The following is a 55,053-nucleotide window of genomic DNA, read 5'->3' as shown; positions in this document are numbered from 1 at the left end:
CACTTTTGACGCTGTGGAGTTTTCTTGCTCTGGCACAGACACAAGTTTCATCTGTTCCTGTGAGGAAAAAAGCACAGGCATTTTCACCCTCACTCAAAGCTGAGGAAACTACAGCTCATGGTTCAGGAACCAGTTGGGAAGACTGGACTCTCTGGCTCCAGACGCCATACTACTGGGCTATCTTCTGCGCAGTAAGTCCTTCCTTGTATCACGTGGCCAGACCTGGGCCAGACCTTTTCCCTGTCCCTGGTCCCCAAACAGAAGGGGCTCGCTCAATCTGGGCACTAGGTGGCACTGCAGCATTGTCTCGCTGCCAGCCTGGGGCGAGTGTGAGGGGACCTGCTGGCCACAGGGTCACACTTATCCAGAGGAAGCTATTCTGTACTTAAGACTCTCATTTAGGTGACTTAGTGCCCTTCCTTTCCATCATCTAACACAGATCTATGCACCTCTCATAAATTTGTTTTAAAATATATTTTTGAATGAAAGTATTATATTTTCTTTTTTTTTCGAAAGTATTATATTTTCATTGTAGGAGGCACAGGCAAGCACAAACAAAAAAATTCTTAATTCCACCAACAAAAGGTTCATTTTGGTGTACATCATTATAATGGCCTGTCTATGCACAATTAAAAATATGCGTATGCGAATTTTAAAAAAAAATATGCGTATGCGATTTTTAAGATTTTAAAAATCTTATCTCTACAGGCTATTGTTTTTTTTTTTTTTTTTAAAACCCTTGTGTCGAGGGCTGACTTTCAATAGATCGCAGCGAGGGAGCTGCTCCGCTACGTACAAAACCCCGACCCAGAAGCAGGTCGTCTAAGAATGGTTTAGCACCAGGTTCCCCACGAACGTGCCTTGCGTGATGGGCGAGCGGGCGGCCGCCTTTCTGGCTGAGCCCGGTTTCCCAGGACGAAGGGCGCTCCGCACCGGACCGGTTCGCAAAGGGCGGCGGGGACCCTCGGACGCGGGCGGGAGCGGGGGGGCGGGGGACCGACTATCCAAGGCCAACCGAGGCTTCCGAGGCTGTCGCAGCACTGCCCTATCCTTCCGCCTGGGCGGGATTCTGACTTAGAGGCGTTCAGTCATAATCCCACAGATGTCTACAGGCTATTGTTATAATTTAGCTTTTTTCACTCAGCAACAAAGTGTCATAAACACTTTTCCTTGTCAGCAAGCAGGGATTTATCCCTTAGTACTGTGGCTTCTCTGTATTTCAGTTACATACATTTTTTTTTCTTTTTTTGAGATTGGGGTCTTGTTCTGTTAACCTAGACTAGATTGCAGTGGTGTCATCATACTTGACTACAACCTCAACCTCTTGGTCTCAAGCAATTCTCCTGCCTCAGCCCCTCAAGTAGCTGGGACTACAGACATGCACAATTACACCTGGCTAATTTTTTAAATATTTGTGGGGATGGGGGTCTTGCTTGTTGCCCAGGCTGGTCTCAAACTCCTGGTCTTAAGCAATACTCCCTCCTCAGCTTCCTAAAGTGCTGGGATTATAGGTTTGAGCCACCATACCTGGCTATTCATATTTCTTGAATTAGTTTTAAAACAGTGATTTAGCAGGACTCCTAACGCCCCTAATTTTATTTCTCTAGGCCACTCAAAATGTGTTCCATGGACCAGCCGCATTAATATCACCCAGGATCAGACCCAACGTCAGACCCATTGAATAGGAACCTACATTTTAACAAGATCCGCCAGTGATTTGCATGCACATTAAAATTTGAGAAGCACTGCTTGCTCTACAGCACTCTGGCAGGCATTTAGCTTGCCTAAATCTTGTAGTTGTTTTCAAATTGGAATCTGGAGAAACTTAACAATCAGAGTTAGATTAGAACTCTGCTTTGGCTGCACAAGATCTCTTCCTTTGAATTATTAACATTGAAAAGGAAGGCAAAGCTTGATTTTCCCAAATTGTCAGATAGGGCCAACAGATTTAGAGAAGCCAGAGAGAGAGAGAGAGCTCTTGATGTGTGAGAGAGAGTGTGGCTGGCAGACTCTTGCCCAGACTGTAGGAGGTTATTTCCTGCTATCGTTTAGGAGCTCAGTAGATATATGTTGCTGTGCATCACAGGGTAGCTCAGCTGCAATTCAGATTATACTATCAAATCATGCAGCTACCCTACTCAAAACTGCATCATGAAAGTATGTCATTGGTTGCAAATAAAAGCAAATTACTTTAACTTCCTTCTGTGACTGTGGAGGCAGGGTCCATTTCTATTCCAGGTTATATTGAGTGCTTGCATTCTGATTCCATCCTCTTGGAGTATTTTTAAGGTTCCTGAAATTATACTGTTTTTTTTTTTTTCCTGAATCAGTGAATACATCAGAACATAAACATGTATTTTTTTTTTTTTTTGAGACAGAGCCTCAAGCTGTCGCCCTGGGTAGAGTACTGTAGCATCATAGCTCACAGCAACCTCCAACTCCTGGGCTCAAGTGATTGTCCTGCCTCCACCTCCCAAGTAGCTGGGACTACAGGCACCCACCACGCCTGGCTATTTTTTGGTTGTAGTTGTCATTGTTGTTTGGCGGGCCCAGGCTGGATTCAAACCCGCCAGCTCAGGTGTATGTGGCTGGCGCCTTAGCCGCTTGAGCCACAGGCGCCGAGCCATAACCATGTATTTTTAAGGTTTCTGAAATTATACTGTTTTTTCCCGAATTGGTGAATAAATCAGTACATACACACATGACAATTCAGGTTCCTTTGCTACTTAAGCGATTTATTTCTCTGCTTTCACAAACGTGTGAAAGGAACTCTAGAGTGTATAAATGCTTAGCCATGCAGCAGTATCACTAGTGTTTTCATCCCTTCCTCCCAAACAGAAATGTGAGTTGTTTTTTTTTTTTTGCTTTTATCTCTCTTAAATTTGATCCTCAGAGATTCAGTTTCTAATGAGAGTATTAAATATGTAAAAACGAAGTACTGGGAGAGTTAGGCTCATTTTCTCCAGGGAATATGAAAATTCTGGACTTTAGGACACTGGAAAATACAGTCTACATCAAGGTTTCTAAACAGCAGCACTGTTGACTTTTTTTTTTAATTAAATCATAGCTGTGTACATTAATGCAATTATGGGGTACAATGTGCTGGTTTTATATACAATTTGAAATACTTTCATCAAACTGGCTAACATAGCCTTCACTGCATTTTCTTAGTTATTGTGCTAAGACATTTATATTCTTTTTTTTTTTTGATTTTTTTAATTTATTTTTATTAAACCATAGCTGTGTACATTAGTATGATCGTGGGGCACCATACACTTGGTTCATAGATCGTTTGACACATTTTCATCACATTAGTTAAAGGGGAAAGAGAGGGGGAAGGAGGGGGATTAATGGGATTACACCTGCGGTGCATCTTATAAAACATTTATATTCTACACTTAATAGATTTAACATGTACCCTTGTAAAATGCACCATAGGTGTGGTCCCACCAATTACCCTCCCTCCACTCATCTTCCCTCCTCCCCGCCCCTCCCCCTCCTCTTTATCTTGGGCTGTAGTTGGGTTGTACCTTTCATATGGAAGTGTGGGTGTTTATAAATTGGTTTCATAGTAGGGCTGAGTACACTGGATACTTTTTCTTCCATTCTTGAGATACTTCGCTAAGAAGAATATGTTCCACCTCCATCCATGTAAACATAAAAGAGGTAAAGTCTCCATCTTTTTTTTTTTTAGAGACAAGAGTCTCACTTTGTCGCCCTCAGTAGAGTGCTGTGGTGTTACAACTCACAGCAACCTCCAGCTCTAGGGCTAAGATGGTTCTCTTGCTTCAGCCTCCCGAGTAGCTGGGACTACAGGCATCCGCCACAACACCTGGGTATTTTTTAATTGATTTTATTTTATTTTTTGTTACAGTTTGGCCAGGGCAGGTTCGAACCCACCACCCTCAGTATATGGGGCTGGTGCCCTACTCACTGTCTTCCATGGTGTACATATTCCACAATTTATTAATCCATTCATGGGTCGATGGGCACTTGGGCTTCTTCCAGGACTTAGCAATTATGAATTGGGCTGCAATAAACAATCTGGTGCAGATATCTTTGTTATAAAGTGATTTTTGGTTTCCTGATATATACCTAGTAGAGGAATTGAAGGATCGAATGGCAGGTCTATTTTTAGATCCCTAAGTGATCTCCAAATATCTTTCCAAAAGGAGTGTATTAGTTTGCATTCCCACCAGCAGTGTAGAAGTGTTCCCTTTTCTCCACATCCATGCCAACACCTCTGGTTTTGGGATTTTTTTTGATGTGGGCTAATCTTACTGGAGTTAGATGATATTTCAAAGTAGTTTTGATTTGCATTTCTCTGATGATTAAGGATGATGAGCATTTTTTCATGTGTTTGTAGGCCATAAGCCTGTCTTCATCAGTGAAGTTTCTCTTCAAGTCCCTTCCCCACACTGAGATGGGGTCACTTGTTCTATTTTTGCTAATACATTTGAGTTCTCTGTGGATTTTGGTTACTAAGCCTTTGTCAGAGACATAACCTGCAAATATCTTTTCCCATTCTGAGGGCTGTCTGTTTGCTTTATGTACTGTGTTTTTGGCTATGCAGAAGCTTTTTAGTTTCATCAGATCCCAGTAATGTATTTTTGGTGTTGCTTCAGTTGCCTGGGGGGTCCTCATCATAAAATATTCTCCAAGGCCAATTCCTTCAAGTGTTTTCCCTGCACTTTCTTCTAGTATTTGTATAATTTTGTGTCTTAAGTTTAAATCTTTTATCCAGTAAGAGTCTATCTTTGTTAATAGTGAAAGTTGTGGGTCCAGTTTCAGTCTCTACAGGTTGCCAGCCAGTTCACCCAGCACCACTTGTTAGATAGGGAGTCTTTTCCCCCACTGAATGTTTTTTGATTGGCTCATCAAAGATCAAATGACCGTAAGTAGCTGAATTCATCTCTTGCTTCTCTAATAGAGAGATGTTCCATACATCTACCTCTCTGTTTTTGTGCCAGTACCATGCTGTTTTGATCACTATCTATTTATAGTATAGTCTGAGGTCTGGTAGTGTGATTCCTCCTGATTTGTTTTTACTTCTGAGTAATGTCTTGGCTATTCGAGTTTTTTTCTCATTCCATATAAAATGAAGCATTATTTTTTAGAGATCTTTAAAGTATGACAGTGGTGCTTTAATTGGGATTACATTAAAATTGTATATTGCTTTGGGTAGTATGGACATTTAACAATGTTGATTCTTCCCAGCCATGAGCATGATATGTTTTTCCATTTGTTAACATCTTCAGCTATTTCTTTTCTTAGAGTTTCATAGTTCTCTTTATAGAGATCTTTCACGTCCTTTTTAGGTAAACTCCCAAATATTTCATCTTCTTTGGCACTACTGTAAAAGGATGGAGACCTTGACTGTTTTTTCAGCTTGACTATTGTTGATATATATAAAGGCTACAGATTTATGAGTGTTGATTTTGTAACCTGAGACGCTGCTGTATTCCTTGATCACTTCTAAGAGTTTTGTAGTTGAATCCCTGGTGTTTTCCAGATACGTAATCATATCCTCTGCAAAGAATGAAAGTTTGATCTTCTCTGTTCCTATTTGGATGCCCTTGATTGCCTTCTCTTGCCTGACTGAGATGGCTAAGAAAGATTTCCATTACAATGTTAAAAACAAAGACCATATGATTCTCTCAATTGATGCAGAAAAAGCTTCTGATAATATCCAGCATCCTTTCATGATCAGAACACTTAAGAAAATAGGCATAGGCTCGGTGCCTGTGGCTCAAGCAGCTAAGGCACCAGCCACATACACCTGAGCTGGCGGGTTCAAATCCAGCCTGGCCCCGCCAAACAACAGTGACAGCTGCAACCAAAAAATAACCGGGCATTGTGGCAGGCATCTGTAGTCCCAGCTACTTGGGAGGTGGAGGCAGAAGAATCGCTTGAGCCCAGAAGTTGGAGGTTGCTGTGAGCAGTGATGCCATGGCACTCTACCCAGGGCAACAGCTTGAGTCTCTGTCTCATTAAAAAAAAAAAAAAAATAGGGGCGGTGCCTGTGGCTCAGTGAGTAGGGCGCTGGCCCCATATTCTGAGGGTGGCGGGTTCGAACCCAGCTCTGGCCAAACTGCCACAAAAAAAAAGACAGGAGTTGGGCGGCGCCTGTGGCTCAAGGAGTAGGGTGCTGGTCCCATATGCCGGAGGTGGCGGGTTCAAACCCAGCCCTGGCCAAAAAAAAAAAAATAGCCAAGAGTTGTGGCGGGTGCCTGTGGTCCCAGCTGCTTGGGAGGCTGAGGCAAGAGAATCGCCTAAGTCCAAGGGCTGGAGGTTGCTGTGAGCTGTGATGCCATAGCACTCTACTGAGGGTGACAAAGTGGAACTCTGTCTCTAAAAAAAAAATAGGCATAGAAGGGACATTTTGTAAACTGATAGAGGCCATCTACAGCAAACCCACAGCCAATATCATACTGAATGGAGTAAAATCGAAAACATTTCCACTCAGATCAGGAATGAGGCAAGGATGCCCATTGTCTCCACTGCTATTCAACATAGTAATGGAAGTCTTAGCCATCGCAATCAGGCAATAGAAGGTGATCAAGGATATCCAAACAGGGTCAGAGGAGATCAAACTCTCACTCTTCACTGATGATATGATCCTATACCTGGAAAATCCCAGGGACTCAACTACAAAACTCTTAGAAGAGATCAAGGAATACAGCAGTGTCTCAGGATACAAAATCAATATTTACAAATCAGTAGCTTTTGTATATGCCAACAATAGTCAACTTAAAATATAGCCAAGGACTCTATTCCTTTTACACTAGTGCCAAGGAAGATGAAATCTGGGGATTTATTTAACAAAGGACGTGAAAGATCTCTATAAGGAGAACTATGAAACTCAGAAAAGAAATAGCTGAAGATGTAAACAAATGGAAAAACATACCATGCTCATCTCTGGGAAGAATCAACATTGTTAAAATGTCCATACTATGCAAAACAGTGTACAGATTTAATGCAATCCCTATTAAAGCACCATTGTCATACTTTAGAGAACTTGAAAAAATAGTGCTTCGTTTTATATGGAATCAGAAAAAACTTTGAATAGCCAAGACATTACCCAGAAATAAAAACAAATCAGGAGGTATCATGTTACCAGACTTCAGGCTATACTATAAATCTATAGTGATCAAAACAGCATGATACTGGCACAAAAACCAAGAGGTAGATGTATGGAACAGAATAGAGAACCAAGAGATGAATCCAGCTATTTAGTGTCATTTGATGTTCGACAAACCTATCAAAAATATTCAGTGGGGGAAAGATTCCCTATTTAACAAATGGTGCTCAGTGAACTGGCTGGCAACCTATAGGAAACTAAAACTGGATACATATCTTTCTCCATTAACAAAAATTGATTCTCACTGGATAAAAGGTTTAAACTTAAGATATGAAACTATAAAAATACTAAAGAGAGTACAGGGAAAACACTTGGAGAAATCAGCCTGGAAGAATGTTTTATGAGGAGGACCCCCAGGCAATTGAAGCAACACCAAAAATACATAACTGGGATCTGATCAAACTAAAAAGCTTTTGCACAGCCAAGAGCATGATAAGTAAAGCAAACAGACAACCTTCAGAATGGGAGAAGATTTTTGCAGGATATGCTTCCAGCAAAGGTTGGATAACTAGAATCCACAGAGAACTCAAACTAATCAATAAGAAAAGAACAAATAACCCTATTTCTATGTAGGCAAGAGACTTGAACAAAGACTTCTCTGATGAAGACAGGTGCATGGCCTACAAACACATGAAAAAATGCTCATCATCCTTGATCATCAGAGCAATGCAAATCAAAATCACTTTGAGATATCATCTAACTCCAGTAAGATTAGCCCACATCATAAAATCCCAAAACTACAGATGTTGACCTGGAATATATCGTCTTCCATTCCTTCATGTTCAGCATTTGTGTGTCCTTAAGGTGAAAGTGGGTTTCTTCTTTTTAATCCATGAGCCACTTTATGTCTTGTGATTGAAGACTTTAATCCATTTACATTCAAAATAATTATTGATAAGTAAGAAGTTATTATTGCCATTTCATTGATTGTATTCAGATTGTTTTGTAAATTTGTTTTTTTCTTTCTTCCTCTATTGTTATTTATCTTTGTAATTTGGTTATTTTGTGCAGTACTAAGTTTTAATTCCTTTGTATTTACTGTTTGTGTACCTGCTATAGTTTTTTGCTTTGTAATTTACTATATGTCTTATATAAAATATCTTACAGTTATAATAGACTACATTACACTGATAACAACTTACTTTCAGTAACATACAAAAACTCCAGATTTTTAGTCTTCTTCATGCTATTTATATATTGATGTAAGAGATAGTGTCTCATTGTCACACAGGCTGAAGTACAGTGGTGAAATCATAGCTTACTGCAACGTCAATTCTTGGACTCAGGCAATCTTCCTGACTCAACCTCCCAAGTAGCTAAGACTAGAAGTATGAGCCAGTGTGCCCAGCTAATTTTTTTTGTGTGGAGGGGGATAGAATTAGAGTCTTGCTATGTTTTCCAGGCTAATCTTGAACTACTGGGCTCAAGGAAGTCTCTTGCTTCAGTCTACCAAATTGCTGGGATTAGAGGGCTGAAACACTACACCTGGCCTGCAATCTCTTTTATGATGTCACAATTTACATCTTTTTTATATTATAAATTTCTTAATTTATTATAACTGAGTTTCCCTAAGATTGTTATTTTGAATTCCATTTCATGCAATTGGTAAATTTCTATTTCTTTGGGGTCTGTTACTGAAGAATTATTGTGCTCCTTTGTTGTTATCACGTTCCTTTCCTTTTTTCACGTTTTTTGTGTCCTTGCTTTGATGTCTACTCATCTACTGGAACACAATCAACTCTTTTGAACTTCACAGAATGGCTTTCATAAGAAAGACTTTTATCTGCAGATGGATCTTTGCATATCACTTGGAAAGGCTGTGATGGCTCTGCTTCTTAGTATATGCAGTGGTACAGCCTCTGTTCATCTTCTTCACTTGTGATTAGCATCAGCAATGACTGTGGGTGTCTCAGTGGCCTAAGAGTATAGGAGTTTGTGGCAGTGGCTGCATCAGCATAGATTTCTTGAGTCCATGATGACAAGAGCTTTTGATGTCTTCCTGTTCTTTTTGCCACAATGGTACAATATGCTGAAGTGTTCCCTCTTGCCATTGGATCTGACACAAGCAGCTGTAGCAGCACTGGGTTCCAGGGCAGAGGTACTAAGAGCAGGGTACTGGTCCAGGGTCTCACAAACCTGTTGTGACACTTGGGTGCAGGTTAACCCTCTAAGGTAGAGTTGGATTTAGATAGCCTACATAGCCAGGGTCTATGAATATGTGGCATCCCCACACACACAGCATCTCAGGCCCAAGGGATGCCAGGGAAGAAGGGGTACTCTGGAGATTTGAGTTTGGGGAACAAGATACAGTTACATTTCAGAAACTAGAGCCAATAGGATGCAGTACCAACATAAGCCCTGGGGTTGAGGCACCACATAACTGGTACCTCTGGACTCTGAGATGGTAGAACCAAAGTACCCAGACTCTGTTAGGCCAGGTGCATCAGTATCAAGGATACTGGGATAGTGGAATGTAGCTATAGCTTGCTCCTGGGGGCCAAAGACCAACTCAGAGATGACTCCACTCCCCGGGGACGGGATTGTCTCAGCAGATTATACTTTAGGGAGCTAGTCCATTTCAGGTAACAAGGATTTTATAGTTGTTCTGCCTGTAGGATAGGGAGTCTTAGCTCAGCCAGTGCTCTGATGTGGTATAACAAGTGGATGGGAATCCCCTCCCCCATAAGAATGGCTTGCAGTATTCTTTCTACAAACAAGTGAGCAGAGTTTAGATCACCTCCTATTTTATCCCATGAGAGAGACCCTCTAAAAACCAGAACTCCTTCCCCAGAGAGGACCCACTAGTGTGCCATGGCTCTCCCATAAGGCATAAAACTGAACATAGATTCTACCCTCAATTTTTTTTTTTTTAAAGAGACAGAGTCTGACTTTATCACCTTGGTAGAGTGCTGTGGCATCACAGCTCACAGCAACCTCCAACTCATGGGCTTAGGTGATTCTCTTGCCTCAGCCTCCCAAGTAGCTGGGACTACAGGCGCCCGGCACAATGCCTGGCTATCTACCCTCAATTTTGAACTCCCAGCACTCTCCTTCACTCTCACCCTGAGGTATGGAGGCCTGACCCTTGTAGAATCCAGGCTCTTGGGCATTTTCTCCAGAGGTGGATGGGGCTTGGGCTATTGCAGGTCTGTGCTGATTCTGTGGCATGGGTGTGGAGCAGGGACTGTGGAGCAAGGGAGCCATATGGGAGAAGGAGAAACAGTGCCCTGCAGCACAGTGCAGCAGCAGCGGTGGCAGGAACAATAGGGCTCACACCCCTGGGGATATTTTGGACAGACATTTTCTCCCACTATTAGCAACCAGAGGGAGCTGGGCCTCTACTCTGGTGGCAGCCACTGGTAGAACAGACCTGGAATGGAAACTCAGGCCCTGTGAGCAAAGGGTATGCCTGAGGTGGTACCTGCCTGGGCAGGGTGAGATGGAGACAGAGAATAGAATCTGCACATGCACAGAGGCAGTATACTCCCAGGGCAGGGCTGAGTCAGAATTGCTGCTTTTGGGAGACCAAGATGCAACTGGCCCCCTGGGGAGCATAACTGGGACAAAAGCAGGCATGGCAGCATCACCAGCCCAGGGAGGGGCAGGAACTGAGAGGCGTTTGTAAGCTCTAACTGTGCCTGCCCCAACACAGAGTGCAGTGGAGACTGAGACGCCAGCTCTGTGAGAATTGGTGCAGTGGCAGTGTGAGAATTGGCACAGTGGCAGTGGCACAGGGTGGGGCTAAGTCACAGTTTCTGTGAACTCAAACAGTGCCTGGCCCACAGGGGACTATAGCTGGGAGAGAAACACAAATTCTATGAGAATATAAGTGGCAGCAACATCAACTGGGGTGGGGCTGGAATTGAGTGAAACTCTCCAGCTTCCATTAAGCAGCCAAGGTTGTCAGGCTTTCGCTCCCTCTGCTGGCTGGTGGCAGAATGTGGCAGCCAGGTGGAGGAGACATAGATCTCCCTGTGACTCAGGCAGGTGCAAACCCCTGCAGCATCTGCTCATGGGAGGGAAATGGGTCACAGACCCATAGGGTTACCAGTGACTGGGTGTGACAGATGTGCATGGTAGGGAAGGAAGTATCAACATTCCTAGACCAAATCATTTTCTGGGTGGGCCCTTCTGCCTCCATGGAGCACGGGAGTGAGTCATACTTGAACTGCCCACAGACCTCTGCTATCTAGTTGCTGGAGACCTTTTGAACTCTCCAACTTGAGACTGGGTGCTGACTGGGACAATTGATTTGGAACTCTTGACCTGGGCCAATCACCTGAGGACCATCCAAGGTGGTAGCCTGGTTGTGTTGTTGTGGGAAGGTTTGATTTTCCTTTTTCAGTTGTTGCCCGTTGGGGGGCAGAGTGTCTTAGTTGTTGGTATTTCTCCACAGCTGAGACTTCAACCCAAATTTACTGATTCACTAGGATTGTACAGAGACCAGGTAAAAACAAGACAGAGCCACTTAGCCCCACCACACCAAGCAGGTCCCTAGTGTCTCAGGCCATAGCACTGTATGGGTCCTTTGCAAAGCTCTAGGAGAAAAGATACAGACACCAGTCCCAGCTCTTGGGGAAAGGGCTGGTTAATCACTACTCAAGGAGCCCACAACCCAATGTCACCTTATCTGCTCATCTAGCCAAATGATGAAAAATAATTATGAGGCAAAATCAGCAGAAAAACTCTGGCAACATTGAACAATCATAGTAGATCAATTCCCCCAAGGAACAACAAGGCAGACACACAGAAGATCCCATTCATAAACAAATGGCTGAGATGTCAGAAATCAAATTCAGAATTTGGATTGCAAATAAGATTAATAGAATGGAGGTAAAGTTGGAATTAGAAATTCTAGGATCATTTCAAAAGGAATTCAATGAATTCAAAGACAAAATCACCAAAGATTTTGACACATTGAGGCAAGAACTTGCAGCCCTCAAAGATCTGAAAAATACAGTAGAATCCCTCCGTAACAGAATGGAGCAGGCAGAAGACAGGGTTTCAGACATTGAAGACAAAGCTTTTGAATGCTCCCAAATGCTCAGAGAGGAAGAGAAGTGGAGAGCAAAAATGCATCATTCTCTCAGAGAGCTCTGGGATAATTTGAAGAAAACTGACATTCGCCTTATAGGAATTCCTGAAGGCGACAAGGTTGCTTTAAAGGCCCAGATGCTCTACTCCAAGAGATAAGGGTGGAGAACTTCTTAATCATGGCAAGAGATTCTAAAATTCAGATAGTGACAGATTCTAAAATTCAGATAGTGACAGTTCAGAACTCCAGCATCACTCAATGCAAATAAAGCATCTCCCAGGCACATTATAATTAACTTCGCCAAAGTTAATACGAAGGAGAAAATTCTGCAAGCAGCCAGACATAAGAAAATCATAACCTACAAGGGGAAGAATATTAGAATGACTGCAGATCTCTCTGCTGAAACCTTTCAAGCTGCAAGAGAGTGGTCATTGACTTTTAATCTCCTAAAACAAAATAACTTTCAACCCAGGATCCTATATCCAGCTTAACTGAGTTTCATTTATGATGGAGAAATTAAATACTTTAATGACATTCACACGTTGAAGAAATTTGCCATAACTAAACCAGCTCTCCAGGATAGTCTCAGACCTGTCCTCCATAATGAACAGTGCAATCCTCTACCACAAAAGTAAACTCACTCAGAAACTTTTCATCAAATCCCAACTTTCAAAGTGGCAAAAGGATTAAAAATGTCCACTAGACTTTCAAAAAACTCAATACCCAGAATTCTACCAGGCTTATCAATATTCTCAATTAATGTGAATGACTTAAATTGTCCTCTAAAGAGGCACAGGTTGGCTGACTGGATACAAAAACTCAGGCCCGATATCTGCTGCATACAAGAATCTCATCTTACCTTAAAAGATAAATACAGACTCAAGGTGAAGTCTCTACAAAAAAAACAACAACAAAGAAACAAATAAACAACAACAACAACAAAAAAAAAACAGTATGGTACTGGCACAAAAACAGAGAGGTAGATGTATGGAACAGAATAGAGAACCAAGAGATGAACCCAGCTACTTATCATTATTTGATCTTTGACAAGCCAATTAAAAACATTCAGTGGGGAAAAGATTCCCTATTCAATAAATGGTGTTGGGTGAACTGGCTGGCGACCTGAAGAAGACTGAAACTGGACCCACAACTTTCACCATTAACTAAGAGACTCTCACTGGATAAAAGGTTTAAACTTAAGACATGAAACTATACAAATACTAGAACAAAGTGCAGGGAAAACACTTGAAGAAATCAGCTTAGGAGAATATTTTATGAGGAGGACCCCCCGAGCAATTGCAGCAACACCAAAAATACATTACTGACATCTGATGAAATGAAAAGGCTTCTGCACAGCCAAGAATACAGTACATAAAGCAAACAGACAGCCCTAAGAATGGGAGGAGATATTTGCAGGTTATGTCTCCGACAAAGGTTTAATAACCAAAATCCATACAGAACTCAAATGTATGAGCAAGAAAAGAACAAGTGATCCCATCTAAGGGTGGGCAAGGGACTTCAAGAGAAACTTTTCTGAAGAAGATAGGCACATAGCCTACAGATACATGAAAAAAATGCTCATCATCCTTAATCACCAGAGAAATGCAAATCAAAACTGCTTTGAAATATCATCTAACTCCAGTAAGATTAGCCCACATCACAAAATCCCAAAACCAGAGATGTTGGTGTGAATATGGAGAAAAAGGAACACTTCTGCACTGCTGGTGGGAATGCAAACTAATACGTTCCTTTTGGAAAGGTGTTTGGAGATCACTTAGGGATCTAAAAATAGACCTACCATTTGATCCTTCAATTCCTCTACTAGGTATATATCCAGAAGACCAAAAATCACTTCATAGCAAAGATATTTGCACCAGAATGTTTATTGCAGTCCAATTCATAATTGCTAAGTCATGGAAGAAGCCCAAGTGCCCATTGACCCATGAATGGATTAATAAATTAATGTATATGTACACCACAGAATATTATGCAGCCTTAAAGAAAGATGGAGACTTTACGTCTTTCATGGTTACATGGATGGACCTGGAACATATTCTTTCTAGCAAAGTATCTTAAGAATGGAAGAAAAAGTATCCTCCAATGTACTCAGCCCTACTATGAAACCAATTTATAGCTTTCATATGAAAGGTATAACCCAGCTATAGTCCAAAAAGAAGGGGAAAGAGAAGACGGTGGGGAGGGAGGATGGGTAGACGGAGGGTAATTGGTGAGATCACACCTATGGTGCATTTTACAAAGGTACATAGTAAATGTACTAAGTGTAGAATATAAAAGTCTTAACACAGTAACTAAGAAAATGTGGTGAAGTCTATGTTAGCCAGTTTGTATATAAAATTGTATATAAAACCAGCACATTGTACCCCATGATTGCATTAATGTACACAGCTGTGATTTAAAAAAAAAAAAAAAGATGGAGACTTTACCTCTTTCATGTTTACATGGATGGAGCTGGAACATACTCTTCTAAGCAGAGTACCTCAAGAATGGAAGGAAAAGTATCCAATGTACTCAGCCCTACTATGAAATCAATTTATAAACACCCACAATTTCTTTTTTTTTTTGTATAGACAGAGTCTCACTTTACTGCCCTCAGTAGAGTGCTATGACGTCATAGGACTCACAGCAACCTCCACCTCTTGGGCTTAGGCGATTCTTCTGCCTCAGCCTCCTGAGCAGCTGGGATTACAGGCACCCATCGCAACGCCTGGCTATTTTTTTGTTGCAGTTTGGCCGGGGCTGGGTTTGAACCCGCCACCCTCTGTATGTGGGGCTGGCGCCCTACTCACTGAGCCACAGGCACCGCCCTAAACATCCTTACTTTCATATGAAAGCTATAACATTGTTAAATGTCTATACTACCCAAAGCAATCTACAGATTTAATACAATATCCATTAAATACCAACATCATACTTTGGAGAACTGGAAAAAATAGTTCTTCATTTTGTATGGAACCAGAAAAAAATCCAGATAGCCAAGGCAATTCTTAGTAATAAAAACAAAGCTGGCGGCAACCCTCTATCAGACTTAAAGTTATAGTACAAATCCACAGTAATCAAAACAGCATGGTATTGATGCAAAAACAGGGACATAGATCCATGAAACAGAATAGAAAATCTAGAGATGAAACCAGCCTCTTATCACCATCTGATCTTCAACCAAGCAAACAAATGCATACGCTAGGGGAAAGAATCCTTATTCAACAAATGGTACTGGGAGAACAGGATAACCACATGTGAAAGACTGAAACTGGACCTGCACCTTTCACCACTTTCAAAAATTGACTCACGATGGATAAAGGATTTAAATTGAAGACACAAAATGATAAAAAATCCTAGAAAAAAAGTGTGGGAAAAACTCTTGATATCGGCCTGGGGAAAGATTTTATAAAGAAGACTCCATCAAACAGAATTAATTAAGCTAAAAAGCTTCCGCTCAGCTAAGGACACACAATTAAAGCAAATAGACAACCTTCAGAATGGGAAAAGATATTTTCATGTTACAAATCTGACAAAGGATTGTTAACTAGAATCTACAGAGAATTCAAATTAATTAACAACAAAAAAAAGAGCAAACAAACCCATCTATCACTGGGCAAGAGGCATGAACAGAACATTCTCAAAAGAAGACAGGAATGGCCAACACATGGAAAAATGCTCATCATCCCTAATCATCAGAGAAATGCAAATCAAAACCACTCTGGAAATATCGCCTAACCCCAGTGAGAACAGCTCCAAAAGTCCCAAAGTTGCAGATGTTGATGCAGTTGTGGAGAGAAAGGAACACTTTCACGCTGTTGGTAAGATTCCAAACTAATACAGCCTCTTTGGAAAGAAGTATGGAGAGTCCTCAAGGAACTCAAAATAGACCTTCCATTTGGTCCCACGATCCCATTACTAGGCATCTGCTCAGAAGATTAAAAAAAACATTTTATCCAAAGGACATTTGCATGAGAATGTTTACGACAATCCAATTTACAATTACCAAGATGTGGAATCAACCCAAGTGCCCATCAACCCATGAAAGTGGTTTATGTACACCATGGAATACCTGGAGAGTTTACATCTTTTATATTAACCTGGACGGAGGTGGAGAACATTCCTCTTAGTAAAGTATCAGAAGAATGGAAAAGCAAGTATTCAATGTGCTCAATACAAACATGAAGCCAGTAGACAAACAAATACCTGCCCGCACAAGAGAAAAACTCAATTCAATTCAAGTTGAGGGAGAGGGAGGTGGGAGGGGGGAGAAGGGAGGAGAAGAGATTGGTGCGATGTGCTCTCACTTAATGGCACACCTCTTGTTTGAGGAGCATAACTACAACAGGGACTTTACCTAACAAACAATGTAACCTACTTGTTTTTACACTCAAATTAATCTGAAAGTTAAAAAAAAAAAAAAAAAGCAGCTCTCTCTGCTGGGTTTTGCACCTGTGAGGATTTTAGGAGTCCCCAGTGTGGAGGACTATAGGTATCTGAGGAGGTGATGGGGGTTACTGGAGGCCTCTCGTTTACCTTTTCCCTGCAGGGAGAGTCCCTCCTGGTTCTGACCTGATCCCAAGCAGGGGACGAGGTGGCAGCGGCAAGGCATTTCCTTCCATTCTCTATGTGGCAATCCCGGGGTTTGTGCGATGCAGGGCTTCTGCTGCTCCTTTGATGTACTCTGGTGCTCTCTGTTAGTTATTCTTATCAAAATGTAGCTGGTTAGTCATTCCTTTGGCTGTTTTTGTTGGGGCAACAATCTAGCAGGCCAGATTGCTGATGTCATTCCAATAGGGACATTTAAACATTATGAACTTTTTCCTTTTTTAATTTCAGGTTAATACGAGGGTACAATATGAACTCTTTCAATACATGAACACAGGATATCTTTCCCTTGCTTTGTATCTCCAATTTTTTTCATCAATGTTTTATAGTTTTCAGCATGCTAGTCTTGCACCTCTTGGTTAAATTTATTCCTAATTATTTTGTTCTTTTTGATGCTTTTTAAAATGGGATTGTTCTCATTTCCTAGAACATGTTATCTGCCATCCCACATTTATCACAGTTATTCCCCATAGCAAAGATAAAGAAACTATTTAAATGTCAGTCAATGGATTGATGAAGAAAATGTGGCATATATACAATGGATTATCATTCAGCCATAAAAAAGGTACTCTTGCCATTTGCAAAAACATGTATTAATCTGGAGAGCATTATGCTAAGTGAAGTAAGTCAGACAATGGCAAATACTGTATGATCCCACTCATATGTAAAATGTTACAAAGTCAGTCTCATAGAAACAAAGGGTAGAATAGTGGTTGCCAGGGATTGGGGGAGTGGGAGAAATGGGACAATGTTGGTCCAAGAGTACCAACATTCAGTTATAAGATGAGTAAGTTCTGGAGATCTGTGTACAACACTGTGACTATAGTTAATAAACACTGTATTGCACACTTGAAATTTGCTTAGGAAGTAGATTCCCAATGTTCTCACTCCACACACAAAAAGTTGGTGACTCTGTAAGGTGATAGATGTGTCAATCGACAGTGGTAATCATTTCACAATATATATGTATGTCAAATCATCATACTGTATACCTTAAATATAAAGAATTTTATTTGTCAGTTGTACATCAATAAACCTGGGTGGAAGGAAAGAGAAAACCTAGCCTGGTAGAGAAAGCACATCACATAGTTGTATCAGTAAATAATCCCTAAGCCCCCAGACAGAGGTTAGGAGGGAGGGTCATGCTCCCTCCATGTGTACACAAAAGGGGTCTCCAGGATCGTCTCTGGCATGTGAAAATGCCCAATAAATGTTCATCTTATGAGTGAAGGAATAAATGTATGGACCAATTCTCTCATGAGTGACTGAGCTGACTGGCTACCTAAAATTCCAAGGACCTCCCTTACACATATAAAAAGATATTATCTATCTCTGTAAAGATGAGTGCCAATCCAATCACATATCCATGAAGAATGCTTGGTTCATAAGTAGATCTTCGTCATCTCACAAACTGACCTTTGTGCGTTATCACAATAAACGTCATTCCAGCCCCATTTCCCACGTGACCTGGGATAATTTACTATAACACAACGGTTGTTGGGATCACTGGGCTCCTTTGGATGCCAGAATCTGAAAGGAAGAAAAAAGGATGAGGGCATTTCTTTAAACAGTGCTTTGAAAAAGGTAGAGACAGTAAGGGACTGAGGGGCTGGGATTTCATAGAGGTCAAGGTCAGATAGGCCCAAATCCACTCTTCCCCACTCAACATAGACTTTCCATTCCACCTGCATCTCTGAGGTTTCCCTTGAAAACTGTGCCCACGTCACTCACTATTTTCCACCTTATTGCTTTACATGTCCTCACAGCACAATTTCCAGAGGCTTTCTTATACTTGCCCATCCTTGTGTCCTATTCCCAGGGGACTGTAAATCCATAGGTCTTCAAAGATTTCACCCTGGCTTCCTACTCAATAGAATTTTTTCCTTTTTTTGAATCACTGTTTTTGGAGTCTGAAGAACCAGTACAAATCTCTGTATCTTCTTCCTGTCCCAGTTATCTTACACAAGTCATTTATTAACCCTGCTTCTCAGATTTACAGTTTAAAAAATGGGGAGTAGAGTAACATCTTACATATTTCACACAGTAGATACGGGGATCAAAGCTGGTAATCTCTTAAAATACTTGAGTTTTTTAAATAATTTACATAAATATGAGATACTATAAGACTATCAGAATTTAACATTTTTGCTTTATGAAAAATATGATATCTTAATAGTTGGTTATGATCTTAATCAACAATAATTTGTATTATGTTTACATAATATGTGTATATAAACATACATATAGTGGTTAAAAGCACAGTAAAGTCCACCCAGATTTGAGAAACATTGTTTACACTGTTGGGTGACCTTAGCTGAATTATCCACACCCTCCAAACACAATTTCCTCATCTAAATAATAACAGATACCTCATCATATTCTCGTGATAACTAAATGAGATAATAACATTATTTAACCAAGTGCCCAAGAGTGAAGAGTGAGCTATTCTAGTTTCATAGCTGATAGCTAGAACATCTCAAACTCCCTGCATGGTCCTGGACCCAGGATTCCTTTATCTATCTATACTCACGTGGCACTATCATTGTATGGTGTCTGATCAACCCATTGCCAGTGTCTCTGACCCTCTGGATCTGACAGCCCCACAAAATAAGCAGAATCTTTACTCAGATTCTGGATGATGAAATCCTAAGACAAAAAAAAGGAAGGAGTCATAGCCGCAAGTGCTCAGCCTGAACTGAGTTTTTCATGACTTTAGGGAAATGAGACAAAAAGGAGACAATCCTGGCTAAGCAGGGCAAGATAAAAGAGATCCCTTGTAAGCATGATGTTCAATATATGTATGGGAAGCGATTTCTACCTATGATCATAACAAATTCTCATCTCAGCCTGACTTCCTCTCTTATCTTCACTAAGAGATGCCATTCTTCAAAATTGTGCATGAGAAAATTTGGGTAAATTTAATCATTTCTTTTCATAACTTCAGAGATTCTTTAATTTCATTCCTGCTTATTGATTATAATTGGTGATGATTTAACTTCATGTCTCTAGTCAACTGAATACCTCTTCTCTGTTAAGTTGTTAATAATGTATACAAATTTACACGTTAAAATAACAAACTGGTAGTTCAGGAACATTTTCACTGTTCAATTCTACCCCCATATGTTATATTTTTAATGACACTATTTCTTTGGGGGAGGTCAGGTTTCTAGAAGCAGGAAGAAGGTAAGGAATGTAAAGATTTAGGAGCCTTTTGTATCTATTTTATTGAAAGCCTCTGCCACAGCACAATATCCCAAAATAACAAAGACCTCCTTCTTACCCAAGGGAGACAAACAAAAAGCAAGTAGGGTCACAACTCCATTATCTGTTAGGAAGTACCTGCTCTTCCTTGGTGTTGATCACCAGCAAGTGAGCCTGCATTCCAGAGCAGTTCTTCTGACTTTCACTCCAAGATCTTGATTCAGTTGAAATGAAGTAGCATTTGGAATTAAATGACTTCCAATTCTTTGGGCAACAGCTCCAGACTTTCTCTGTATTGGGAAGAGGGGCATATAAGTACAATATAAGTAATCACTTTTAGAAGTGTGTGTATGATTAAAATTAAGGACCAAAGGAGATCATGTGGAAGAGGGACCTCCCTTCCTCACCCAGGTGTAACAAGGATCACCCCGTCCCCGAGGGGTCAACGAAGCCAAGTTACTTCCCTTAGGCAAAAATGAGGTAGGGCTCCCTCTCTTCCACTGGAGTGGTACCAGGAAAAGCCAAATAAAACAATGTTTAAGTAAGAACCAGACTCTGAAAACAATACAAAAATGTCTAGGGTCAATAGAAAATATTATACCAAGAACCAGGAAATTCCAAAATTTAATAAAAAATAATAATCAATAGAAGCCAACTACCAAGATAACACTAATGTTACAATTATCTGACAAAGATTTTAAAGCAGGGCTCAGCACCCATAGCTCAGAGGTTAGGGCTCCCACCAATACACCAGGGCTGGTGGTTCGAACCTGGTCCAGGCCTGCCAAACGACAATAACAACTACAACAAAATAATAGCCAGGTGTTGTGGCAGGCATCTGTAGTCCCAGCTACTTGGGAGGCTGAGGCAAGAGAATCTTTTAAGCCCAAGAGTTTGAGGTTGGTGTGAGCTGAGATACCACAGCACTCTACCCAGGGTGACAGCTTGAGACTCTTATCTCAAAAAAAAAAAAAAATTGCCAATGCTAACTGTACTGCAAATTGTCATGGAGGGGTATTGGGAAAAGTTTTCAATTAGCAATAATCGTGCCTTGTATAAACCTCATTGTCTATGATACTGCCACTGTAATCCTCTGGAAACATTTTTAAATGAGATTTGCATTTAAATTACTGTAGTTGGAGCAAAGCAGATCTGTAATGTAAATAGACCTCATCTAATCAGTTGAAGATCTGAATAGAAAAATGGAGGACTTCCTCTGAACAGGAGGAAATTCTCCAGCAGAGCCTTTGACCTTCATCAGAAAAGTTGACTCCTTCCAGTTCTGTAGCAGTCTTGTCTTTGGACTCAAACTACAACTCTTTCCCGAGTCTCTACCCTGCCAGCTGCCACCCCCACCCTCCAGCATCAATTTTGAACTTCTCAAGCTGTTACAATTATATGACTCGGTTCCTTACAAATAAATATCATTCTATACATTCTATTGATTTTATTTCTCTGTGAAGCCCTAACACCATACTCTAATCATAATAGATAGCAAGCACGATTCCACTATTAAGTGTGGGCTATGCAAAGAAATTAGTATAGAAAGGGGGAAAAAAAAGAGGAACTTTATAGTAGAGAAAGAGAAACCTGGGAAACACAACATTAGCCAGGCAATTAAGATCAAGATCGGTAGTCTAAAACCATTTTGACAATATATACTCTTAATATGATGTGATGAAAGTAGCATTTTATAGCTGTGATCTTCCTCACAAAAACCAATAACCCCATTTTAAGTCTTAGAAAAACATCAGACAAATTCTAGTAGGTAGAACATCCTATAATATGCCTGACCAGTATTCCTCAAAACTGTCAAGATCATCAAAAACAAGGTACATCTGAGAAACTGTCACAGCCAAGAGGAGACAAAGGATGACAATGTCATGTGGCACCCTGGGTGGGAACCTGTTACAGGAAATGAACATTAGGTGAAATCTAAGGAAATCTGAGTAAGTTGTGAGCTCTAATTAATAATGATGTGTAAATATGATCTCATTAGTTGAGAGAAATGTACCATACTTATATATTAATAATTTGGGATATCGCCAGGCACGGTGCCTTATGCCTGTAATACCAGTACTAGGGAGGCAGAGGCGGGTGGATTGCCTGAGCTCACGAGTTCAAGACCAGCTTGAGCCAGAGTGAGACCACGTCTCTGAAAAATAGCCGGGCTTTGTAGTGGGCGCCTATAGTCCCAGCCGCTTGGAAGGCTGAGGTAAGAGGATTGCTTGAGCTCAAGAGTTTGAGGTTGCTGTAAGCTAAGCCACCATGGCACCCTACTAAGGGTGACCAAGTGAGATTCTGTCTCAAAATATAATAATGATAATAATAATCAGGGATACTGTGTATGCCAACAAGGGGAGAAATAGTATCTCTTTGCATTATCTGTCCAATTTTTCTATAAATATAAAACTATTTCTAAATTAATCTACTCATTTTGAAAATTTAAATAATTCACATCCATATTAAAATCATCATTATCATACTTTTATCAAATACATTTAACTGATATGTGAATAAAGAGCATTTGTGCACAGAAAGTTTAGAAAGAAAGAAAGGCAGAAGAAATCTCAAAGCGAAGTAATTCTTTTACAATTAAGCCTCTATTTCCTTGCATAGATAAAAATATACATATGAGAATTTTATGTCCTATATATTTTCACATAGCTTAAAATGATCATGAGAGTCAAGTTGTTAGTGTGATCTACCCAGGAATCTGACCGGAAATAGTGATTTGGGATCCTTACCTAGTAGAGTCAGCAACTGAATTCTAGGTACATTCATTTTTACCTGTGATGGCCAAATTATTTTTCACGCACTCCAATGTTGTATGAATCATCTCCTTTGTCATATTTTTTTTGTCAGGAAGCTGAGAACATTTTTCAAAGAAAACTAGAAAAGAGAATAAAGACCATTCATTTTCCTCGCATCATTGCAACTTTGCTCTCTATTGTTACTTTCTTTCATTCTTTATAGAAGCAAAATCTTTGTACAAATGACCAGTTACATGAGTAGATGGGTCTTGACAGGAAACGATTTCCCACTCAGGAAACTATAGATGTCTCCAGGAATAGCTGAGAGATCAGCAGATGACAGAGGACACGGCAGTTCCATCATAAGGGGTCTGAAGGGGCATCTCCTTATTCTGCTTCAATACTTAATGTGAGATGGGAGCAGAGCTAAGCCTTGGGAGAAGAAAGGAGGAAGGAGGGCAGATACACACTATATTCAAGGATGTGCACAGCTTGGGACTCTGCAGGAGGTTGGGTAGAGAAGAATTAGCTAATTCTGAGTTCTTGGTTATTCTGGTGAATGGAGAATTTAAAAAGGAACCCAACATGGATCAAGAGAACATAATTATCTTCTTTCCTTTATTCTCTACATTCCAACTGGCTCCTACTCCTTGGCACAACAAAATTCTCATTTCTCTTCCAATTTAAAGCAAACCCACCTCTTCCTCTAGAAAATGAACTTTCTCTCTTTTCTCCCTACTTTTCATTTGTGTAGACCTCTTTGACTTTGAATGTCACTCACATGGAGGTAGCAGGTTATGCTGTGGGGATATATGACATCACTCAGAATTTTAGTAATAGAAGGAGGGATAAGGATGGAGCTCTGGGAAATGTGACATTTCAAAAGAGGTGGATGGAAGAAGAGGAGCTTATAAAAGAGACAACAAAGCAGTAGCAAAGAAGGAAAAGCAAAGACAGCAAAGGGTAGTGTCCTAAGAATTAAGGGGGAAGTGAGCTGGGCTCAAATAGGAAGATGACTGATGAGTGGGCCCAGGGTGTTGCTGATAATCCTTCTCAAGAATGGTATTGTGAAGTAGTGGAAGCAAAAGTCAGCATGCGATGGGTCAAGGAACAAATAACCATTAGGGAAGAAAATCCACATTCTTGGGGGGAGGAGCAAGATGGCAGCCGAGTAACAGCTTCCTTGCATCTGGGCACCGTGAGTCTGGGGATATAGGACTCCAGGCATCTCTGGCTGGTGGGATCTGCCTATCATCACCCCTGAGAGGATACAGGGAGTCAGCGAGAGACTTCTGGACCCCAAGAGGAGGACTAAAACAGTGGAAAACCGGCAAATGGTCGTGTGTGTTCAATCCGCCTAAACCCGCCCGCAACTGTAAGTTCAGTAGCAGCGAGACTGCAAACCAGAAAGGCCTTACCTGTGAACTGTTTTGGTGTCTTTGGACTTGGCACTCAGCTGAACTGCCTTGGGGAGAGCCTGAGCGGGAGTGCGGAGAACTTTGGCCTTTGTCTAGGGCCCCAGTCTGAGCCGCTGAGCCAGACGGAGCTAATAGAGTTTGGCTCTGGGTCACAGGCAGACATTGTGAGCGATCTGCCCTGGCAAGCTCCGCCCTCAGGGTCGCAGAGCTGGAATTGGGTGGGAGCTGGTAACCCAGCGACCAAGTAGCCTAAGGGTGGGGTCTGAGCCGCCTTGCAGCCCTAACCCTCGGGGGCAGAGGGAGACTAGTTTTGACACACAGGGTAAGTGGATAGCCACTTCAGCAGTGATTCCAGCAACAAGCACTTCCCTGAGAAAGCTTCTGCTCAGTAAGTGAACAAGTTCAAAGTGCCTTTTAAGTGGGCTGAAGAGAGATTTAGGGTGTCTACCTGCTGGGGTTCGAGAAACTAGCAGCCTCCAGTCGTATCAGAACTGTGATTAACATCTCATACCCCAGAAGACCACGTGTTGCCCAGACAATATTCAATTCCATATACATACTGCTTTGTTTTTGGTTGCGTGTGTGTTTTTTTTTTGTTTGTTTGTTTGTTTGTTTTTTTGGTTTGGTTGTTTTTTTTGTTTATTTTGACGTTCTAGATTGTTGTTTTGTTTTTTAAGTTCAACCTTTTCCATACAGATCCTTTTTTTTCTCAATTTTTCTAGTTTAATTATAATTTCCCATTGCTGCCTATTTCAATAATCAGAACTTCATTTTTGTTAGTGTTTCTACCACTATTATTTGGTTTTTCCAGCCAATTTTATCCCGTAAAGTTTTCTGTTTGCTTGTTTTGGTTTGATTTATAGCATTTTTGTCTTTCCTCTCTACTTGGTGGAGGTGGGGTACTGTGTCTGATCAGGTTAGCAAAGAGCTGCTGACCTCAAGGGAACCACCCCACTTGGCACCCCCAGAAGGTGTTTTTTTTTTTTTTTTTTTTTTTTTTAAGGTTGTATCAAAGTACCCTACTGTACACCTATATTGCTCTGTCTTCCTCTTTCTGTGCCTCTCTTCTTTTTGTCAATATTCCTTTCACCCAACCACTCTCCTTTCTCTATTTTTCTTTTTTTTCATTTTTTTTTTTTTTTCTTATCACTCGGTCCTCATTTCTTTCATCGCTTTTTTGCTCTTAAACCTTCTCACCCTTCTGGTCCTGTAACCCTTAGTCCACAGGCACAAGAACTTAAAGAGCAAGAGGAATTGAAAGGAAAATTAGGGCAAGTAAACAGATAAAAGAAATCACCCATGAGGAAGAATCAGCAGAAAACTCCAGGCAACATGAAGAACCAGTCCAGAACTACCCCGCCAAGGGACCATGAGGTAGCTACTGCAGAGGATTCCACCTATACAGAAATGTTAGGAATGACAGAAAGGGAATTTAGAATACACATGTTGAAAACAATGAAGGAAATGATGGAAACAATGAAGGAAACTGTTAATAAAGTGGAAAATAACCAAAAGGAAATTCAAAAACAGAATCAAATCAGAGATGAACGATATGAAGAATATAAAAAGGATATAGCAGAGCTGAAGGAAATGAAACAGTCAATCAGGGAACTTAAAGATGCAATGGAAAGTATCAGCAACAGGTTAGACCATGCAGAAGAAAGAATTTCAGAGGTAGAAGACAAAGTTTTTGAGATAACTCAGATAGTAAAAGAGGCAGAAAAGAAGAGAGAGAAAGCAGAACGTTCACTGTCAGAATTATGGGACTTTATGAAGCGTTCCAACATACGAGTTATAGGAATTCCGGAAGGGGAAGAAGAATGCCCCAGAGGAATGGAAGCCATACTAGAGAATATTATAAAAGAAAATTTCCCAAATATCACCAAAGATTCTGACACACTGCTTTCAGAGGGATATCGGACCCCAGGTCGCCTCAACTCTAACCGAGCTTCTCCAAGACACATTGTGATGAACCTGTCCAAAGTCAAGACCAAAGAAATGATTCTGCAAGCTGCCAGGAGTAAGCGCCAGTTGACCTACAGGGGCAAATCCATCAGAGTGACCGCAGACTTCTCTAATGAAACTTTCCAAGCAAGAAGACAATGGTCATCTACCTTTAATCTACTTAAACAGAACAATTTTCAGCCCAGAATTCTGTACCCTGCTAAGCTAAGCTTCAAAATTGACGGAGAAATCAAATCATTTATGGATATACAAACATTGAGGAAATTCGCCACAACAAGACCAGCTCTACAGGAAATACTTCAACCTGTTCTGCACACTGACCACCACAATGGATCAGCAGCAAAGTAAGAACTCAGAAATTAAAGGACAGAACCTAACCTCTACACTGATGCAAAAGATAAAACTAAGCAATGGACTCTCACAAAATAAGATGAATAGAATACTACCACACTTGTCAATTATCTCAATAAATGTTAATGGCTTGAATTCCCCACTGAAGAGACATAGATTGGCTGACTGGATTAAAAAACACAAGCCATCCATTTGCTGTCTGCAAGAAACACACCTGGCTTCAAAAGACAAATTAAAGCTCCGAGTCAAGGGTTGGAAGACAATTTTTCAGGCAAATGGAATTCAGAAGAAAAGAGGAGTTGCAATCTTATTTTCAGACACATGTGGATTTAAAGCAACTAAAGTCAAAAAAGACAAAGATGGTCACTTTATATTGGTCAAGGGAAAAATACAACAAGAAGACATTTCAATTCTAAATATTTATGCACCCAATTTAAATGCTCCCAGATTCTTGAAGCAGACCTTACTCAGTCTGAGCAATATGATATCTGATAATACCATCATAACAGGGGACTTTAACACTCCTCTTACAGAGCTGGACAGATCCTCTAAACAGAAATTAAACAAGGATATAAAAGACTTAAATGAGACTCTAGAACAACTGTGCTTGATAGACGCATATAGAACACTCCACCCCAAAGATAAAGAATATACATTCTTCTCATCACCCCATGGAACATTCTCCAAAATTGATCATATCCTGGGACACAAAACAAATATCAACAGAATCAAAAGAATTGAAATTTTACCTTGTATCTTCTCAGACCATAAGGCACTAAAGGTGGAACTCAACTCTAACAAAAATGCTCGACCCCACCCAAAGGCATGGAAATTAAACAATCTTCTGTTGAATAACAGATGGGTGAAGGAAGAAATAAAACAGGAAATCATTAACTTCCTTGAGCATAACAACAATGAAGACACAAGCTACCAAAACCTGTGGGATACTGCAAAAGCAGTTTTGAGAGGAAAATTCATCGCTTTAGATGCCTACATTCGAAAAACTGAAAGAGAGCACATCAACAATCTCACAAGAGATCTTATGGAATTGGAAAAAGAAGAACAATCTAAGCCTAAACTCAGTAGAAGAAAAGAAATATCCAAAATCAAATCAGAGATCAATGAAATTGAAAACAAAAGAATCATTCAGAAAATTAATGAAACAAGGAGTTGGTTTTTTGAAAAAATAAATAAAATAGATAAACCATTGGCCAGACTAACAAGGAATAGAAAAGTAAAATCTCTAGTAACCTCAATCAGAAATGATAAAGGGGAAATAACAACTGATCCCACAGAGATACAAGAGATCATCTCTGAATACTACCAGAAACTCTATGCCCAGAAATTTGACAATGTGAAAGAAATGGATCAATATTTGGAATCACACCCTCTCCCTAGACTCAGCCAGGAAGAAATAGAGCTCCTGAACAGACCAATTTCAAGCACTGAGATCAAAGAAACAATAAAAAATCTTCCAACCAAAAAATGCCCTGGTCCAGATGGCTTCACTCCAGAATTCTATCAAACCTTCAAGGAAGAGCTTATTCCTGTACTGCAGAAATTATTCCAAAAAATTGAGGAAGAAGGAATCTTCCCCAACACATTCTATGAAGCAAACATCACCCTGATACCAAAACCAGGAAAAGACCCAAACAAAAAGGAGAATTACAGACCAATCTCACTCATGAACATAAACGCAAAAATTCTCAACAAAATCCTAGCCAATAGATTACAGCTTATCATCAAAAAAGTCATTCATCATGATCAAGTAGGCTTCATCCCAGGGATGCAAGGCTGGTTTAACATACGCAAGTCTATAAACGTTATCCACCATATTAACAGAGGCAAAAATAAAGATCACATGATCCTCTCAATAGATGCAGAAAAAGCATTTGATAAAATCCAGCATCCTTTTCTAATTAGAACTCTGAAGAGTATAGGCATAGGTGGCACATTTCTAAAACTGATTGAAGCTATCTATGACAAACCCACAGCCAATATTTTACTGAATGGAGTAAAACTCAAAGCTTTTCCTCTTAGAACTGGAACCAGACAAGGTTGTCCTCTGTCACCTTTACTATTCAACATAGTGCTGGAAGTTCTAGCCAATACAATTAGGCAAGACAAGGAAATAAAGGGAATCCAAATGGGAGCAGAGGAGGTCAAACTCTCCCTCTTTGCTGACGACATGATCTTATACTTAGAGAACCCCAAAGACTCAACCACAAGACTCCTAGAAGTCATCAAAAAATACAGTAATGTTTCAGGATATAAAATCAATGTCCACAAGTCAGTAGCCTTTGTGTACACCAATAACAGTCAAGATGAGAAGCTAATTAAGGACACAACTCCCTTCACCATAGTCTCAAAGAAAATCAAATACCGGGCGGCGCCTGTGGCTCAGCGAGTGGGGCGCCGGCCCCACATGCCGAGGGTTGCGGGTTCAAACCCAGCCCCGGTCAAACTGCAACAACAAAAAAAAATAGCCGGGCGTTGTGGCGGGCGCCTGTAGTCCCAGCTACTAGGGAGGCTGAGGCAAGAGAATCGCGGAAGCCCAGGAGTTGGAGGTTGCTGTGAGCCGTGTGACGCCACGGCACTCTACCCGAGGGTGGTACAGTGAGACTCTGTCTCTACAAAAAAAAAAAAAAAAAAAAAAGAAAATCAAATACCTAGGAATATACCTAACGAAAGAGGTGAAGGACCTGTATAAAGAAAACTATGAAATCCTCAGAAAGGAAATAGCAGAGGATATTAACAAATGGAAGAACATACCATGCTCATGGATGGGAAGAATCAATATTGTTAAAATGTCCATACTTCCCAAAGCAATCTACCTATTCAATGCCATTCCTATCAAAATACCAACATCATACTTTCAAGATTTGGAAAAAATGATTCTGCGTTTTGTATGGAACTGGAAAAAACCCCGTATAGCTAAGGCAGTTCTTAGTAATAAAAATAAAGCTGGGGGCATCAGCATACCAGATTTTAGTCTGTACTACAAAGCCATAGTGCTCAAGACAGCATGGTACTGGCACAAAAACAGAGACATAGACACTTGGAATCGAATGGAAAACCAAGAAATGAAACTAACATCTTACAACCACCTAATCTTTGATAAACCAAACAAGAACATACCCTGGGGGAAAGACTCCCTATTCAATAAATGGTGTTGGGAGAACTGGATGTCTACATGTAAAAGACTGAAACTGGACCCACACCTTTCCCCACTCACAAAAATTGATTCAAGATGGATAAAGGACTTAAACTTAAGGCATGAAACAATAAAAACCCTCCAAGAAAGCATAGGAAAAACACTGGAAGATATTGGCCTGGGGAAAGACTTCATGAAGAAGACTGCCATGGCAATTGCAACAACAACAAAAATAAACAAATGGGACTTCATTAAACTGAAAAGCTTCTGTACAGCTAAGGAGACAATAACCAAAGCAAAGAGACAACCTACACAATGGGAAAGGATATTTGCATATTTTCAATCAGACAAAAGCTTGATAACTAGGATCTATAGAGAACTCAAATTAATCCACATGAAAAAAGCCAACAATCCCTTATATCAATGGGCAAGAGACATGAATAGAACTTTCTCTAAAGAGGACAGACAAATGGCTAACAAACATATGAAAAAATGTTCATCATCTCTATATATTAGAGAAATGCAAATCAAAACATCCCTGAGATATCATCTAACCCCAGTGAGAATGGCCCACATCACAAAATCTCAAAACTGCAGATGCTGGCGTGGATGTGGAGAGAAGGGAACACTTTTACACTGCTGGTGGGACTGCAAACTAGTACAACCTTTCTGGAAGGAAGTATGGAGAATCCTCAAAGCACTCAAGCTAGACCTCCCATTTGATCCTGCAATCCCATTACTGGGCATCTACCCAGAAGGAAAGAAATCCTTTTATCATAAGGACACTTGTACTAGACTGTTTATTGCAGCTCAATTTACAGTCACCAAAATGTGGAAACAGCCTAAATGCCCACCAACCCAGGAATGGATTAACAAGCTGTGGTATATGTATACCATGGAATACTATTCAGCCATTAAAAAAAATGGAGACTTTACATCCTTCGTATTAACCTGGATGGACGTGGAAGATATTATTCTTAGTAAAGCATCACAAGAATGGAGAAGCATGAATCCTATGTACTCAATTTTGATATGAGGTCAATTAATGACAATTATGGTTATGGGGGGGGAAACAGAAAGAGGGAAGGAGGGAGGTGGGTGGGGCCTTGGTGTGTGTCACACTTTATGGGGGCAAGACATGATTGCAAGAGGGACTTTACCTAACAATTGCAATCAGTGTAACCTGGCTTTTTGTACCCTCAATGAATCCCCAACAATAAAAAAAAAAAAAAAAAGAAAACTAAACACACACACACAAAAAAAAGAAAATATTTTAAATTAAAAAAAAAAAAAAAAAGAAAATCCACATTCTTTACAGTGTCATACAGCACTCTCTCTGCAGGACCTGAGTTCTGTTTATTTCTCCCACCTACAACTTCATTTCTAAGTCCTCCTGGCACCGTACGCTCCAGTCACACATCCTTACAGTTCCCCAAATCCTGTGCTCTCTCATATCTCTCCATCATTCTTGGTAGACACAGCTCTAAATGTCACCTACTGGGCTTACTTCTTACCTGCACAACACTTACCATACAATGTGGCAACTACTGGTTATTTAACTGTTCTCCAAATTTCTTGAGACCAGGGGCTGTGTCTGGACTTCATCTGGCACGGGGCCTAACATATAGAAGATGGCCATTTCTACTTATTGAATGGCCAAATGAATGAATACAAATACCCAAATATATACCAATTCTATGCCTTTGAAAATTTGGTAAGTTCTAAAACCCAAAGATATGCAGAAATCTACCCATTTTTGCTAAATTAGCTTTTAGATCTCACACCGTCTCGGGCGGGACACAAATAGGTACAGTGAAATTCAGTGGAGAATTCTTCTCAAAATATTGTTCCCATATCCTTCTTGTCCACCTGCTTATCTCAAGATATAAGGGTGCACCCAGGTTGGACTGGCCTCCTGATACACTGCTATGGATATTTGTCCTGACTTACGCAGTGTCTAATACAGAAACCCCAAAGGTGTCAGTTGGCAACACACACATGTACACGCACACACACACTCTTACTCTTTAATTTCTCTAAGGAGAATGAATTTCCTTCTTTTTAGAGGAAAGTAACTAGATCCAAATAGAAGAGCAAAATTCCCAGTGCATTTACATGGATTATGTTTCCCCAGAGAAAATTTTATTACAGATTTCTAGATAAACTGTTTTAAATGTCACTTTCTAATAGATAACTTTTCTTCATGTAGGGCAGACATTGGTCATTGTGCTGGCATACTTACTGATGAAAGCAAGGAAGAACGAGACTTTCAATAGCAGGAAAAGTATCAGCAGTGAGGCACAAACCAGCTTGTGTAAACTGGGATTACTTTTGTGAGGGGTGGTCCTTTTCATGGGAGCTGAAGGAGAAACCAAATGGGTTTTACCAACAATAAATGCTGTCCTTACCTCCTCTTCCTCTTCTTCTCCCTTTTCTCAGATGACACACAATTACTAATGGTATGACACTTGAAATACTATGAGAATAGGAAGGAAATGATAATGTTCATGGTAGAAACTTTAGAAAATACAGAGAAGCACAAATTCCTACCATTGAACATAAGTAGTGAATTACTCATTTGGTATATATCCCACCAGCAACTTAAAAATGCAGATATACAGTATATGTATATTTCCCACAATTCACACATCACAAAATGTAATTTATGAGTTCTAAGACCCAAAGACGGGCAGCAATCCTCTTATTTTGCTAAATCAGCTCATGAACATTTTTCGTAACACATTTTTTGTTAACGCTTTATGTCATAGTTGAATACTATTTCATTATATGTTTAAATCATTTTTTTTTTTTTGAGACAGAATCTCATTATGTCGCTCTTGGTAGAATGCTGTGGCATCACAGCTCATAGCAACCTCAAACTCTTGGGTTTAAGCGATTCTCTTGCCTCAGCCTCCCGAGTAGCTGGGATATTTAAATAATCTTCCAGAGTCTTCCTACTTACTTTAAAAAATGCTCTAGCAGGTAAAACTTATAATCATTCTTCATTACATCTTCAGGACGAGGTCCACCTTTTCAGTCACTATCTCATGTTGGGAGGGGAGGAAGGAATCTCAGTACTATATAATGTGATTTCATTTTTAGAAAAATACGTACACATTTATGTATACTTAAACCTGAAGATTATACCCTAAAATGCAAATTATGGTTTTCTCTAAATGGTAAAAGTATAATTTAAATTTCTGGGTACTTATGGTTAATTTTTTTGCATAATAATTATTATGTACATAATAAAGAAATTATACAAAGTTTATAAGAAGACAAAAGCAGTTTTCCTAAGTACTCCCCATAGCCCCACAGAGGGGTTTTGGAAGCGTGAACATCCTGACTCCTTCCCTCCACCAGCTTCTTCTTCTTTTTTTTTTTTTTTGAGACAGAGTCTCACTACGTCACTCTCGGTAGAGTGCTGTGGTGACACAGCTCACAGCAATCTCCAACCCTTGGGCTTAAGTGATTCTCTTGCCTCAGCCTCCCAAGTAGCTGGGACTACAGGTGCCCGCCACAGCATGCAGCTACTTTTTTGTTGCGGTTGTCATTGCTATTTAGCAGGCCTGGGTGGGGTTTGAACCTGCCAGCCCTGGTGTATATGGCGGGTGCCCTAACCACAGAGCTATGGGCACCAAGCCCCTCCACCAACTTCTTGTACTCTATTCTTTCTTCTGTATCTGAGAGCTCACACACGCCACCCAAAGTGCCTTTTTTCTACTCCCAAACTTAATTGAATCTGTCTTAGAGATGCAACATGCAATAGATTTTCTGATTTCATAAAAATTTCCCTTGGGCTTTAAGGAACTTTTCTTCTGAGATTTTGTAGTCTTTTATTTGCAATGGTCTTTTGTTCCACTTCAGTACTAAGAAGAATAGTCCCATCACTCTGCATCCACACTCTTACCCTCTCATCACGACACAAATCCCACAAATTCATTAGTAACCCCTCCATCTGGGGGGTCTGGAACACAAACTAAATCACCTTGGAAAATACAGGACCGCATCTTCTCTGCATCAGAACACTCCCCTTACCTCAGGAATATAGTTAATTTCTCATACTTAACTTTTCTTATAGTCGACAGAGTTGGGGCTTAAGGCAGCATCATACAATCCTTTCTTCCCCACTATACAACTGTACAACCCCTTCGTACTTATCCACAGGCAACTCGTCTTCTGGAGCTTTCTTGTTTTCCACACATAGCCAATCAGAGAACCAGCAACTGATACCACCTATGCCTTGTTTAAACCCTGTCTCCATCCTTCACCTCATCATTGATTCTGACAACCAGGAAGGATTCTTACCTGTGGGGGAGTCTGAGTTGGTGCCAGGGGATGTGCATCTATTTTTGAAACTCTCTTCAGAACAAGTGATTTCCAAAGCCATATTCAGAAGAGGCCTCTGGCTTTCATCAGAAAATCTGCTTCCTTAAATTATTTTATAAATGAAAACCAAATGTGGTGATTATATCTCCTTCCCGTCACTCAACTTAGTGAGACCAGAGGCAACAAATATATAAATACCCTGAAAGAGATCTCATGAGAACCGAAACTATAATGTGGGACCAACTCAGTCCACAGAGGCCCAATCCCCAGGATCAGCAGTCAGAATTACAGCCTTCAACATAAGTGTGATAAAACTGGGAACTCAAAGTGGGGAGGGAAGAAAAAGGAAGTAAAGGGAAAGAGGAACAGAGCAATTAGAGAAGTCTTTTCTGAGAAGTGTGTTCCCTGAACTCACCAGAAAAAATAAAATTTGTGTGCTTCCTTCCACGTGCAAACATAACGACTCACAGACCAAATTACCCGAACAAACACTTATTCGTGTTGCCTTTACTTCATCATTTCTGGCTGATGACACAAATTCTTGGTACCACATTGTGAGAGGATCATTGACACAGACTCACACGGCAGCCTCCCCACCTTCAAGGCCCAGCTTCCTCTGGCACAGTAGGGAAGGCAAAGCTGAGTCCTGGGCCTTGTGAAGCTGCTCCTCCCTGCTCTGGGCTTTCCCTCATTGTTCTCTCTGACCCCATCCTGAGTCTCCACTCATTCTGCTGCTTGTCACCTCCAGACCCCTGGAGAGCAGCTCTCCTTACTGGATGTTGGAAGAGGGACCAGCTTCCATGACAGCCTTTAATTCCCACACCCGCCTCAGCGAAAGGGTATCCAGGTATATGTGACTGTTTTAACAGTTAGGACCACATTATTGAAAGGGATAAACTTAAACAGAGGGATAAATATGACTTTTTCCCAATCCTCCATGGGAATCTTTCCACAGATATGGTCCCTGCTCACACCTGGATTCTCTGGCCTCAGTCTCCCCTAGTGATGCTCCTCCTTTTGTCCTCCTCCACTTAATACCTCTCCTGCATCACACAGTCAGTCTCTCTGTCTCTCTCACAGTGGTTCCCTGGCGATCTTTTAGACTTCCATAGGTTCTAGCACCCCACACAAAGTCCTCCCCATGGGTGGAAGCCTCCTCACCTTGTAGAGTTCTGAGTCCCACTCTGGGCTACGTCACCATGTGGACAGACTCTTTATCCTGCTAAAACCCACGCCAGATCTACCCTCTGCCTAGACACTTTCTGTATTCTGCTTGGACCATGACACCCCATGTCAGGTCCTTTACCTCCCAGCAAGGATGGCCACTCTACCTTACTTAGGCTCTGAGTTCCCACATGGAGTTCCCCCTCACATGGACACCTTCCTTATCCTGCTTGGTCTCTGAAACCCATAGCCAGGTCTTCCCTCTGCCAGGATGCTCCCCATATCCTGCTTAAGCTCTGAGTTCCAATCCACACTGGGCCAATACTCTGCACACTACTCTGCCAATACCCTCACCTCTCCCAGATGCTGACATCCCACCCCAGGATGCCTCTCCATGAGGACCCCTCCTCACCCACTGGGGGCTGGGACTCTCCACATTAGGCGACCTCCTGTGTGGATGCCCTCCTCACCGTGCTGGGCTCCCTGTCCCTGCACCCGGCCACCCCCCACATAGATGCCCTCTTTGCCTCTCAGGCTCTGGCATCCCACACCAGGCTGTCCCTATTGTGGACCTTCTGCACCAGGCACAGGCTCTAGTTCTCCATGTAAGAACCCTGTCCCACCCCCACAGCTGTGCTCTCTCACTCTGCATGGGCTCCTCAACACTGCCGAGCTGACCCCTGCACAGTCTTCTCACCCTGCCTGAGGACTGACATCCTCTGCCAGACCACGGCTGCTCCCCCACCCTACCTTGCTCTGTGCCATCTACAGCTTTATTTAGGATTGAATTACATAGTAAGGAAAGGGAAAGGGGTATGACAAGGGACAAGGGAAGGATGAGGGAATTCCAAGTTCTCCACAATTAATGACTGGCTCTTATAAGCACTTGCACATGGACAGGTATGCACATGCCTCATACGTAGATCCCACTCCAAACCTCCCACCTCGAGATCCCCTTCCCAAGATCCTGTAAGTCTATGGGGGCCTGCTCCTGCCCACATAGACAGGTATTACTTTTCAGAAATTCCAGGTATTTCTTTTCAGTCAGTCTCAGTCAGAGCTGACTCAAATTCTTGCTCCTGCATCCAGCCATGCATTTTGCCCAGGTAGTAAAGGAATGCTGGGCAGTGTCATTGTGGGGGATACCCTTGCAGCCAGTAGGGACACTAGTCCCAACCTCGTGTGTCCCTGATGTTGGGATGGGACAGGGACTAGGAAGGGCACACTGTCAGGCCTCTTTCCTGTCCCAAGTCCTGAAACAGAGATGAGTATACACCAGAACTGGCCCAGTAGTGTCCACTAGGTGGCACTGCAGACCTGTCTCACTGCCCACCAGCTGTGTGTGTGTGTGTGTGTGTGTGTGTGTGTGTGTGTGTGTGTGTGTATGGAGTGGTGGGCACCACTGTTGGGAACGTGCTAGCCACATGGTCACACTTCTCCAGAGGGAGTCCCATTCTTTACTTCAGAATCTCAGTTGCCTCAGCGCCCTTCCCTTCTGTCATCCAACCCAGATCTATCAACCTCTCTCTCATAAATTTGTTTTAATACATATTTTTTAATGAAATTATTGTACTTTCATTGTAGAAGGCAGAAGCAAGCAAAAACAGAAAAAATGTCATAATTCCACCAAAATATATTCATTTTGGTGTACATCAATATAACAGTCTTTCTATGCATAATTTTCAAATATGCGCATATGAATTTTAAAAACAAAACAAAAATGATCTTATCTCTACAGGCTGTTGTTACAATTTGCTTTTTTCACTCAGCACTGAAGTGTCATAAACAGTTCTCCTTGTTAGTAAGAAGGCATTTATTCACCCATATTCTGGCTGCTCTGTATTCCAGTTACATGCTTTTTTTTTTGTCTTATTTTCTCACCTAGATTAGAGTGCACTGCAACTTCAACCTCCTGGGCTCAAGCGATTCTCCTCCATCAGCCACCTAATAGCTGGGACTTCAGGCATGCACAACCACATATGGCTAATTTTTAAATTTTTTTTGTAGAGATAGGGTCTTGCTATGTTGGCCAGGCTGGTCTCAAACCAGGCCTCAAGCAATCCTCCTTCCTTGACTTCTCAAAGTGCTGAGATTGAAGGTGTGAGCCACCGCACCTGGCTGTTCACATTTCTTGAATTATTTTTAAAACGGTGATTTAGCAGGACCCCTAATGGCCCTGACCTTATTTCTATAGGCCACTCAAAAGTGGTCCACAGACCAGTAGTGTTAATATTACCCAGGATCAGGCCCAATGCCAGACCCATTGAATCAAAATCTGCATTTTAACAAGATCCTCCAGTGATTTGCATGCACATTAAAATTTGAGAAGCGCTGCTTGCTGTATAGCATTCCAGGCATGTATTTGGCTGGCTTAAATTGTGTAGCTGTTTTCAAATTGAAACATGGAGAAACTTATAAACCAGAGTTAGATTAGAGTTCTGCTTTGGCTGCAAGGCTATCTTGTCCTCTGAATTCTCTCTCTCTTTTTTTTATTGAATCATAGCTGTGTACATTAATGCAATCATGGGATACAATGTGCTGGTTTTATATACGATTTGAAATACTTTCACCAAACAGGTTAACATAGCCTTCATGGCATTTTCTTAGTTATTGTGTTAAGACATTTGTATTCTACATTTAGTAAATTTCACGTGTAGCCTTACTGTAAGATGCACCATAGGTGTAGTCCCACCAATCACTCTCCCTCCACCCATCCTCCCCCCTCCCCTCCCGTCCCTATCCCCTTTCCCCGTATTCTTGGGCTATAATTGGTCTTCCTCTGAATTCTTAATATTGAACAGGAAGGCAAAGCGTGATTTTCCCAAATTGTCAGATAGGGCTGACAGATTCAGAGAAGCCAGAGACAGAGCTCTTGATGTGTGAGAGAGAGTGTTGCTGGCACTTGCCCAGACTATAGGAGCATATTTCCTTTTATCCTTTATGAGCTCAGTATATATTTGCTGTTCTGCATCATAAGGTAGTTTTAATTCAGATTATCCTATCAAATCATGCAGCTACCCTACTCAAAACTACATCATGGAAATGTGTCATTGGTTGCAAATAAAAGCAAATTATTCATCTTTCTTCTGTGACTACGGAGGCAGGGTTCACTCCTATCTCAGACTATCCTGAGTGCTTGCATTCTGAAGTCCATCCTCGTGGGTTATTTTGAAGATTCTGAAATTAAATCGTTTTTTTCCTGAATCAGTGAGTAAATGAGGACACAAACGTGACAATTCAGGTTCCTTTGCTGCTTAAAGAGATTTATTTCTCTTCTTTCGAAAATATACTCTGGAGTGTATAAATGCTTAGCCATCAAATATCACTAGTGTTTTCATCCCTTCCTCTGAAACAGAAATCTGGGTTTTGTGGGGTTTTTTTCTTTTCTCTCTCCTAGATTTGATCCTTAGTGATTATTCACTTTCTAATCAGAGAATTAAATGTGTAAAAACAAAGTACTGGGAGAATTAGGCTCAATTGCTCCAGAGAAAATGAAAATTCTGGACTTAAGGACACTGGGAAATACAGTCTACATCAAGGTTTTTCAACAGCAGCACTGCTGATGGGATCACTGGTTGCTGTAGAGGGCGGTCCTGTGCCAGCATCTCTGGCCTCTGCCCACTAGATGTCAGCAGGTTCCCTTGGCTGTAACATCAGAAAAAGCCTCCAGACCTTGCCATGTTTTCTTTGAGGGTGGGGAGCAAAATTGCCTACATTTGAGAATTACTTGGTGTATATATACATCATCTGTTTGAGCTCAACTTATAGTGCTCATAACATCATGCTAGTTCTGCTTTTTCAGTTTGAGAGGGATTGGGAGTAAAAAGGCTTTAAAAATTATAGGATTGTTCAGGGATCAAAATATATGAACTACCTATGAGGTTTTCCCTAAGATCTCTCCCGAGGAGGAAATGGGGACCTGAATCTTTAGGTAGAAATGTCTTCACAGACACTGGCAGAGAATCTAGGGCAGGTTTCCAACACTGGCAGCATGTTAGAATCCCTTGAAGAATATGTATTTGTGTATACGTATATCTCTATATACACAAACAGATTTATTTATTTGCTCCAAATCAACCAGGGATGGGGAACCTGCAGCCTTAAGGCCACATGTGGCTTTCTAGGTCTTTAAGTGAGGCTTTTTGACTGAATCCAAATTTTTCAGAACAAATTCCTTTATTTTTATTAATACTTTTTTCATCTTTTAATTTAATTTTTAAAGTGAACATATTTACAATACCAGAGAATAAAATAAGTTTCAACAAAATAATCCTCCCAGATTGGCACAATTAGAACAGTAGTAAGCTATTAGGGCTAAATTGACAGCAGCTACTCTCATGATTTAGTTCTAACTAACCCCCTCACCTCTTGCCCACCTCACCCATACTTGGAAGGGCCGGAGCATGAGGCTGGCTGGCAAGAATTTATGGGGGTGGAGTACACCAGCTGGTGTCAGTTTTTGACAACAGTGCACTGTGCTTCTGTAGGAAGGGGAATTTGTCAATTCCCTAAATCTGTCATATTTTTTTTTTAAAGTGAGAGGTTGTTATTGAATCTGCAGATCATTTGGGGTTGTATGGATTTTTTTAATTTTTAAAATAATTCTGTATATATTTAAAGTATACAACGTAATATTATAAAATCCATATCTATGATAAAATTAACATATTTATCATTTCATTAGTTACCCATTCCTTCTACCCCATGGCAAGAAAAGCAATAATTTACTCATTTACTGAATACACTATTAGTAACTATCATTCTTATATAGTACAATTTTTGATCCGTTTATCTTACAAGTCATTACTTTGTACCTTTTGATTGACATTTCTCCTCCCCTAACAACCATGGTAACCACTATTTTATTGTCTCTATGTATGTATTTGATTTTCTTTTTTTTAGATTTCCACGTGTGGGGGTGGCACCTGTGGCTCAGTGAGTAGGGCACCAGCCCCATATACTGAGGGTGGTGGGTTCAAACCCAGCCCAGGCCAAAAAAAAATGCAACAAAAAAATAGCTGGGCATTGTGGAGGGCGCCTATAGTCCCAGCTACTCGGGAGGCTGAGGCAAGCAAATCACCTAAGCCCAGGAGCTGGAGGTTGCTGTGAGCTGTGACGTCATGGGACTCTACCGAGGGCAATAAAGTGAAACTCTGTCTCTACAAAAAAAAAAAAAATAGATTCCACATGTGAGTTCTTGCGGCAGTTTTCTTTCTGTGTCTGGCTTGTTTCACTTAGCATAATGTCCTCCAGGTCTATCCATGTTGCAGCAATGTCAAGATCTCATCTTTTTTTTCTTTTCTTTTTTATTTATTTATTTATTTTGAGACAGAGTCCCACTATGTCACCCTGGGTAGAGTGCTGAGGTGTCACAACTCACAGCACCCTCAAATTCTTGGGCTTAAGCTATTCTCTTGTCTCAGCCTCTCAAGCAGCTATGACTACAGGCGCCTGCCACAACGCTTAGCTATTTTTTGTTGCAGTTGTCGTTGTTTAGCTGGCCTGGGCCAGTTTCAAACCCGCCAGCCTCAGTGTATGTGGCTGCTGCTGTAACCACTGTACTACGGGCACCAAGCCAAGATCTCATCTTTTTATAAGGCTAAATAATACTCCATCAAAGGGGCGGCGCCTGTGGCTCAAGGAGTAGGGCGCCGGTCCCATATGCCATAGGTGGCGGGTTCAAACCCAGCCACGGCCAAAAAAACTACAAAAAAACAAACAAACAAAAAAATAACACTCCATCAAATATAAGAGCCAAGATGAAAAGCTAATCACAACCCCCTTCACCATAAAGAAATACTACAAAGAAAATGAAATACCTAGGAATATACTTAACAAAAGAGGTGAAGGACCTCTATAAAGAAAATTACAAAACCCTAAGGAAAGAAATAGCAGAAGATATTAACAAATGGAAGAACATATCATGGTCATGGCTGGGGAGAATCAACATCGTTAAACTGTCTATACTTCCCAAAGCAATCTACAGATTCAATGGCATCCCTATTAAAATACCAACATCGTACTTTTAAGACTTGGAAAAAATGATTCTTCATTTTGTATGGAACCAGAAAAAAGCCCGTATAGCTAAGGCATTCTTAGTAGTAAAAACATAGTCGGGAGCATCAGCATACCAGACTTTAGGCTGTACTACAAAGCCATAGTGGTCAAAACAGCATGGTGAGGGTACAAAAATAGAGACATAGACATTTGGAATTGAATAGAAAATCAGGAAGTGAAACTAACATCTTACAGCCACCTAATCGCCTATAAATCAAACAAGAACATACACTGGGGAAAGAATCCCTGTTCAATAAATGGTGCTGGGAGAACCGGATATCCACATGTAAAAGACTGAAACTGGACCGGCACCTTTCTCTACTCACAAAAATTGATTCAAGATGGATAAAAGACCTAAATTTAAGGCATGAAATGATAAAAATCCTCAAAGAAAGCATAGGAAAAACACTTGACAATATCGGCCTGGGAAAAGACTTTATGAAGAAGACTTCTATGGCAATTGCAACAACAACAAAAATAAACAAATGGGGCAATGCCTGTAGCTCAGCAGCTAGGGCACCGGCCACATACACGGAGGGTGGTGGTTTTGAACCCGGGCCAGCTAAAACAACAATAGCAACAACAACAACAAAATAGTTGGGCATTGTGGTGGGCACCTGTAGTCCCAGCTACTTGGGAGTCTGAGTGAAGAGAATCGCTTAAACCCAAGAGTTTGAGGTTTCTGTGAGCTATGACACCACAGCACTCTACCCAGGGTGACAGCTTGAGACTCTGTCTCAATAAATAAATAAATAAATAAATAGGACTTAATTAAACTGAAAAGCTTCTGTACAGCTAAGGAGACAATAACCAGGGCAAATAGACAACCTACGCAATGGGAAAGGATATTTGCCTATTTTGAATCAGACCAAAGCTTGATAACTAGGATCTATAGAGAACTCAAATCCACATGAAAAAGCCAACAATCCCATATATTAGTGGGCAAGAGCATGAACAGAACCTTCTCTAAAGAAGACCGACAAATGGCTAACAAACATATGAAAAAATGCTCATCATTCCTAATTAATAGAGAAATACAAATCAGAATCACCCGGAGATACCATCTAACCCCAGTGAGAATGGCCCACATCGCAAAGTCTCAAAACTGCAGATGCTGGCGTGGATGTGGAGAGAAGGGAACACTTTTACACTGCTGGTGGGACTGCAAACTAATACAATCTTTTTGGAAGGAAGTATGGAGAATCCTCAAAGAACTCAAACTAGACCTCCCATTTGATCCTGCAATCCCATTACTAAGCATCTACCCAGAAAGAAAAAAAAAATCCTTTTACCATAAGAACACTTGCACTAAACTATTTATTGCAGCTCAAATACAATCACCAAAATGTGGAAAACAGCCTAAATGCCCACTAACCCAGAAATGGATTAACAAGCTGTGGTATATGTATACCATGGAATACTATTCAGCCATTAAAAAAGATGGAGACTTTACATTCTTTGTATTAACCTAGATGGAAGTGGAAGACATTATTCTTAGTAAAGCATCACAAGAATGGAGAAGCATGAGTCCTATGTACTCAATTCTCATATGAGGACAGTTGATGACCTAATACATGGTGGGGGGTGGGAGAAGGGGACAGCAGAGAGAGGAAGGGAGAAAGGGGGGTGGGGGGGTGACTGTGTGTGACACACCTTTTGAGGGATGGGACACAATTATAAGAGGGACTTTACCTAACAAATGCAATCAATATAACCTGGTTCTTTGTACCCTCAATGAATCCTCAACAATAATATATATATATATATGTATATATATATATACATATACATATGTACACACATATATCACGGTTTCTTTTTCTTGTTCTTTTTTTTTTTAAGAGATGGGGGTCTCACTCTTATCACCCAGGGCTGGAGGGCAGTAATCACAGCTCACTGCACTGCAGCCTCAAACTCATAGACTCAAGCAATCCTGGCTCAGCCTTCCAAGTAGCTGGAACTAAGTTTTAATTCCGTTTTTTTTTGTTTATTTTTTGAGACAATGTCTCACTATGTTGCCCAAATAACATTAACTTCTTGCCTCAAGCAATCTTTCCACTACAGCCTCCTGAGTTGCTGGGATTACAGGTCTGAGCCACCATACCCAGCATGTCATGGTTTCTACACATAGTAGTCCACTGATGGATGCCTAGGTTGTTTCTAGGCAATGATCATATCGATGATCATGATATGAGCTCAGTTATCTGTGCTAGGCTACAGTTTCATTTCTTTTGGGTATATACCCAGAAGAGGGAGTGCTGAGTTATATGATAGCTCTATTTTTAATTTTTGGGGGGTATAGTATAATTTCTATACTATTTTTCATAATGAATGCCCAATCTACATTCCCATCAACAGTATATATGGTTTCCTTTCCTCCACACCCTCATCAATACTTATTATCTCTTGTCTTTTTGGTAATAGCTATCTTAAAGGTGTGAAGTGGTATCTCATAGTAGTTTTGACTTGCATTTCCCTGATGATTAGTGGGTCTGAGCACCTTTTTCTGTATCATTTTTATGGTACCATTTTTATGTCTTTGGAGAAATGACTATTTAGATAATTTGACTTTTTAATCCAATTACAGTGTTTACATTTTCTGGCTATTGTGTTGTATGGGTTCTTTTAAAATATGATTTGCAGGCTTGGCACCCATAGCACGGTGGTTACGTCGCCAGCCACATACACCTAGGCTGGTAGATTTGAACCCGGCCTGGGCCAGCTAAACAACAATGACAACTGCAACAAAAAAATAGCTGGGCCTTGTGGTAGGCACCTATAGTCCCAGCTACTTGGGAGGCTGAGGCAAGAGAATTGCTTAAGCCCAAGAGTTTGAGGTTGCTGTGAGCTGTGATGCCATAGCACTCTCCTGATGGTGGCATAGAGAGACTCTGTCTTAAGAAAAAAAAATATGATTTGCAAATATTTGTTTATTTATTTATTTAAGACAGAGTCTCACTTTCACCCTTGGTAAAGTGCTGAGGCATCACAGCTCACAGCAACCTCAAGCTCCTGGGTTCAAGCAACTCTCTTGCCTCAGCCCCCCAAGCAGCTGGGTACACAGGCACCCGCCACAGTGCCCAGCTATTTTTAGAGATGGAGTCTCGCTCCTGCTCAGACTGGTCTTGAACCTGCAAGCTGAGGCAATCCACCCACCTTGGCCTTCCAAAGAACTAGGATTACAGGTGCGAGCCACCACCCCCTACAAATATTTTTAACTTATATATATGATTTGAAAATATTTTTCTCAGTCTTAGAATTGCTTTACATTATGGTTTTGTTTTTTTTTTCTGTGCAGAGGCTTTTTACTTTGATGTAGTTCTATTTATTTACTTTGGCTTTTGTAATTTTTTTTGTTTGTTTTTGTTTTTGTTTTGAGACAGTCTCATTTTGTCACCCCTGGTAGAGTGCTATGGCATTGTAGCTCACAGCAACCTCAGCCTTAAAGAGGGCTCAAGCAATTCTCTTGTCTCAGCCTCCTGAGTAGCTGGGACTATAGGTATGCACCGTTATACCTGGCTAGTTCTTCTATTTTTGTTATTTTTTACTTTTATTTATTTATTTTTTTGAGACAGAGTCTCACTGTATTATCCTCAATAGAGTGCTGTAGTGTCACAGCTCATAGCAACCTCAAACTGAATCTCTTGCCTCAGCCTCCCAAGTAGCTGGGACTTCAGGCACCTATCACAATGCCTGCCTATTTTTTTGTTGTAGTTGTTATTGTTGTTTGGCAGTCCCGGGCCAAGTTCGAACCCACCAGCCCTGGTGTATGTGGCCGGTGCCTCAGCCACTGAGCTACAGGTGCCAAGCCTAGTTCTTCTATTTTTTTTTTTTTTAAGCCTACAGCACCTGATATTCCCAGGTGGTTTCCCATCCAAGTACTAACCAGGCCTGACCCTGCTTAGCTTGCAAGATCTGACGAGATCAGGTGCATTCAGAGTGGTATGGCTGTAGACAGTTCTTCTATTTTAATTTTGTTTCATTTTATTTATTATTATTTTTTAATTATTATTATTTTTTATTTTTTGGCTGGGGCTGGGTTTGAACCTGCCACCTCCAGCATATGGGGCTGGTGCTTACTTCTTTGAGCCACAGGCACCACCCTTATTTATTTTTTTCTTAGTTATCGTGTTAAGACATTTATACTCTACACTTAATAAATTTAACATGTACCCTTATAAAATGCACCATAGGTGTGCTTCCACCAATTACCCTCCCTCCACCTCCCCTCCCCCCTTCCCTCCCTTCCCTGTCCTCTTTCCCCTTCTTCTTGGGTTATAGTTGGATTATGCTTTCATATGAAAGCTATAAATTGGTTTCATAGTAGGGCTGAATACATTGGATATATTTTCTTCCATTCTTGAGGTACTTTGCTAAGAAGAATATGTTCCAGCACCACCCATGTAACCATGAAAGAGGAAAAGTCTCCATCTTTCTTTAAGGCTGCATAATATTCCATGGTGTACTTATACCACAATTTATTAATACATTCATGGGTCAATGGGCACTTGGGCTTAGTTCTTCTATTTTTAGTAGAGACAGGGTCTCTCTCTTGCTTAGGCTGGTCTCAAACTGCTAAGCTCAAGCACTCCTTGGCTTTCCTCGGCTGCCTCGGCTTCCCAGAGTGCTAGGGTTACAGGCATAAGCCACCATGCCCGGTCTGTAGCCTGAGTTTTTAGTATAATATCTAAGGAATTATTACCAAGGGCACTGTCAGTGAAATTTTCCCCTTTGTTTTCTTTAAGAAGTTTTGTGGTTTCAGGTTTTATATTTAGGATTTCTAACCAATTTGTGTTGGCTTTGTGTATGGTGTAAGATAAGAGGCTAAATTCATTCTTTTGCATGTGGAAATCTAGTTTTTTCAGAACCATTTACTGAGGAGTATCATTTCTCTATTGTACCTTTTCTGTACCCTTGTGAAAAATTAGTTGACCATACATGTTTGAATTTATTTCTTGGCTCTCTATTCTGCTCAAGTGATCTGTGGGTTTTTTGGTACCAGTACCATACTGTTTTCATTCCTATAGCTTTGTAATATAATTTTGAATCATGGTACAGCACCTGTAGCTCAGTGGGTAGGGCGCCAGCCACATACACTGAGGATGGTGGGTTCCAGCCCAGCCTGGACCTGCTAAACAACAATGACCATTGCAACAAAAAAATAGCTGAGTGTGGGCTGCACCTGTGGCTCAAGGAGTAGGGCGCTGGCCCCATATACAGAGGTGGAGGGTTCAAATCTAGCCGAGCCAAAAAAAAAAAAAAATAGCTGGGTGTTGTGGCGGGTGCCTGTAGTCCCAGCTACTTGGGAGGCTGAGTCAAAAGAATCTCTTAAACCCAAGAGTTTGAGGTTGCTGTGAGCTGTGATGCCACAGCACTCTATTGAGGGGTGGGGGAAGGGGATAGCAGGGAGAGGGAAGGAGGGAAGGAGTGGGGGAAGGGAAGAACGCAAAGAAGAAAAAAAATAATTTTGAATCAGGAAGAGTGATGCCTACAATGATTTCTTTTTTCTCAGAATTGCTTTGGCAGCAAATAGACAACATTCAGAATGGGAAAAGATATTTGCATATTATGAATCAGACAAAAGCTTGACAACCAGGATCTACAGAGCAAAAAAATTGAACACAAATTAATCAACAAAAAAAGACCCAACAATCCCGTAGATCACAGGGTAACAGACATGAATAGAAACTTCTTTAAGAAGACAGACAATGGCGGTGCCTGTGGCTCAGTGAGTAGGGCACCAGCCCCATATACTGAGGGTGGCGGGTTTGAACCCAGTCCTGGCCAAACTGCAGCAAAAAATAGCCAGGCATTGTGTCAGGTGCCTGTAGTCCCAGCTACTCTGGAGGCTGAGGCAAGAGAATCACCTAAGCCCAAGGGCTGGAGGTTGCTTTGAGCTGTGATGTCCCGGCATTCTACTACGGGCAACAAAATGAGACTCTGTCTCAAAAAAAAAAAAAAAAAAAAAAGAAGAAGAAGAAGACAAATGGCTAACAAACATGGAAAAATGTTCATTGTCCCTAATCATAAGAGAAATGCAAATCAAAAGCACCTTAAGATATCACCTAACCCCACTAAGGATGATCCACATCACAAAATCTCAAAGCTGCAGATGCTGGTGTGGATGTGGAGAGAAGGGGACACTTTTACATTGCTGGTGAGACTGTAAACTAATACAACCTTTTTGGAAGGAAGTATGGAGAATCCTCAAAGAACTCAATTTAGACTTTCCATTTGATCCTGTAATCCCATTACTAGGCATCTGCCCAGAAGAAAAAAAAAGTCCTTTTATCATAAGGACATTTGCACTAGACTGTTCATCGCAGCTCAATTTACAATTGCCAAAATGTGGAAACAACCTAACTGCCCACCAACCCAGGAATGGATTAATAAGCTGTGTATACCATGGAATATCATTCAGCCATTAAAAAGACGAAAACCTTACATCTTTTTTATTAACCTGGATGGAGGTGGTTCACATTATTCTTAGTAAAGCATTACAAGAATAGAGAAGCAAGAATCCAATGTACTCAATTCTAATATGAAGGCAGTAGATGAGCCAATACAAGGGGTGGGGTAGGAGAATGAGGTAGTGGGGAAAGGGAAGGAAGTAGGGAGATGGGGGTTCATAGTGTATGGCACAGGTCTTGGTGGTGGAACACAAGTATAAGAGGGAGTTTATCTAACAAATGCAATCAGTGTAACCTAATTCTTTGTACTGTCAATGAATCCTAAACAATTAATAAAAAAAATTGCTTTGGTATTTGGGTTCTTCTGTGACTCCACATAAAATTTAGGATTGCCTTTTCTATTTCTGTGAAGAATGCCCTTGATGTCTCCGTACCTGTAGCTTGGTGGTTAGGGTGCCAGCCACATACACTGGAGCTGGCGGGTGTGAATCTGCCCTGGACCTGCTAAACAAAAATGACAACAACAACAACAAAAATAGCTGGGCATTGTGGCAGGTGCCTGTAGCTACCTGGGAGGCTGGGGCAAGAGAATTGCTTAAGCCCAAGAGTTTGAGGTTGCTGTGAGCTGTGATGCTGTGGCGCTCTACTGAGGACGACATAGTGAGACTCTTGTCTGAAGAAAAAAAAAAAAGAAGAATGCTCTTGAGATTTTGATAAGGATTGCATTGAGTCTATATATGGCTTTGAGTAGTATGGGCATTTTAACAATATTAGTTCTTCTAATCTATGTGCATGGAATATCTTTCCATTTAGTTGTGTCTTCTTCCATTTCTTTCATCTCTAATTTTTGTTTTTAGTGTACAGCTCTTTCACCCCCTTGGTTAAATTAACGTCCGATTATTTAAAATTGTTTGATGCTATCATAAATGAGATTGTTTTCTTGATTTCCATTTTGGCTAGATCTTTATTTTTGTGCAGCAATGACATGGACTTTATATTGATTTTATATGCTGCACCTTTGCTGAATTTATTTATTAGATCTAACTTTTTTTTGGTGGAGTCTTTGGGGTTCTCTAAATATAAGAGCGTGTCACCTGAAAATAGAGATAATTTTACTTTTTCCTTTTTGATTTGAATATATTTTATTTTTTTCTTTATCATATCTCTGATATTTCTAGTACTATTTTGACTACAAGTAGCAAAAATGGACTTCTTTTCCTTGCACCAGATTTTAGAGGAAAAGCTTTCAGTTTCTCCTCATTGATTATGATGTTAGCTGTGGGTTTTTCTCTTCTTTTTTTTTTTTTCTTGAGACAGAGTCTCACTTTATCCCCCTGGGTAGAGTACTGTGGCGAATCACTTACACTTGGGTGTAAGTGATCTTTTATGTCTCATCCTCCCAAGTAGCTCGGACTACAGGCACCCTCCACGGCATCTGGCTATTTTTAGATACAGGGTCTTATTCTTATTCAGGCTGGTCTCCAACTCTGGAGCTCAAGCAATCCACCCACCTCAAACAGAGTACTAGAATTATAAGCATGAGCTACCATGCCTGCCCCTAGCTGTGGATTTTTCATAAATGGCCTTTATTATGTTGAGGAACATTCCTTCTATACTGAAACTGTTAAGAGTTTTTATCAGGAAAGGATGTTGAACTTTGTCAAGGGCCTTTTCTGCACCCATTGACATGATCATGTGGTTTTTGTCTTTCAGTCTGTTGATGTATCACATTGATTAATTTGCCTATGTTAAACTAACCTTGCACTCCAGGAATAAGTCCCACTTGATTGTGTTATATTAAGCTTTTTGAAAATTTTTACATCAGTGTTCATCAGAGATATTGGTCTGTCAATTTCATTTCTTGTGGTTGGTGTCTTTAACTGGCATAGGTATAAAGGTAATACTGGCTTAAAACGTGTTAGGAAGTGTTCTGTCCAGCTCTATTTTTCAAGAGAGTTTAAGAAGTATTGGTCTTATTTTTTTTAAACTTTGGTAGAATTCAGCTGTAAGGTCAACTGGTCCTGGGCTTTTCATTGGGAGGTTTATAATTACTGCTTCAAACTATTAATTTATTATTGGTCTTTTCAAGTTTTCTTTTCTAATTTTTAATTTTTATGGGTACATAACAGTTGTTATATTTGCAGGGTACATGTGATGTTTTGATATAGGCTTGTTACATGAATTAATCCAATCTGGGTGATTGGGGTATCCATCAACTCAGCCATTTATCATTTCTTTGTGTTAAGATCATTCCAATTCTAGTCTTTTAGTTATTTCAGAGAAAACCCTAACTTATTGTTGATTATAGTCACTTTGTTGTGCTATCAAATATTGTTCATCTTATCTAACTAGCTATATTTTTGTACCCATTAACCATCTTTACTTTATCCCTCTCCCATTACCCTTCCTATGCTTTTTTAACCATCATTTTATTCTCTGTCTCCATAAGATCAATTATTTTTAGTATTAGATTCCACAAATGAATGAGAACTTATGAGATTTGTCTTTCCATGCTTGGATTATTTTACTTAATATGATGTTTTCCATCCATGTGGTTGCAAATGGCAAGATTTCATTCTTTATTATGTCTATATAATATTCTATTGTGTATATGTATCATGATTTTTTTTATCCATTTATCCATTGATGGACACTTAGGTTGACTCTAAAATTTGGCTATTATGAATAGCACTGCAAGGAACATAAACATATCTTTTAGGTCCATTTTGCCTAATGTGTAGTTCAATTCCAGTATTTCCTTATAAATTTTCTGTGTGGTTGATCTGCCCATCGGTAAAAGTAAAGGATTGTGGGCGGCGCCTGTGGCTCAGTGAGTAGGCTGCCAGCACTATACACTGAGGGTGGCGGATTCGAACCCAGCCCCAGCCAAACTGCAACAAAAAATAGCTGAGCATTGTGGCCGGCACCTGTAGTCCCAGCTATGCGGAAGGCTGAGGCAAGAGAATCACCTAAGCCCAGGAGTTGGAGGTTGATGTGAGCTGTGACGCCATGGCACTCTACCGAGGGCAACAAAGTGAAACTCTGTCTCTAAAAAAAAAAAGTAAGGGATTGAAGTCTCCTAATATCATTATATTGCTATCTATTTCTCCCCTCATGTCCATTAATGTTTGCTCTATATAATGAGATGTCCAATGTTGGTTGCATATAGATTTATAATTGTTAGGTCTACTTGGTGAATCTAGCCCTTTATCATTTGCTAATGACCTTCTTTGTCTCTCAGAACAGTTTTTGCCTTGATGTCTATTTTATCTTTTACCAGCCTAGCCTCCCACCTGCTCCTGTTTGGATATATAATTTAAATGAAATATCTTCTTCATTTCTTCATGTTCAGCCTGTGTGTGTCATTAAGGTGAAAGTGGATCTCCTTTAGTCAGCACATAGGGGAGTCTTTCAATTATCCATAAGCCACTCTGTCTTGTGATCTAAGAATTTAAACCAATTACATTGAAAGTAATTGTTGATAAGTAAAGACTTACTACTGCCAACCCATTGATTGTTACCTGATTGTTTTGTACATCCTTTGTTCATTTCTACCTCTCTTGTAATTTACCTTTGTGATTTGGCAATTTTCTGCACTACTGAGTTTTGATTCATTTCTATTTAATGTTTGTGTATCTGCTATAGTTTTTTTCATTGCAGTTACCATGAGGCTTACATAGAATATCTTATTGTTATAATATACTATATTACACTGATTACAACTTAACTTCAGTAGCAAATAAAAAGTCTAGCCTCCTTCTTGCTATTTATTTATTCATTTAAGAGGCAGTGTCTCACTGTCACACAGGCTGAAGTACAGCGATTCAATCACAGCTTACTGCAACTTCAAACTTCTGGATTCAAGTAGTCTTCCCGATAAGCCTCCCAAATAGCTAAGATGACAGGGGTTAGCCAGCATCCCAAACTAATTTTTTTTTTTTTTTTGAAAGATGGAGTCTTTTATGTTTCCCAGGCTGGTCTTGAACTCCTGCACTCAAGCAGTTCTCTTGCCTCAGTCTCCCAAATTGCTGGGATTACAGGTGTGAGACACTATACTTAGCCTGCAATTATTTTTGATGCCACAATTTACATCTTTTTATGTTTTTTTAACAATTTGTTATAGCTGAGCTTCTTTAAGATCATTATTTTGAATTCCATTTCATGCAATTTGTAAATTTCTATTTCTTTGGGGTCAATTACTGAAGAATTGTGTCCCTTTGTTGGTGTCATTTTTTTCTTGCTTTGTCCTGTTTCTTGTGTCCTTGCTTTGATGTCTGCATATCTGTTGGATCACATAACCTCTTCTGAACTTCACAGAGTGGCTTTCATAAGAAAGACTTTCACTTAGAGATGAGTTTGCATACTAGTTGGAAAGCCTGTAGTGACTCTCCTTTTGAGTACATGCAGTGGTACAGCCTCTCTTTAGCTTCGTTGGCTGTTATCAATGTCAGTAATGACTGTGGGAACCTCATAGGTCTAGGCTGTAAGAGTGTGGGGCAGTGGCTGCAACAGTATAGTTTGCTAGGGTTCTCAGTGGCAAGGGCTTTTGGTGTCTTGCAATTCTTGTTTATGTCACACTGGTAGACTTGGCTGAGCGGGTCCCTCTTGGCATTGGATCTGACACAGTCCATAAGCAGCTACAGCAGCACTAGGTTCCAAGGCCTGGATATTAAAGTCAGCCACAGAGCCAGGACCCCTGCAGGGTCTCAAAAATCTGTACTGGCACCTGGGGTACAGGTTAACCCTCTATGACAGGATTGTATGAAGATTATCCACAGAGCAGAATCTATGACTATGAGACACACCCCACCCTCAGTAGTTCAGGCACAGGGGACTCCAGGGAAGAAGGGGTATCCTGGAGGTTTGGGTTTGGGGAACAGGGTAGCGCTATCATTTAGGAACCATAGCCAATAGGGCACAGTGGCTACTCAGACCCTGGGGTTGAGGCACCGCACCCTGGCCCCTGGGATGGTAGAACACAGCAATATACCAGACTCTGTGAGGCAGGTGCAACAGAAGCAAGGACCCTGGGATGGTGGAATGCAGCTGTAACTTGGCTGCTGAGCGTCAGAGAACAGCACAGAGACAACCCCACTCTTTGGGGAGGAGAGTCGCTACAGATTAACTTCTGGGGATTAATTAATTGCAGGGAATGAGGATTTTACAGTTGTTCTGCCTGTATGACAGGGTGTCTCAGCTCTGCCAATGCTCTGATGTGGGATAACACATGAGCTCAGCTTGGGGTGTGAAAATGCTTGGCTTAGCCAAAGCACAGATTCCCTGGGAGGTGTTACACCATTTTTGCTGTGGCTCCAGGGGGCCATGGCGCCTTAGGCAACCAAAATACCATTTCTCTGGGAGACAGGACACTGCTCTAATTCAGATATAGTGGAGTGTGATTGCTCTGGGCAGCAAAGGTACCATCTTCCTCAGAAGAAGGGTGCCATGTAAATTCAAGCACAGCGGTGTGTGACTGCCCTGGGTGGCTGTGGCATCAATTCCTAGGAGGTAGGGCACTGCTTCAGCTTGGGCTCTGGGCAACCAAGGTACTATTTCCCTGGAGATCAGTGCCCATGCACCCTCTATCCCTGAGGCTTTGATGCCATTGAAACATCCCTGCTTTGTGGCATGCCATCCATGAGCTGAGTTGCTGCTGTACCCCACCCTGGGAGGATAAGCTGCTTCAGAGTCACTTTATCTACACCTTCCAGTTGCTGCTGTGCCCTGCCCCTCAGGGCTTGTGCTGAAGCAGGACATCGTACTCCGAGTTGGACACACTCCAACACTGGTTCCGGTTCCAAGATGGTGCAGCACAGTAGCTCCATGAGGCACAATGGGCTCGTCACAGTACTGGTGCCTTCTCTGGGGAGCACAGTACCTTTGCAGGGAATGCCAAGCAGCTCCCTCAGCTGAGCTTTTAGCTGTGAGACTGCAGGGGTCCCCAGGGTGGAGGACTGTAGGTGTCAGAGCCGGTAAAGGGGGCTGCTTGGGGCCTCTTTCTTACGTTTTTCCTGCAGGGAGAGTCCCTCCTGGTTCTGAGCTGACCCCAACTTAGGGATGAAGTGGCAGAAGCAAGGTCTTCCTTCCATTGTCTGTGTGGCCATCCTGGAGTTCTGTGCTCCACAGGATTTCTGCTACTTCTTTGATGTACCCTGGGGCTCTCCTTTAGATATTTTCATCAAAATGTAGTTGTTTGGGCTCAGTGCCCATAGCTCAGCAGTTAGGGTGCTGGCCACATGCACCAGGGCTGGTGGGTTCCAACCTGGCCCAAGCCTGCTAAACAAATAAACAAACAAAAATAGCTGGGCATTGTGGTGGGTGTCTGTGATCACAGCTACAAGGGAGGCTGAGGCAAGAGAATCGCTTGAGCCCAAGAGCTTGAGGTTGGTATGAGCTGTGATGCCACGGTACTCTACTAGGGGAGACATAAGACTCTGTCTCCACACAAAAAAAACAAAAGTAGTTATTTGGTCATTCTTTTCACTGTCTTAGTGGAGCGTGGTGGGGACGCACAGAGGGCTTCTAGCCTGCCAGCTTGCAAATGTCACTCTAGTAGGGACATTTAAACAGTATGAACTATTTCAATACATGAATACAGGATATATTTTCATTACTTTGTCACTTCACAAAGTCAGTTTTTTCACCAATATTTTAGTATGTTCAGCATACTAATCTTCCATTTCTTTGGTTAAATTTATTCCTACGTATTTTATTCTTTTTGACACTTTTGGAAAAAGGATTGTTTTCATTGCTTCTTAGAACATTTACCTGCAATCCTATGTTTACTGTATTGTTATCCACAATAGCGAAGACATGGAAACAATTGAAGTGTCAACCAGTGGAAGGATGGATAAAGAAAATGGATAAAGAAAATTCTGCTATTTATAAATAACAGAATATCATCAGACATCAAATAAGGAAATCCTACAATTTGCAGCAACATGGATGAATTTGGAGGGCATTAAGTTAAGTGAAATTAGTCAGACAATGACAAATACTGTATGATCCCATCCATACGTAGCATCTTAAAAAAGTCAATCTCATAGAAACAGTGGGTGGGGAAATGTGGGGTAAATGGGACACTGTTGGTCAAAGAGTTAAAGACTTTCAGTTATAAAATGAATAAGGTCTGGAGCTCTAATATACAACATGGTGACTATAGTTAATAATCCTGTAATTAGGTGGCATCTGTGGCTCAGTGGATAGGGCGCCGGCCCCATATACCGAGGGTCGCAGGTTCGAACCCAGCCCTGGCCAAACTGCGACAAAAAAATAGCCAGGTGTTGTGGCGGGCGCCTGTAGTCCCAGCTACTCAGGAGGCTGAGGCAAGAGAATCGCTTAAGCCCAGGAGTTGGAGGTTGCTGTGAGCTGTGATGTCACAGCACTCTACTGAGGGTGACATAGTGAGACTTTGTCTCAAAAAATAATAATAATCATAAGCTGGGTGTGGTGGCTCGTGCCTGTGATCCC

General features: G+C 41.0%; 1 protein-coding gene, 1 non-coding gene and 1 pseudogene across 2 annotated transcripts; all 3 read right to left on the bottom strand.

Annotated features, from left to right (window-relative positions):
- Positions 1-17,789: 17,789 nt before the first annotated feature.
- On the bottom strand, positions 17,790-34,060 carry LOC128561796 (C-type lectin domain family 4 member A-like). Its single transcript, XM_053556384.1, has 6 exons — positions 33,932-34,060; positions 31,866-31,982; positions 22,773-22,874; positions 20,121-20,272; positions 19,312-19,427; positions 17,790-18,311 (listed from the first exon to the last, which is right to left on the bottom strand). Exons 1-6 carry the CDS (start codon positions 34,011-34,013, stop codon positions 18,164-18,166), a joined length of 717 nt encoding a protein of 238 aa, XP_053412359.1. The 5' UTR covers positions 34,014-34,060; the 3' UTR covers positions 17,790-18,163.
- On the bottom strand, positions 20,937-21,077 carry LOC128562811 (U4 spliceosomal RNA). Its single transcript, XR_008373512.1, has one exon. It is a non-coding gene; the product is annotated as a U4 spliceosomal RNA (small nuclear RNA).
- A 10,950-nt stretch (positions 34,061-45,010) lies between the features above and the next one.
- LOC128562807 (uncharacterized) lies at positions 45,011-45,129 on the bottom strand (annotated as a pseudogene).
- Positions 45,130-55,053: the final 9,924 nt, after the last annotated feature.

Source organism: Nycticebus coucang, chromosome 12 (genome assembly GCF_027406575.1).
Source record: "Nycticebus coucang isolate mNycCou1 chromosome 12, mNycCou1.pri, whole genome shotgun sequence".
Taxonomy (NCBI): domain Eukaryota; kingdom Metazoa; phylum Chordata; class Mammalia; order Primates; family Lorisidae; genus Nycticebus; species Nycticebus coucang.
This window is presented reverse-complemented; position numbering and strand designations above follow the sequence as displayed.

Bases quoted from the DNA above. Each gene is read 5' to 3' on its own strand.
- LOC128561796 (XM_053556384.1), bottom strand. From the start codon at position 34,013: ATGGCTTTGGAAATCACTTGTTCTGAAGAGAGTTTCAAAAATAGATGC. The intron at 22,875-31,865 runs GTAAGTATGCCA...TCTCTTTTCTAG, and splicing joins GTTCTTCCTTGCTTTCATCA to TTTTCTTTGAAAAATGTTCT. The intron at 20,273-22,772 runs GTAAAAATGAAT...TTCCCAATACAG, and splicing joins AAATAATTTGGCCATCACAG to AGAAAGTCTGGAGCTGTTGC.